Source organism: Saccostrea cucullata, unplaced genomic scaffold (assembly GCF_032062105.1).
Source record: "Saccostrea cucullata isolate Sc308-1 unplaced genomic scaffold, CSIRO_AGI_Scuc_v1 ctg390, whole genome shotgun sequence".
Classification (NCBI taxonomy): domain Eukaryota; kingdom Metazoa; phylum Mollusca; class Bivalvia; order Ostreida; family Ostreidae; genus Saccostrea; species Saccostrea cuccullata.
The window spans coordinates 238,359-310,447 of NW_026928583.1; the positions used below are offsets into that span (position 1 = coordinate 238,359).

At 35.3% G+C, this 72,089-nt stretch overlaps 6 protein-coding genes and 1 non-coding gene across 8 annotated transcripts in view; 5 read left to right on the plus strand and 2 right to left on the minus strand.

Moving 5' to 3' along the window:
- The first annotated feature begins 136 nt into the window (after positions 1-136).
- Trnan-guu (transfer RNA asparagine (anticodon GUU)) lies at positions 137-209 on the plus strand. Its single transcript has one exon. It is a non-coding gene; the product is annotated as a tRNA-Asn (tRNA).
- Positions 210-2,698: 2,489 nt separating this feature from the next.
- Positions 2,699-9,199, plus strand: LOC134278040 (TNF receptor-associated factor 3-like). The gene is made up of 10 exons (XM_062760356.1): positions 2,699-2,991; positions 3,419-3,523; positions 3,716-3,883; positions 4,133-4,213; positions 4,395-4,469; positions 5,418-5,439; positions 6,915-7,018; positions 7,915-8,028; positions 8,209-8,419; positions 8,604-9,199. The coding sequence occupies exons 1-10, from the start codon at positions 2,746-2,748 to the stop codon at positions 9,173-9,175; spliced, it is 1,698 nt and encodes a 565-aa protein (XP_062616340.1). The 5' UTR covers positions 2,699-2,745; the 3' UTR covers positions 9,176-9,199.
- Positions 9,200-11,562: 2,363 nt separating this feature from the next.
- LOC134278041 (U3 small nucleolar ribonucleoprotein protein MPP10-like) lies at positions 11,563-28,509 on the minus strand. Its single transcript, XM_062760357.1, has 10 exons — positions 28,386-28,509; positions 27,462-28,149; positions 27,074-27,177; positions 26,321-26,564; positions 25,916-26,057; positions 25,594-25,661; positions 22,689-22,823; positions 21,799-22,020; positions 11,890-12,120; positions 11,563-11,723 (listed from the first exon to the last, which is right to left on the minus strand). Exons 1-10 carry the CDS (start codon positions 28,466-28,468, stop codon positions 11,571-11,573), a joined length of 2,070 nt encoding a protein of 689 aa, XP_062616341.1. The 5' UTR covers positions 28,469-28,509; the 3' UTR covers positions 11,563-11,570.
- Positions 28,510-28,580: 71 nt separating this feature from the next.
- LOC134278042 (46 kDa FK506-binding nuclear protein-like) lies at positions 28,581-41,087 on the plus strand. 2 transcript variants are annotated; one of them, XM_062760358.1, is made up of 12 exons: positions 28,581-28,713; positions 31,016-31,108; positions 31,769-31,900; positions 32,666-32,752; positions 33,317-33,403; positions 33,612-33,836; positions 34,603-34,841; positions 35,065-35,151; positions 35,238-35,351; positions 36,641-36,770; positions 36,872-36,920; positions 37,132-37,754. In XM_062760358.1, exons 1-12 carry the CDS (start codon positions 28,671-28,673, stop codon positions 37,208-37,210), a joined length of 1,365 nt encoding a protein of 454 aa, XP_062616342.1. In that variant the 5' UTR covers positions 28,581-28,670; the 3' UTR covers positions 37,211-37,754. The 2 variants fall into 2 exon arrangements, with proteins under 2 accessions (XP_062616342.1, XP_062616343.1); XM_062760359.1 differs by lacking the exons at positions 36,641-36,770; positions 36,872-36,920; positions 37,132-37,754 and adding exons at positions 39,346-39,435; positions 40,652-41,087.
- A 7,908-nt stretch (positions 41,088-48,995) lies between these two features.
- On the minus strand, positions 48,996-54,464 carry LOC134278048 (coiled-coil domain-containing protein 124-like). Its single transcript, XM_062760369.1, has 6 exons — positions 54,376-54,464; positions 54,036-54,101; positions 53,626-53,766; positions 52,989-53,157; positions 50,423-50,540; positions 48,996-49,724 (listed from the first exon to the last, which is right to left on the minus strand). Exons 2-6 carry the CDS (start codon positions 54,051-54,053, stop codon positions 49,529-49,531), a joined length of 642 nt encoding a protein of 213 aa, XP_062616353.1. The 5' UTR covers positions 54,054-54,101; positions 54,376-54,464; the 3' UTR covers positions 48,996-49,528.
- A 3,213-nt stretch (positions 54,465-57,677) lies between these two features.
- LOC134278035 (uncharacterized) lies at positions 57,678-58,205 on the plus strand. Its single transcript, XM_062760350.1, has one exon. It carries the CDS (start codon positions 57,678-57,680, stop codon positions 58,203-58,205), a length of 528 nt encoding a protein of 175 aa, XP_062616334.1.
- Positions 58,206-66,290: 8,085 nt separating this feature from the next.
- Positions 66,291-72,089, plus strand: part of LOC134278036 (uncharacterized) — a 37,467-nt gene continuing 31,668 nt past the window's right edge. Inside the window, exons 1-2 of the mRNA XM_062760351.1 lie at positions 66,291-66,370; positions 66,689-66,769. Of these exons, the coding sequence (XP_062616335.1) occupies positions 66,716-66,769 (54 nt within the window). The 5' untranslated portion in view covers positions 66,291-66,370; positions 66,689-66,715. The remainder of the gene's footprint in view (positions 66,371-66,688; positions 66,770-72,089) is intronic.

Below are 72,089 nucleotides of genomic sequence, written 5' to 3' on the forward strand. Positions count from 1 at the left end.
ACATTTGGTGCCGTTCCATGACCTGGAATTGACAGGTGAAAGACCTGCCAGGGATGAGCCTGGGTTGGGGTCTTTGGAGGGCCAAAGACCTTTAAGGAGGGAGGAATGTGGCGGTCAGCCGGGTTCAATCGCCGGTGGCCAGATAGCTCAGTTGGTAGAGCACCTGACCGTTGTTTCAGGGGGCCCGGGTTCAAATCCCGGTCTGGTCCGCTGCATTTTCTCCTCTCCCTTTTATATATACAAATAATTTCGCGTTGTAATGTGCAAGTTTCGCGTTTATTCGCGCAAGTTATGTGTTTATTCGGGTAAGTTTCGCGTTAAAAAAATTACCAATGTACAGCCAATCGAAGAGATAAGAATAATTACATTTATTATACTTCTGTTAAAATGTTTCCTATATAAAGTTCAGAAGGTAAAATAGCTATCTTTTATAGTTCACGCATAGCAAAACTATACCCCGGGGTATAGTTTTTGCTATCCACCCTCGGAAAATTTTCATGCAATTTTTGCCTCCAATTTTGATTCTATCTACTGATGATGTCATAATGACTTCAGTAGCATTGTGACGTCATCAGGATTTCAGATTATTCTTGCAGTATTATCTTACTCCGAAAAAATTTCAAACCTCAGAAATTATATTATACATCAGTATAATAAAACGCTTATCCACTGTTTGTGAGTGGGATAACTCTTTTGTCAAACCCTTGACAAAAACTATTCCCCTCGGGCAAGCCCTCGGGGAATAGTTCTCTGTCGCGGGTTTGATAAAAGAGCTATCCCACTCACACCCAGTGGATAAGTGTATAATATACGTCCCCCGTTTGCAAATTAAGCGGGAGGGTAGCCTATATTTATAGTGATGGGGATGTCCGTCCGTCTGTTACGGTCGGTTAAGGGTATTTTATAACTGTGTATTGATAGACCGGATCTGTCAATATATATTTTTTCGGAGAGCTACAGTTCTGCAGCTAGGTACCTATCTCTTATCCGCAATTCCTCTTTTACCATATGGTACCTGATCCCACCTCTGATGTTTCGGAGGTCCGTGTGTGCTCTGCTCTTATTTTGTATTGTTTTAAGGACTTTGAGATTGAATACTGTACGTTCGTTATCTCCACATCCATCTTGCTTGATAATAATTTTCCGTCATCGTTCTATTCCGCTTTCTGTTCGATCCGTTTTCCGTTCGGCCTACGTTCTGCACTGTCGTCTGAACCGTATAACTATGGTACCCCAAAGCGTAACAGACGGATGGAAGGACGAACATTCCGATCACTATTATACCTTCCCACTCTTAAGGGTCCTTTCGGGTAAATATGGTGCACTTGTTTATTTTTAACTTGGAAAATCCCGTTTATTTTTATCGCGTGGGGGAGCGGAGTAGCGTCGACACGAGAAAGGTGAGTTTGATGTTATTATTTGGAATAAGGATAAGAATACATTTTGTTAATATAAGGTCCGTCTTTAATTTCATATAGGCCTATTATTATTTTTTAATTATGTCGATCATGTTGTGTAAATGTTTTGTTAAGAACCACGTAATTTGCTTCCCCACACAATAGGTCAATTATTGTGTTAAAATAATAATTATAGTAAAAATGAACTACTACGAAATCTATCGAGTTTACCTCGAATGTGTGTGTGTTAATTTCACCTGAGTAATCGAGCTGGGGGCTCATCCAAAACTTTAACTTTGTCGTTTTCATAATTTTTCACACACTCCTCCCTAGTATACAACAATCACCTGGGCTAATTTCAACCAAACTTGACACTGAGTAGCATCCTTGTAAAAGGGGATTCAAATTAAATTCACTAAAAGGCTAAATATTATGAAACTAACACTTTATACCTGTCTTGTGTGGATTCAATTAAGTTAAGGAAATTCATGCTCATTTGGGGCTAGAATGGCCTGTTGGGCCACATTATTTGAATGTAGGTTCAAAATTTTACATGGGAATATAAAAGAGGGGGGGGGGGATCTTTTGAAAATTGCAGGATCACTGATCATTGTTATCCATATGGGCCTCTCCATTGAATCCATCTTCTACTCTACATACTCATAAAATGATATTTGTTAAAGAAGAAGGTATGGTTTCCATACAAATTTTGCCCTGTGATTTTCTAAAAAATGAAACTGGTGTAAAAGTTGAAAACTCATGCTTTTTAAATAATTGAAATTCAATGCAGAAAAATCAAACAAGTCATTTTTCTCACATGTGCTTTTAAATGCTAATTATGACGTCATAAACATGTGCATTTTCCCGTATTTTCTTAAAAAGTTGCAGAAGACACCAATTTTCAATGGAATTTTCTTTCAGACAACATTGTCCACAGGCATCGCCCACAAAGATCTTGAGATATGTTATTAACTATTGAATTTTGCACAAAATATCAAAAAATTAACGTGGGCGACGGCTGTGGACACTGTTTTCTATGGGAAAATCACCCTTGAAATGTGCCATTTTGAGGCTTTTTCTGTTGAAATAGAGAAATGCTTCAAATTAATGACGTCATATTTGCAGAATGGTAAACCTTCATGCCATATTCTTTCCTGATTTATCAAAGTCATTTATTTAACTAAATATTTAAGCCAGTTTCAAAACTTTTTGATGTCATTACATTTTTAGGGCACAATAAAGCTAAAACTATACCTTCTTCTTTGAAATGACTATACTAGTATGTAACTATGTTATTTTATTTTGCAGTTTGCTCTTAGATGAAAAGATCAAGTTGAACCAGTAATCAATGTTGACCCCGCAGATAACCCCTCCCAACAGTTTGTCCTCCCAAACCCCTCCCGGTCACCCCCAGTTTGTAGAGGTTAATCCAAAGTACATATGTATCCTGTGTAACAACGTACTTCATGATGCGGTACAAACCCCTTGTGGACACCAACTCTGTCAGTCCTGCGCTGACAATTACCTCCAGGCGGGGGGCATCAGACAGTGTCCTTACCAGGAGGAAATGTGTGAAATGCTGCAGAAAGAGGGGGTAAATATGCTGAATATATCATAGAATTTAATTTTCTTATGTACAGTATTTGTGGATTATGTGCTCTTAACATAATAGGCATAAAAATGTGTAAGCAAATTAAGTTGCCCTTGAAAACTTTGAAGGAGTTCAAAACGAGTCTGGAAATGACAGTTATTGGTTTGCATTAGATGAGCATGAAGCTGAACTACTGTAAAGGCACCAAAATACTGAACATGCATTTACTGTGACATACCATTTTAGTCTGTATATATCTGTTTCGGAGAAAATCTCTATTTCAAAATAAAATCAATAAATAAATGATTTAAGTCAGTCAGTAGGACAATCAAATCACTACGAAAATCATTTTGATCATCAGAGAAATATGATAGAATTGAAAAATGTACAGATTTTGAATGTAGATTCTGAATTTTTTTATGTGTTTTAGATAATACCAGATACCAGTGCTCGTAGAGAGATTCGGCAGCTGAAGGTTTACTGTCCAAATCAAGTCAGGGGATGCCAAAAAATTGTCAAGTGGAAAGAACTAGAGGTGTGAAAGCATGTACTGAAAAAAAGATATTTTACTGTAGACAAAACGTGCCCAAAGATTTTGATTATATGCATTTTATATGTTGAAGTCTGTAATGCTGTTAAATGAGAATCAGAGCATTTTTATAGGCTTATGCAATTTTATTCACTTGCTTTATTCCTTGTTTTAATTTTTTCAAATTTCTAATTTCAGAAGCACACAGAAGAATGTCCACATGAACCTTTGTCCTGTCCGTACAAGGATTGGGGATGTCAGGAGATAGTGGACAGATCGAGTCTGACTGACCATCAGCGAGACTGTCCATTCATCCCCACTCAGTGTCAGTACTGTGGACAAACCATTCCACAGGAATCATTACAAGTATGACTTTTAAAATAGATAGATAACAGAGGTCATCTGTTTACTTGCTTCAATATCAAGATGCTGAGTTAGATGGCAAAAACAAGTTTCCTTTTAAACATAATGATGTTCAGCACACTACAATATGTATACATACGTACATGTATATAAAAAAATATATACTTAACCATAATTTGATGAACAATTACTGTAAAAGTGTTTGTATATTTATAAAATTACAAAGGTATAACAACTCAAATTTTCTTTTAGGCACATGAGAAAGAAAACTGTATGAAAATTCCCATTAACTGTGAATATGGTTGTAATACTGCCCCAATTCCAAGAGATCAGGTATTTCTTTTATCTCATATTTTCAATATTCTGTTGTGAATATATAGATAATTTTCTATAACCATAATACACGTAAGTGTATATAGCCATGACACAATGTGTATTTTACTAGTATGACAATCTTTTGTTTATTTTAAATACCCACTATTAATGGTTAATCAAGTGAATTTTTATCTATCAGATATCACAGCATCAGGACACCTGTCCAAGGAAGCCCCGGATCTGTAAATATGCTTCTGCAGGCTGCACATTTCAGGTAACAACATTTAACAACAGGAAAAATCAAAGTTATCCCCCTTTATAATCAGGATGTTTTAGGCAATAATATGTTTTACAAAACAACTATAGGAACCTACAAAGTTGTAGGAACGTTTTATTCAATTGTCTGTTGAAAATGTAAGTCTTTTACACTGTATGTAGACATTTTAAAAATTAAAATGATTTATTGCTCATATTTTGGATGTTGTCTTTAATAAGAGAGGAGAAAAATTCAGGGGACCAGACCAGGTTTAGAACCTGGACCTTTGGATTTTCCAGTCAGGTGCTCTACCAACTGAGCTATCTGGCCTTGTCTTATGTTCCGAATTCACCCTATCTATGGATTTATTAGAAATTAAGGCTAAAAATGAGCGCTTTGACCTATATACCCCATTAAGGTACAGTCCAGGATTAACAGTATTGTCTTAATCATAAAGGCTGTGTTGTACCTTCTTACTTCGATAGATTGTATTGTACCATCATACATAGGTTGTATTGTACCAGCATACATAGATTGTATTGTACCATCATACATAGGTTGTAGTGTATCATCATACATAGGTTGTATTTACCAGCATACATAGGTTGTATTGTACCATCATACATAGGGTGTATTGTACCAGCATACATAGGTTGTATTGTACCGTGTTACTTAGAGATGTTATACTGTACGGTACTACTCAGAAAGGTTGTGTTGTACCTTCTTACTTCGATAGGTTGTATTGTACCAGCATGCATAGGTTGTATTGTACCAGCATACATATATTGTATTGTACCAGCATACATAGATTGTAGTGTACCATCATACATAGGTTGTATTGTGCCAGAATACATAGTTTGTATTGTACCAGCATACATAAGTTGTATTGTACCATGTTACTTAGAGATGTTATACTGTACAGTATTACTCAGAAAGGTTGTCTTACTTACCTGGATTTTATTGTAGGGGCTAGCTGAGGAGGTGGAAGGTTGTACTGTATCATCTTACTGACATGTTATATATTGTAATGTGTTATTTATATTGTAGGGACTAGCTGAGGAGGTGGAAGGTTGTACTTTATGGTCTTACTGACATGTTATATATTGTAATGTGTTATTTATATTGTAGGGACTAGCTGAGGAGGTGGAAGGTTGTACTGTATGGTTTTACTGACATGTTATATATTGTAATGTGTTATTTATATTGTAGGGCCTAGCTGAGGAGGTGGAAGGTTGTACTGTATCATCTTACTGACATGTTATATATTGTAATGTGTTATTTATATTGTAGGGTCTAGCTGAGGAGGTGGAAGGTTGTACTGTATGGTCTTACTGACATGTTATATATTGTAATGTGTTATTTATATTGTAGGGACTAGCTGAGGAGGTGGAAGGTTGTACTGTATGGTTTTACTGACATGTTATATATTGTAATGTGTTATTTATATTGTAGGGCCTAGCTGAGGAGGTGGAAGGTTGTACTGTATCATCTTACTGACATGTTATATATTGTAATGTGTTATTTATATTGTAGGGCCTAGCTGAGGAGGTGGAAGATTGTACTGTATGGTTTTACTGACATGTTATATATTGTAATGTGTTATTTATATTGTAGGGCCTAGCTGAGGAGGTGGAAGGTTGTACTGTATCATCTTACTGACATGTTATATATTGTAATGTGTTATTTATGTTGTAGGGTCTAGCTGAGGAGGTGGAAGGTTGTACTGTATCATCTTACTGACATGTTATATATTGTAATGTGTTATTTATGTTGTAGGGGCTAGCTGAGAGGTGGAAGGTTGTACTGTATGGTCTTACTGACATGTTATATATTGTAATGTGTTATTTATATTGTAGGGCCTAGCTGAGGAGGTGGAAGGTTGTACTGTATGGTCTTACTGACATGTTATATATTGTAATGTGTTATTTATATTGTAGGGACTAGCTGAGGAGGTGGAAGGTTGTACTGTATGGTCTTACTGACATGTTATATATTGTAATGTGTTATTTATATTGTAGGGACTAGCTGAGAGGTGGAAGGTTGTACTGTATCATCTTACTGACATGTTATATATTGTAATGTGTTATTTATTTTGTAGGGGCTAGCTGAGAGGTGGAAGGTTGTACTGTATGGTCTTACTGACATGTTATATATTGTAATGTGTTATTTATATTGTAGGGCCTAGCTGAGGAGGTGGAAGGTTGTACTGTATGGTCTTACTGACATGTTATATATTGTAATGTGTTATTTATATTGTAGGGACTAGCTGAGAGGTGGAAGGTTGTACTGTATCATCTTACTGACATGTTATATATTGTAATGTGTTATTTATGTTGTAGGGGCTAGCTGAGAGGTGGAAGGTTGTACTGTATGGTCTTACTGACATGTTATATATTGTAATGTGTTATGTGTTTATATATTGTAGGGGCCTAGCTGACATGGATGGTTTATGGAAGCTGAGAGGTGGAATGAGAGACATGTTATATACAGAAGTACATCTCCAACAAGTCACATTACAAATGGCTAAGATAGACCTACACAGTATAGACATCAGGAGAGAGGTCCAGGTAAGATAGACCTACACGGTATAGACATCAGGAGAAAGGTCCAGGTAAGATAGACTTACATGGTATAGGCATCAGAAGAGAGGTCCAGGTAAGATAGACTTACACGGTATAGACATCAGAAGGGAGGTCCAGGTAAGATAGACCTACACAGTATAGACATCAGGAGAGAGGTCCAGGTAAGATAGACCTACACAGTATAGACATCAGGAGAGAGGTCCAGGTAAGATAGACCTACACAGTATAGACATCAGAAGAGAGGTCCAGGTAAGATAGACTTACCCGGTATAGGCATCAGAAGAGAGGTCCAGGTAAGATAGACCTACACAGGATAGACATCAGAAGAGAGGTCCAGGTAAGGTAGACCTACACAGTATAGACATCAGAAGGGAGGTCCAGGTAAGATAGACCTACACAGTATAGACATCAGGAGAGAGGTCCAGGTAAGATAGACCTACACAGTATAGACATCAGGAGAGAGGTCCAGGTAAGATAGACCTACACAGTATAGACATCAGAAGAGAGGTCCAGGTAAGATAGACTTACCCGGTATAGGCATCAGAAGAGAGGTCCAGGTAAGATAGACCTACACAGGATAGACATCAGAAGAGAGGTCCAGGTAAGATAGACCTACACAGTATAGACATCAGACGGGAGGTCCAGGTAAGATAGACCTACACAGTATAGACATCAGGAGAGAGGTCCAGGTAAGATAGACCTACACAGTATAGACATCAGGAGAGAGGTCCAGGTAAGATAGACCTACACAGTATAGACATCAGAAGAGAGGTCCAGGTGTGGCTCAGTCTGTCATTTACCAAAAAGCTTCTATCTCCTTCAGTAAAAAATAGCCCATAAAAAGCTTTGCACATAGTTTATAGAACTTCTTTTACCTTCAGGAAATGGAAAGCATACGCCAGGAGGCGCGACAACAAGTGAGTGAAGCGAGAAAAGAGATAGAGGAAGTCCGTCGCCTGGCTGATGATATCAAGAGACTCAGTCGTAAATTCAAGGTTAGGGTCATTCAGATCAAATTGAAATAAAATTTTTGAAAAATTTGAGCCTTGTGAAAAGGACATGCTGATCTAGCAAGACTTTAAGATAATAGAATCTGAATTAAAAAGAAATTAATAAATTTTTACTAAATTCTATCTAGTCTAAACATTAAAACCCACAGTGGTTTCTGTGAACAGATTGATGTAGTGGAATTGACGGAGCGGATTATTCACGCAGAGAAGCAGGTGGAAGAACTAGCCCAGCCAGAGAGTTACAAGAGGACCATCAGTGACGTTAACATCCTGAGGGAGAACATCCGACGATTGAAGGACCGAGCCAACGAGCTCAGGACGATCCATACGTCAGAACAAGGGGGAGCTACTGCAACTGCCACTCCTGCTTCATCAGGTACACAACTAACTGGATTGCTTGCAGTGATATTTAGCACCTTCTTTATTTCTACATTCTTTCCTTGACAAATTCATATTTAATAAGATATGGCCTACAATGTAGCAACAAGGATGCCAAAATTAGACCCCCACTTAACTAAATTCTAATGGTTTTTAACTACAATATTTTTTTTGATTTATAGATCTGTACACAGACATTCAACAACAAGTACGGTCACTAGGACTACAGGATGCCAGACTGGCTGAACTGGATCTCCGATTCCAGATCTTAGAGACCATAAATTATGAAGGTGTATTATTCTGGAAAATTACAAACTACCGTCGGCGAAAACAAGAAGCTGTGTCAGGAAAGACTCTGTCTATTTACAGTTCACCATTTTTTACGAATCGTTATGGATACAAAATGTGTGCTCGAATTTATCTTAATGGTGATGGAATGGGCAAAGGAACACATTTATCCATTTTTTTCGTTGTCATGCAGGGGGAGTATGATGCTCTGTTGCCGTGGCCATTCCGGCAGAAAGTGACGTTTCTGATTATTGACCAGAGTGGGACTAGGAGACATTTATCGGATTCATTTAAACCTGATCCCAGTAGTTCTAGTTTTAAACGACCACTAGCAGAAATGAACATAGCTTCCGGCTGTCCTTTGTTTGTCAGCCATTCTATCTTAGAAAATTCTGGAAATTACATAAGAGAGGATACACTGTTTGTTAAAGTTATAGTCGATACTAATGGACTTGTACCTATTTAAATTATTTTTATAAACAATTGAAAATGTGTTTGAACTTTTTTGAAAAAAACATAGGTAATCAGAGATAACAGAGCTCACCTCAACGAATGTTTGTCTTTAAGTAAGTCTCAAATTAAATTAATTATCTAGAAGTGCACATCCCAAAATCACTCACCTGCAAGCCTGATAGTGTGCTCCTTATATGTATCATCTGTGCAGGTTTTGTCAACATAGGGCTCATAGTTACTTTAAAATGAACCTGCTCCAAAAATTTTGAACCTGTTCTCTCATCAAGAAAATGTAGGTTAGATCCAGCATCTGAAGCAAGCCTGGTAGTGTGCACCCTTAGATGTATCATGATTATCATCCATGCAAGTTTGGTCAACATAGGTCTCATAGCTTCTTAATGGAAATGAGACCTGCTCCAAAAACTTGTAACCTGTTCACTTATTTCGAAAATGTAGGTCAGAATCAGCATCTGAAGCAAGTCTGGTAGCATGTATCCTTAGATGTATCACCCATGTAAGTTTGGTCAACATAGATCTACATGTATGTGATTACTTTGAAACAAGATCTGCACAAAAAACATTAACCTTGACATTCTTTAGCTGAAATTGCAGCATCTGAAACCTTGACTGGTACAACGAAACACACTGGAAGCATAGGGCATAGAAGTACCTATAAATAGAACAAGCTAATTCAAAGAAGTGTGGTCCCCCACTTTCGGTGTCTTTGTGGGAAGATGCTAATTTTTATGAATAGAAATGTTGTCATGATCTTGGAGTTTGACCTTCTTTTCAAAAACTTTGACCTTGGTCACAACTTTTGAACGGTAGATACTAGGACTTTCATATTTCACATATGTATTCTTTGTGGCAAGACCTTTCATTGGATACCAACAACTTTGACCTTGACCTTGGAGATTTCTGTACTTATGAAAAAACTTTAACCATGACCATAACTTTTGAATGGTTAGGGCTAGGGCTTATACTTCACATATGTAATTCTTGTAATAAGACCTTTCATTGGATATCACGAACTTTGACCCTTTGACCTTGACCTTGGAGTAAGACCTACTTTTCAAAAACTTTGACCTTCGTCATAACTTTTGATTGGTAGATACTAGGACTTTCATACTTCACATATGTATTCTTTGTGACAAGACCTTTCATTGGAAACCAAATACTTTGACCTTTTGACTTTAAACCTTGGAGATTTCCGTACTTATGAAAAAACTTTAACCTTGATCATAACTTTTGAATAGTAAGGGCTAGGGCTTTTATAATTCACATCTAATTCTTGTGAGAAGATCTTTCATTGGATACCACGAACTTTGACCCTTTGACCTTGACCTTGGAGTTTAACCTACTTTTCAAAAACTTTTACCTTGGCCATAACTATTGAACAGTTAGGGTTAGGATTTTCATCCTTCACATATGTATTACTTGTTACCTTTTTTTAAGAAATCAACAAGTCACTGACAGACCCTTTCACCTTGGAGTTAGGCATACCTTTCAAATATTTATCCTTGACCATAACTTTTGAACAGATGGTGCTAGGGATTTTGTATTTCACAATCGTATTTCTTGTGACATGTGCATTACCTGTATCAAAGATATTTTGAGCATGCTATGATTTCTTACCCCTTGACCTTCATTAATGACCCTATTTATAAAAAAAAATCAACTTCAGTGATAATTTCTAAATAAATTATATACGATAGAGTGTTCATATTATTTAGACAAAATATGTCATAAAAATGACATCTCACCCACAAAGACACCAAAAGTGGGGGACCACAATTCTTTGAATTTGCTTGTTTATTGTTGGACTTCATGCTGTTTTTGAAATTGTTTTTGTCAAATCTTCAATCCACTTAAATACAAACATTTATTAGCTGAAAAGTTAGAGGTGTGTTAACAGATGGACTGTAAACACAGATCTATAGGCAATATGGTTTTCATTTCATTGCAGAATTCTAGCATATATTTGACTGTATCATTATAAAATGTAAAATTTGTATTTTAATGCCACCTTTTCAAAGATTGGGATCATACAGTATCGGCTCTGTCTGTCTCTCTGTCTGTTTCTCCACAAAAACTAACCTCACCCACAAGCTGTGACTGTTGGGGCTCAAACATTGATATTTCACGTGTATGACATGAATACCTTGCTTACAATTCTTTTTATCTCTTAACCCTTGACCTTTGATTTTGACTTGAGAAACTTTTAACCTTTGTCAGGCATCAGTGTTTCACAAACACCTTGTTTTTTCTGTACATCAACACTTATACAAGTAGTTCCTGGAAGTTTATCTGCATTCCCCAAAGATAGGGCTTCGGCTGGGATTCCTCTATAATTTGGCAATATGCTGAGTCAGCAGAATAATATAAAGTAAAACCAAGACATCATAATATCATAATTTATATATCTTAGCAGATTTCTGTACAGTTTTTTTACTGCTGGGACCAGCTTTTCTCTTTTTGATCTGTGACTGAGCATCCTCTTGTAGTTGTGTGAAAAATGAACGGGAGGATCCAAGTTTCTGTTTGCCGGCAGTCTTGTCCTCCTATAATTACATAAGTTATAATGGATTAAATGTCAACTCTATCAATATAATGCAAAATTTAACATAAAAGCTTTAGATTATAGAATTTTAATGACATTATTTTATAAAACATTTCAAACATTCTTCAAAATAGAAATGCAAGTTTTATTCAATATATGACCCTGACCTTGAGCATGGTGACCCCTGACCCTGACTTGCTGCTTTTCTCTAGCTCTTTGATGGCCTTTTCCTTGCTATATTTGTTTCCTAGGCCTGGATTCAATTTCTCCACTAAGGCCTGACGCCTCTTCTTCTCTCGTTGTCGTTTCCTCTTCTCAGTCTTTTTATTCCGTCTCTGAGATTTCTTATCAGTTTCCGTCTCTTCTGTTTTTCCTTTCAGTTCACCTTTCTTTTTATCCTGTAATTTCCCGATTTGTATTACATGTAATATTTAATCCACTCTATTCCTTTCAACTTTTAATTTTCTTTTATGTACATTCTTAGTGAATATCAATCCAGTCTTTCCTTATAGGCCTTATCTAAAACATTGTACATTCTTCTTTAATTATTAATTACAGTGAAATTCTAGATACATGAAGCAATCTGTCACTAGTCAGCCAAAAAATCATACTTTAATGTAACTTTAATGATAATAGTGATTGAATCTTTTTAAGTACCAGTCCACATAAAAATCAGACAAAACTGTAAAAAAGTGATATATGAAGGTTCTCAGAATTTGATGATTTTTCACTCATAGATTTATTTTGAAGTATGAACAATGTATGTAAAATGAAAAATGTTTTGAGTCATGGTAACCATGGAAACCCGGCCAAAGAAATTTCCTTAGCAACCGGCGGATTTTTCAGTGTTGAAGGACAAAAAATCACCTATCTTTGAGGCTTAAAACAACACGTAAATACCATGAGAATTATTCTTACTTATGGGTGTTACAAAGATACACATTTATTTTGTTCTAATAATGTAATAAAAAATATTTAGGTCTTAAGTCAGTTCTGTGGTAGACATTGGAAGGTACACATGTTTTACAAGTTTTGTAGTTGGGTAACTTTATAACTATAGACAGAGTAGGGGAATAAAAATGCATTTCAAACACTCTAAGTAATATTCAGCATTACTCAGTAGTGTCCCCAACCCACAAGAACCCCTGACCCTCAGGTCCACACATTTCACAATTCTTGCTCATCAAAAATGTTTTATTAACATCATGGAGTGGATTTCAAAGAAATAATTCATTTTTAGTTAATAGTCAAAGACACTCCCCAACCCCAGCCCTCTATGATACCCCTGTTCCGGGGGGCTTGGAATTCACAATCCTGGAAGAACGATCATAGCTATATCATAACTATATGTCTGTAGTTGTTTGTTAAATACCTGGGAGCAAAGAAGAAGATTAATTATCAAAAATTTATTGCAATTTCACCATTTGATGATTAGAGCCCCACCCTAAGTAACACCAGAAATCCTTGTCCTTGCGCCATGAAATTCACAACCTGATCCTTTAATTTGGCCATGAAATTCACAATTTTCAAAGAGGCACTCTTTATCATTGTAACTACGCATGTAGTTAGTTGTTTAATACCCAGGGACAGAGAAGAAGAATTTTCATTTTAAAAATGCATGTTTACCATGTAATCAAAAGAGCCCTGCACCCTAACACCAGAACTCCTGACCCTGGGGCCATGAAGTTCACGATTTTAGATGAGGCACCCTTCCTCACCATAACTATGTATTTTTCAAAGGAATTCTTTCTTATGGTAACTATGTACTTAATTAATTTTACCCAGGAGCAGAGAAGAAGATTTTCAAAGAAATAATGTATTTTCACTATATAATCTATTTAACCCAGCCCTAGCATATAGAACCCCTGACCCTGGGGCAAAGAATTTTACTAATGGTACAGCATAGAGGACTCAATGCTTATTACAATCATTCAAACAGTTTCACTGCTTGATGTCTAGAAGTAAAGAAGATTTTTAAAGACTACATTAACTTTAGTGGTTTTGGTCCCACCCCTCAGGCCTCAGGGACCCTGAAATTCACAATCTTGTGTTCCTCTTTTACCCATAGATGGGTTATTTCAAATTTGGTTGAAATTGGTTCAGTGGTTCCAGAGAAGAAGCTAAAAATGTTCAAATGTTTACGACCGCCGAATGACGTACGACGATGAACAAACAGAGATAGCAATAGGTCACCTGAAAGACTCAGGTGACCTGAAATTTTCAGAGGCTCATCTCCCTTTTAAAGTGCAGTTTTAAGTTTGAACTCAGATATGCAAGGATGGAAATTAAAAGGCATACAGAAACCACTTCTGGTAAATACAGACCCTTAGTAAGCAATTTCGGGGGTGGGGGTGGGGGTTACAACCATATATTTTCAGTTTGGGCACTATCAACAACCGAAAATTCCTTGGCAAACAAACCAAAAAATAGAAGTTCGTCAGATATTATTATTATTGAGGGGGCACATGTATATTGTAGTGAAGTTTTCAATAGTATTCTATAGCTAAGTATCGGCATAATAGCGCCCCCCCCCCCCCCCCCCCCCGCCTCTTACACGGCCATAGAAAAAACAATCATCGTTGAAGGAATTCTCAAAAAGACAGTAGGATGTTTTTAATCAAACACATCACAATTACGCCTGTACATGTAGCAGAGGAAAAGATATTAATTTAAGTAATATTGCTACTTGTATAAGAATGTATTAAATTATAAATATGTTTTTATTTTTTGAACATGAAAAAAAATTATTAAAAATTTTATTTCCAGCTGTTTGGCAAGCAAAAAAATTGTCAGTAAGGGATCCTGCAGATATCCAAGAAATACAAAAATGTCGGAAATGAAATAAAATTGTCGGAATTGAAATTTTAAGCATGTCGGAAATCCTATGCAAAATACTGGAATTAAATGCAGTGAAAGAAAACATGAATACGAAATGAGCAAGCACACAAAATTGTGTACACCTAATAAAATCCTTAACCCTGGTAATGTTTATCTAGCATATATTGTGTTCATTTGAGATAATTTCCATTTTTCAAAAGATAAGATATTTATAAGCTTGTATCTTTAACTTGTTGTTGGGAAGCTGACACTTATTCAGTTCACAAGGAATCTGTAGCTCTGGAGCTTCAAACGCTATTATCCAGAAAACAGGCCCATAGCAACGCATATCAAAGTAGTGGGAGCAACCTCCAACATTGCTCACCTGAGCACATTGGCTAGGTAAAAACAAATCAGCTCAGCACTCAAAAGTTTACTTGGGGAAGGGAGGGGAATGGACTTGAATTTTATAATACTTCTTGCCACCATATCAATATAAATTACTGGTATCAATGTAAAAACTTTGGGCCAGGAAAGATGAAACATATGTAGAAGCATCCTCAGGTAGTGTACATTCAAGTTTATTCAAGTCATGAACCCTGGTGGTAGGGTAGAGCCACAATGGACGACCAACATTTTACATAGGAATATATAGGAAAAATCTTCTTCTTAATAACAGCAAAGCCATGATTGGTCATGTGTATATGGAGCATCCTCAGGTAATGTAGATTCAAATTTGTTCAAATCATGACCCTCGGGGGTACAGCCACAATGGATGATCAAAGTTTTACATAGGAATATATAGGAAAAATATGTAAAAATTTTGATTGGTCTTGTTCAAATGTTAGCATCCTCAGGTAGTTTAGATAAAGAATTGTTAAAATCATGACCCCCAGGATTTGGTGGGACCACAAAAGTACATAACTTATTTGGAATAAAGCCACAGTTAGTCAAAAATATATAAGCACCCTTAGTGTAGATTCAAGTATGCATAGATTCAAGTTTGTTCAAATCATCCCCCCCCCTTCTGTTAAGATCGGGACCTTTAGGCATTTACTGAACATGCTGAATTGATTTTTCCTAGCCACAGTGCTCAGGTGAGCGATGTGGCCATTGGGCCCTGTGTTACATGGATGAGTTTGGTGTCAATTATTTTGATTTTGTTGCATAATATTTCCATTTTAAGATATGAACTAACCAGATACATGAGGATGACCCTCTGACCATCATTTGCATAATTTTTAAAATATGTTTGCACTGCATTAATGCAAATCTCACCAAACAATATACAAAAATAAAGTTTCTACTTGTGTGACTACCCATGTTTTAAATTCATTTGTATTTGATCTAGCTTTGGACATCTTGCAATATTTCTTTCAAATGGTGTAAACTTCAATTTTACGTAAATAGCCGTAACTGACTGCGATGTGACTTTTCTTATTATACCCCACGCAACTAGTTGCGGGAGGTATAATGTTTTTGACCCGTCCGTCAGTCAGTCAGTCAGTCAGTCAGTCAGTCAGTCCGTCAGTCAGTCCTCTTTTTTTGTCAGCGCAACTCCTCATAAACCGCTGCACAGAATTTCATCAAACTTTGCAGGTATTTAGGACATAATGTGTAGATGTGCATATTACCAGGAAATTCCGATTCCATTATTTTTTCCGGGAATTTCCGCACTTTTTAACTTAGGCATTTGGCCATACCTTGAATATAGAGATGAACAGTTTGTCAGCGCAACTCCTCATAAACCGCTGCACAGAATTTCGTCAAACTTTGCAGATATTTAGGACACAATGTGTAGATGTGCATATTACTAGGAAATTCCGATTCCATTATTTTTTCCGGGAATTTCCGCACTTTTTAACTTAGGCATTTGGCCATACCTTGAATATAGAGGTGAACAGTTTGTCAGCGCAACTCCTCATAAACTGCTGCACAGAATTTCGTCAAACTTTGCAGGTATTTAGGACATAATGTGTAGATGTGCATATTCCCAGGAAATTCCAATTCCATTATTTTTTCCATGAATTTCCGCACTTTTTAACTCAGGCATTTGGCCATACCTTGAATATAGAGATGAACAGTTTGTCAGCGCAACTCCTCATAAACCGCTGCACAGAATTTCGTCAAACATTACAGGTACTTAGGACACAATATGTAGATGTGCATATTTCCAGGAAATTCTGATTCCATTATTTTTTCTGGGACTTTCCGCACTAAATACTTAGGTTTTTGGCCATACCTTTTATATAGAGATAAACAGTTTGTCAGCGCAACTCCTCATAAACCACTGCACAGAATTTCGTCCAACTTTGCAGATATTTAGGACACAATATTTAGATGTGCATATTACCAGGAAATTCTGATTCCGTTATTTTTCCGGGAATTTCCACACTTTCCAACTTAGACTTTTTGGCCATACCTTTTATATAGAGATGAACAGATTGTCAGCGCAGCTCCTCATAAACCACTGGACAGAATATCGTTAAACTTTGTAGATATTTAGAACACAATATGTAGATGTGCATATTACCAGGAAATTCCGATTCCTTTATTTTTCCGGGAATTTCCACACTTTCCAACTTAGACTTTTTGGCCATATTTTGAATATACAGATGAACAGTTTGTCAGCACCACTCCTCTTAAACTGTTGTACATAGTTTCTTCCACCTATGCAGATATTTAGGACATATTCCATTATTTTATCCCAAAGAGTTTTGCCTATTATTCAAGAAAATTTCTCCCCCCCCCCCCCAACCACTTCAAATTAATGTTTGGATTTGTATAATGCCAAGAAATTTTGATTCCATTATTTATCTAGAAACTTCATTCCACATTTAAATGTCCTTATATGCAAGACATTTTGATGTGAAAATTTTTTGCAATTACATGTATTGCCCTTTTTGATCTATACTATGTATTTAAAGTGCACTAGCTGTGCCTTTCATTATGTGTATCACTGTCAAGTTTTGGGGGAGCGTGGGGTATGTGAGCTAGCTCACTTTTTCTTTCATTTTGATTTATTTTAATGTGCCGCGTCGCCCTCATGGAGCAGTGGTTAGAGCGTCTTCACTAGAGTCACTGATCCTTACGTCGCGGGTTCGAATCCCACTGTGGGAGGCAGTAGGTGCTACCTTTGAGCTACCGCGAACCGTTCTTTTTGTTTGAAAAAAAAACCTCTCCAATCTATGACAAGTATCAATAAAATAATTAAAACCTGATCTTCCTATTCAATTGGAAATATCATTGGAAATATTTCCATAGTGACGTTATTCATTATCTGTTTTCGTCCGTCGTCGTTCGTCGTGCGTTAACATTTGAACATTTTCAGTTTCTTCTCTGCAACCACTGATCCAATTTCAACCAAATTTGGCACAAAGCATCTATGGCTGAAGGGGAACAAAAATTTTGAATTTCATAATCCCTGCCCCCCTGGGGCCTGAGGGGTGGGGCCAAAACCACTAAAATTTGTGTAATCTTTAAAAATCTTCTTCTTTACTCCTGGACATCAAGCAGTCAAACTGTTTGCATGATTGTAATCAGCATTAAGTCCTCTACCAAAATTGTGAAATTCATGGCCCTGGGGTCAGGGGTTCTAGTGCTAGGGCGGGGCTAAATAAGTATATACTGAAAATGCATTATTTCTTTGAAAATCTTCTTCTCTGCTCCTAGGTATTAAATAGACTAACTAAGTGCAAAGTTTTGATGAGCAAGAGTGCCTCTACCAAAATTGTGAATTTTATGGCCCCAGGGTCAGGGGTTCTGGTGTTAGGGAGGGGCTCTTTTGATTATATAGTGAAAATAAATGAATTCTTTGAAAATTTTCTTCTCTGCTCCTGAGTATTAAATAGATTAACTAAGTGCATAGTTATGACGAGCAAGAGTGCCTCTACCAAAATTGTGAATTTTATGGCCCCAGGGTCAGGGGTTCTTGTTTTAGGGTGGAGCTCTAATGATTATATAGTGAAATGCATGAATTCTTTGAACATCTTATTCTTTGCTCCTGGTCAATATGCTAATGATCTAATTACATATTTAAGGCCAGGATTTATTTTATTTTCAGTTTTACAAACCCTCCGCTCAAGGTTTTGGATTTTCAGAAAAAAATATAAAAAAATTTCTTTCCAATGTCAAATTTGAGTCGGGATCGAGATTTCAAATTTACGAACTCGTACTTCCGGTTTTACGATGAAACGGCGGGTAAATGAAGCTAGATCTGAGAAGATAGCTTGGTTTAGTGTAAAATTCATCGACAAGAGTGCCATTCAAAACGTTTCACCCGTTCAAAGGACAAATAAAATGCTGACGACTTTGTTGCACAATGACATGCTGGTGAGATAATCATGTATTCGTTTCAAAAGTAAATGTCTGTAAATTATTTTCCTCCCCCAGGTTTTAAACTGCCCGTGGTAGCTATTGCATATTGCCAGCGACATTGTTTAGGTCTCTGTTATAGCTTACAGTCTAAGCATCATTCTTTAGAAAAGGGTTGCTTATGCATCAGATGTAATGAATAAAACTATGGGAGAAGTTAAGTCCATTTGAGGAAGAAATAAACAATAACCTGAAGAAATAAAAAAATTCAACTATTAAAAGGCAAGAATATACAAATATATACAGGCATGTAGTATCATTTGTATCAGCCAGAAAAATTATTTTAAACTTAATTGAAAAAATGTTCACCCTACTCCGCAATACTCCCTGTCTGTTTCATGATAGGAATTATAATTTTAGGCATCAAGTAAATTTTAGAACAATGTCTACACATTCACCTAACACATATTAAAAAAATGAAGATATATTGAAAGACTTTTAAAGAATTGATTTTTTAAAATATAGTTTGATCAACATCACAAAAGTTATATAACTGGCCCAAACTGGCAGATGATGAAATAAGCAATTAAATGTTCTACTTTCCTATTTGTAAGCATTGTGTGTCCAGTGGTTAAGAGCCTATTAGGATAGCATAAAAAAAGAATGTACAAATGTTAATAATTGATTTATTAATTTTTTTTTATTTCCTTCTCCTTCGGGACTTTTTGATTCTCATGTTCATAACTAAACCTAAACAAAAATGCTGGCCTTATAATGAAGAAAGGGGCCTCTTTCAAAATAGATAATTTCAGGGCCGCTGGGTCAGGGGTACCAGGGGGGTACTTTGACTAAAAATAAATTAATGCTTTGAAATCTGCCCTTTGATAAGCAATGGTGCCTCTTTCAAAATTTGTGAATTTCATGGCTTTTGGCTTAAAACACGAACCAAATACAATCGCTGGAAAGTTGTTACATGATACTCAGGTGACCTATAAGGCCCGTGGGCCTCTTGTTTTATTTATCCATTCATTTTCATGAGGAATTAATTCATACATTGTAATACTTTCTGAGAAATCTATGACGAGTGCCTTATCTTTCAATATTATGAATAACGACTACAGAGTATCCCATACTGAAAATGTAACATTGTTTGCTGAGTAATGTGCTAGAAATAGTTGTTATGGATTAAATGAGTTTAAAAATACTTTCGAAAAACAAACATTTCAACATCATTTTTTTCTTCATGACGTGATTAAGATAAAGACTTACAGTTAATATGAATATGCGTCAAACTTTCTTTATATATATATATATCTTTCTTTCTTATACATATCTCAGTTGATTCGATACGCAAGAGCGTGCTCTACGTATGAACAATTTCTTAAACGAGGTAAATTATTGACAAGCAAGTTGATGAAACAAGAATATCAACAGTCTCGTTTAAAGTCATCATTTCGTAAATTCTATGGTCGATACAATGACCTTGTCAGCAAATACAATTTATCATTGAGTCAAAGGCTGACTGACGTTTTTCATACCAATTGTTAATCCATTATTTATACTCTGAATTGATAACGGATTTTTTCCGTTATTTCCTTATCATGACAAAGAGCACACGGCGGGTGTGACCAGTCGGCAGGGGATGCTCATTCCTCCATGGCACCTGATCCCACCTCTGATGTTTCGGAGGTCCGTGTTTGCTCTGCTCTTATTTTGTATATTGTTTAATGGACGTTGAGATTGAATACTGTTTGTTATCTCCATATCCTTCTTTGTGTCGTTGCTAGGGGAGTGGTGTTGTTGCTATGGAAATAATTCATTGAACAATATTCAATAACCTGATACAACATTTTAAAGTCTTTCCGCACTATAACCATGCAATTATCAGCATATTACTTGAATATCCAATTCCATGACAAACAATACAATCCCAAAGTCAAATCTGTTTTACAGAAGACATAGGAACTTTGGTTGTCATGTACACGGAATCCTTGCCATATGGGTTGATTTAAAAGTACCCCCAAAAAATAACAATAATAAAACCAACATTTCATTGCCAATTTTGCTCAACCGGATTTTTCTGACTTATTTTGAATAAGTCTTAATAAGATTACACGAATACACGCCAAAATTACCTTTCTTTGCCTTGTTGCTATGGAGAACCTGTCGTTGCTATGGAGATAAAGAATTATGCAATATTCAATAATATGCTAGGGAGACCGAATTTAATTATACTATTTTAAAATTTGTATCTCGTTTATCATAAATAACCATTCATATGATTTTTCCGTAAACTTTTTACATTGTTTCTCATTTTATGCATCAAAAAGCCCATTTTTGTTGCTAGGCAACAGATTCGATTTTCAAAAGAGCCCATGGATTTGACTTCAAATTCTAAAAGAGAAATACCTCTGCTTTTATGTGAGATACATGCAACAAGTGTATTAATCTGGCCATCTTTTAAAATTTGGCCTTGAATATTGCCAAAATCACGAAAAATGCTGAATCAGCAAAACTTGTAAAACATGTGTACCTTCCAATGTCTACCACAGAACTGACTTAAGACCTAAATATTTTTTATTACATTATTAGAACACAATAAATGTGTATCTTTGTAACACCCATATGTAAGAATAATTCTCATAGTATTTACGTGTTGTTTTAAGCCTCAAAGATAGGTGATTTTTTGTCCTTCAACACTGAAAAATCCGCCGGTTGCTAAGGAAATTTCTTTGGCCGGGTTTCCATGGTTACCATGACTCAAAACATTTTTCATTTTACATACATTGTTCATACTTCAAAATAAATCTATGAGTGAAAAATCATCAAATTCTGAGAACCTTCATATATCACTTTTTTACAGTTTTGTCTGATTTTTATGTGGACTGGTACTTAAGATAATGTGCTCTTTAAGGGGATAGCAACATTAAATAAAAGTCTCTAACCTTGATTTCCTCTGGAGCCAGCAGAGTTCCGTCGCCCTGGGTTACGGGAGCCACTTCCTCCATCATTATTGATGGTAGGTTGGTCACAATCTTCACCTCCGGAGCCGCAGCCCTGGGGGTGTAATGGAAGTTGGACAGAGCGTCCAGTTTGACAAAGAGGGACTGCATCATTGATTTGATTTCCTCGTGTTGAGGGTCTGTCTTCTCTTCCCCCTCCTCCTTCTGTAGAATAAAGATCACATTCAATTTAAACACAATATCAGTTTTAAAAACAAGAGGCTCATGATCCACAATGCTCACCTGAGTAACCATTCTCTTCCTAACAAATGAATTTGTACCTGTTACAGTCTAATTAAATGAAAGCTTTTATTGATGTTTTCAATTTAAGTCCATGAAATCAATAATTTTGATACAGAACTCTTACTACATTATATATTCTACATTTTGTTGGTGACATCTTCAATAATCTGAGATTCCTGTGACTCCAAACCCCGCTTTTACTTTGTAAATCTTGGATATAATTTATCAGTACTGATCATTTGAGATGTACCTGCTCCTTTACATGTCCCTGTTGTTTTAAGTTACATGTACTGTTGCTTACCTAGCACTGGAGGCTGTTAAAGATATCCCTGCTCACTTAATGTCTATTATGAGATATTCCTTCTGATTTTCTGATGATATGTTGTTATACCTTCTCACTTATATGTACCTCTATTTATTTAAGATATTCCTGCTCATCTGTTTGTAGATGCTGTTTGAGATATTTCTACTCATCAGCCTGTAGTTGTGTGGCTCCGCTTGCCTTCCTATTGTTTGAGATATTTCTGTTCACTCACCTGTTGAGATACCTGCTCACCTACCTGTTGTATGAGATATTCTTGATCACCTACCTGTTGTTTGAGATATTCCTGCTCATACACCTCCCCCAGACTGATTTTGCTCTTCTCCTGGTCCAGTACAATCCTCTTCTTATACTCAAATGGATTCTCTTTGGGTTTCACTTTCCTCTCCACATCATCAAAGGCCTGTTAAATAATATGTTTTATGAAAGAAGCTTTCATTGAATGATCTTCAGTTGCCCCCCCCAAAAAAAAAATAAAAATTGGAAAAAAAATGCTTTGTTTATGGACAGAATAAAAACCAGAAGTCTCTGTCGAGACTGTAGCTCTACTGGTTTGTACTTATAACAAAGGATAAGAAAAGAAGCCATTGCAATCAGACCAAAACTGTAGAAGGAGTGATATTTTAAAGGAATTTCATGGACATTTCTATTTTTAGTACTAATGGCAACATCATTCATCAAAATCAAAAACCAGGGTTCGACACTAACGGTAGACCGGCGGCCCGAGTCCACCAAAAAATTGGAAGGTCCACCAAATGTTCAGGACTAGGTGGACCGTCGGTCCACTTAAAATTTAAACACCATATTCAAAGACAGTGAAATTTCAGGGTTTCTTTTTCTTTAAATCGAAATCCGTAACTCAAATTATTAATTCCTCCATACCTATATTATACAGAATTAAATATACATGTAAATAATGTTTAGGTAATGAGGTGGGGGGGGGCAAGCAACTAGATATATTTTACATGTAAATTTGAAAACTCCAATATTAACAATAATATTGAGATGCAAGAACATTCAACACGGACCTTGAATAAAGCATGTAAAATCTGTGCCAAATTAGCCAGTCTCTCCTCTGTTTACGTAATGCACAGAAAGGTGTGAAAATTACACTGGGTAACAGGAAATCGCTTCACGCCTGAACGCACACAGAGATAATTAGAATTGATTGACAGCTGCAGTTATGCATTGTTTTTTTTTTTTAAATAGATGTTCAAACAGGCGTAATTAACTATTATCTGCAGCTTCATTTTCTTTTCTTGATATACATATTATTTCACTACTTATTTGAATAAATAATAAATTTAGAAAATAATTAATTAATACAGATACATGTACCTATGTCAGTTTTGCACTGTAGTAAAAAAAAATGATCTAGCCAGGGATACATGAAAAATTCACTTGTTTAATAATTACCGGTAAACAAATTAATTAATACATGTAATTGGAGTTTCATATTTAATCTACCTGTGGAAGCGAAATAAATGCAGGTTTTCACCATTGTAATTTGATTTAATAATAATTATTAAAATATTTCGTTGGTTTGTAGATTAATTGTTTTTTTAAGTTTTACAATATTTCTGAAAAAATTCTTACTAGTCCTTAATGTTGATTTGATTCTGTTGAATGGTTAGATTTATGCTTTATTGGTCTGTCTGGAATCGGTATATATTAAAGTTAGTTTTAATTAATGCCTTGTGTAATGATTCATTCATTAAATAAAAACATTTATAAAGGTCCACCAGATATTAAGAAGGTCCACCAATAATTTTTGACAAGTGGACCTGTGGTCCACCAAGGTAAAAAAGTTAGTGTCGAACCCTGTAAAACCGATGCACTATTTAATGTATCTTAGTGTAGTCTACTTGTGTGCCAAGTTAAATTGAAATCAGACCAAAACTGTAGAAGGAGTAGTGTTTTAAAGGAATTTCACAGAAAATTCTATTTTTAGTAACCACGGCAACACCATTCATCGAAATCAAAAACCGATGCACAGAATTATGTGTCTTAGTGTAGTCTACTTGTGTGCCAAGTTACATTGAAATCGGACCAAAACTGTAGGAGGAGTAGCATTTAGAAAGAATTTAACAGAAATTTCTATTTTTAGTAACCACGGCAACACCGTTAATCGAAATCAAAAACCCATGCACAGAATTATGTATCTTAGTGTAGTCTACTTGTGTGCCAAGTAATATTGAAATTGGACCAAAACTGTGGGAGGAGTAGCATTTCGAAAGAATTTCACAGAAATTTCTATTTTTAGTAACCACGGCAACACCATTCATCGAAATCAAAAACCGATGCACAAAATTATGTATCTTAGTGTAGTCTACTTGTGTCCCAAGTAATATTGAAATTGGACCAAAACTGTAGGAGGAGTAGCATTTAGAAAGAATTTAACAGAAATTTCTATTTTTAGTAACCACGGCAACACCGTTCATCGAAATCAAAAACTGATGCACAGAATTATGTATCTTAGTGTAGTCTACTTGTGTGCCAAGTAATATTGAAATTGGACCAAAACTGAGTAATCGAAAGAATTTCACAAAACTGTATCGAAATCAAAAACCGATGCACAAAATTATGTATCTTAGTGTAGCATGTGTCCCAAGTAATATTGAAATTGGACCAAAATTTCACAGAGAAATTTCTATTTTTAGTAACCATGGCAACACCGTTCATCGAAATCAAAAACTGATGCACAGAATTATGTATCTTAGTGTAGTCTACTTGTGTGCCAAGTTATAATCATAAACCGAATTTCACAGAAATTTCTATTTTTAGTAACCACGGCAACACCTTCAAATCATAAACCGATGCACAAAATTATGTATCTTGGTGTAGTCTACTTGTGTGCCAGGTTATATTGAAATCGGACCAAAACTGTAGGAGGAGTAGCATTTTGAAAAATTGTTTACAGACAGACAGACAGACAGACAGACAGACGGACGGACGACGGACGCATTACTATCGCATAAGCTCTTCTGGTCTCTGACCAGTAGAGCTAAAAACCAAACTGAAGCAGATTTTTTTTCTCTTTTTATGGAAAGATAATCGTTTGTGAAATTATGGCAGCATTCACTATTGTAAAAGTCTGCAAGGTAAAATATGAGATTCCTCTTTAGGTGGAATTGTATAGGTACAAACCGACATTACAACATGTAGTACCTCACCTTGTCTTTGATTCTCTGCATGATGATGCTCTCCAAGGATTGGGTTGTTTCCTCAGTAATCACTGGGGCTGGAAAAGAATAATTACTAAATTAGTCACAGTTTTCACAGTAAATCATCAAAACTTCACCATCTCTAGTACACAACTTTTTAAAATTCATTTTATCTATGAGATTCATACACACAAAAAAAACAGTCATTGTCTCTATAGAAGAAAATCTTGTAATAAATGTATATCTTTACTTGATATGTTAATGGAGTGAACGATAATTTACACATGTAAGTTTTTATATGCTCTATCTAATTTGTGTTTTTTTTACTTACGAAGTCTAACAGTTTGGTCGTACATTAGGTGTTCTTCTAATAAACTATTCTCGGGTCGATCTGTCGCTCCGATTTCTCCCGCCAGTTGCCATGGTTTTTCTGCTAGACTTGCCTCCTCCATTTTTGTTATTTTTTTCCTGAGCTGAAAAATGTAAGTACACTACATCATTTGATTGGCTTGAAACAATTATTTGATATTGTAAAATTTAGGTTGCCTACATCACAATAATGTATCAATCAACTTCATGTTACAATCCTTTACAATCTGAACATTTCTGAAATGAATATTGTCTTATTATACCCTCGTAATTGAAGATCCAAGGGTATATAGTTTTCCACTGTCCCCCCCCCCCCCCACACACACACACAACACAAGATTTTGAAAGAGTGGACAAATCTCCTCACCTGGGCTTGCTGTTTCTCAAATGTTGATTTTTCCTGTGGTTTTCTGCCCAGTACGTCCTCTGGATCTTCACCTTCACTGTCCGAGTCCAGAAGATCTCGAGGTCTCTGTCTGGGAACATCGCCTTCCTCCTCTTCAATAGCATCTTCTTCATCAGTATCATTATCTTCGTCTTCTTCTTCATCCATTTCTTCCTCCTCAAACATTTCCCCCTCCCCCTCCTCTTCTTGGTCGTCTATTCTAGGTCTAAATTTGTTTAAATGTTATTGCACATAATTACATGTATTTATGACATTTTATTGCTCTATGGCTCAAAGCATTTTCTTATATCTAACATGAGACTTACAGACCAATTAGTTGTTCATTTGAGGTACCTTTCTTGTAACACTTAACAATTTACTTTCAAAAGTTTATAGAAATGTTAGACTTTATAATTTATGTAGGTGAACTTCTACAGTATAATAGTTGGGGAAATGCATGTATGCTAAATTATATGAAAATGAACAAATCAATTACAATATGAAGGAGCTAATAACTCAAAACATTCTCTAGAGTGCAATGTGGACTTGTTAGAAAATGTTTAAAGATTTTTAGATTTAAATATGAGTTCAAACTCCTCCTCAAAAACAGGTTCAAAGTAATGACTGGGAGGTCATCTTATCTTCTTGGACTCGAATGATATGGAGAGAGGAACATGTTCCTACCAAGTACATGATTTATCATAAAAAAAAGCAGAAATGTCTCATAAGAGTTACCGTTTGGAGTCTTTTGACTTTTTCTTTTGTTGGCCTGAATCCTCCAGTTCCTCAGGAGGATCAAAGAAGTCATCATAGAACATTTGTTTCCCACTTTCTCCTTCCTGAAACCATATATCAACACTGTATATATCACATATTTAAAAACAGTAAAATTGTTATGAAATACTATTTTAAAATAAAAGTATTATTGATACTCCTTCAAGTAAGAGCCTCGGTTAATGTCCCTTTGTTCCTTATACACCTTACAAGATGCCACGACAAAAATTATCTCATCTTGAACCTCTAGCAAGACTGGGTGCCTATATGACATGTACAATCTACATACGCATGAGAAATATTGATAAACACAAGAATGAACAGATAAAAATAAAGGTTCCTCCCTAACCTCTTCATCAGAGGGGATGTCTGCGAACATGTCTACATCTTCTTCATCTTCCTCACTCTCCTCTCCCCTCCTCCTCCTCTCCTCGCGAGCATCCTCCTGCTCCAGAAAACTCTCCATGTCTGCCAACTTAAAGAACTTGTCATCCACCACACTCCTCCCCTGCCTCTTCTTGGTTTCCACTCCTTTGGATTTAGAAGTCTCTTTATTAATCAGGTCCTCATCATCAGACTCTGATTCCCCATCCTCCATGAGAGCCAGATTGGATTGTGGAAATCTGAAGTCAATTTCACTGTCATCATCACTGTCCATGTCCAACACATTATTCCCCTTGAACACAACTCTGTCACTGTCATCACTGACAAGTTCTTCCTCTTCTTCTTCATCATCCTCCCCAAAATTCACTGTTTCCTTGTCAACTGAATTATTTTTGCTTGCTTTAACTTTTAATTTTTCTGTGGGCTGTTTCTCTGCAGCTGTTACTAAATGACTTATTTTTGTTAATAAATTATCAATCACTCCACTGTTCTGAAGTTCTAACTGCTGCCATATCTGCTCTTCGTCGAAATTTTCCACTATAAGCTCGGGAAGTGCTGATTCACTCCAGTTTTGACCAAACTCTTCAGATTTACTGAGATCATACAGACACTTTGTGATGTTCTTCAGTTGGGAAAAAACTTGAGGTTGTGCACTGCAAAAAAATCATGGTGACATATATTCATTTTAACTTCCAAAGGACTTCCAGCCAAGGTCACAAAAAGTCTGCTTTGAATACACTCTACTTCATTCTACTATGATATGCAATAGACATGAATCAGATATACTAAAATTGTTGAATGTACAATCAGTGACATTGTAAAAATCCGCAAATGTTTATAAAATATTTTTAAGAGAGAGAGAGAGGGGGGTCAAGTGTATTTATTTTACCTCAGAAACTCTTCAGGTTTGCTGGTACACTGCAAAAAATCCTGTAATATTTTTGACATGAGGTTTTCCATGTGCGTCGCCATCTTTAATTGATAAGACTAATTACCAAACAGTTCCCCAATATGTATGTCGTAAACATACTTCACTTTTTTTATTCAACTTTAAAGAATGGATGAATATTCATAATTTTTATGCTTAAAACATTTTTACCAGAATTTGGCAAAATTTTGGTCAATATGTAAAAGTCCTGAAAAAATACGACTAGCGCAAACCGGTTACTGAAGCATGGTTGTACTGAAAGAAATAGGATCACAGAAAATGTTTTGGGGTGAGAGTTTTTGATTGCACATTGCAATTAATTATTGCAAAAACAGAAAAATGTATTCTTTTTTATTTCTGATATGTATGAAGAGAGTAATTTCAGTACTGCTTAGTTTGTTCACTAAATTAAAAGAGAATAAAACGATCATCAGCTGGCTAACACGTGGTAGAAGCCAGAGATTTAAATTCTGCCAGTAAAGTTAACAATTTCCTCCCTAATAACAAATCAAATGTTAAAAGAAATCTGTATATGTAATAGAAACTAATTTAATTATAACCAATAGGTAAACCATTATTGCATTAGAAGGATATATACTATTATCCTGATTTACCATTTATTATATTTCACCCATCAAAAACTGACACTCTGGGAAGGATTTTCCTAGTGTCTAATCATTAATGATCAGTCTAGACGAACTCCAAAAACAGCGTGAACTCCAAAAAAGAAGTTTTCGGCTCCGTCATGCATTGCGGCAAAATGGATGTAAACAAACGATGGATTGTCGTTCGCTTTCTCCACAAATACGACCGAATAATGGCTGTATTTATTATACTGTGACTGGATTTTAATTTTTGTTGAATAAATAATTGCATCTATTAAATTATTAGTGGTTGTTGACTTATTTATCACTTCGAATTCTTGCATATAATAGTGATTTGGGATACAAGACATCGGATTCAATACAGTCGGAAGAATTAATTTCTTAACTTACTTTATTGTTTCTTTGATTTAAATTTTATGTCATTCCTACAATAAAGATGCTTAAATCTTACTTCCAAGACACTTAGGTTGTATTTATTTTATCAAAAAAACAAACAATTTTCGCGGAGGAGCAGAGATACTAACAGGTTCATTTTGAGAAGACTTTTTTACCGTAATTTTAAAATTTGTGATTTTTTAAAGTTCTCAAATTGAAAGATTATAGTTCTATAAATGTTTTCATGATAATATCTGTTCCTATGTGATAACAATAAGGTAAATAGCGATGGTGATAACTTACGCTCTCAATTCACATGTCATAAAGGATTACGTACGATCTCTTCAGCAACAGAGGAAATGTAGAAACTGAATGGATTCTCAGGTAACTGTCACCTGATCGACTCTTATTTATGATTAAAATGATCAATTCAGTACTTTTTTAATTATTGGTAACATGTATTTACAATGTAGTTGCTCATTGCTGGTCTAAACATGCTAAATTCATTCGTACACGATAGACATGAAAGAAAGAGGAATTTCGAACAACTTAAAATTCGACAGCATCCCTTACTTACAAAAACACTTTTAAAATCAGTAAAAAGTGTTCTAAAATGACTAACTTAGTCACTGCAAACAAATTATCAATCACAGAGATGTTTTAATAAGATTAAGACGTACTGTTTAATTTGTATTCTGTATTCTACTTGTACGAGGTCTGGCTGAAGCTCGAAGTTGGTCAACTTTGACTTGAAATTAAAAACTATTTGCACATGAAATCAAAATTCTAATAAATACGTTCTCTAGAAACATTTATTCTTAATCATTTCTGAGAACTTACATTATTGCAAGGTAATCCAATTTTTGGCAAAAGCACTTTTTGTAAGAGCCCACTTTTCATGATTTTTCACCGTTTTTTGATGTAACTGCGCATGCATGGACTCGTTTTTTGGAGTCTTTTCTGAACTGAAATTCTCACTTCCGTTAACGCCGTTTTTGGAGTTCGTCTAGACTGATGATGTATGATTTGTACTTTTAATTAAGTTTTGTATGCTGTCAGCTTATAATGCTGCAACATACAAATGTTTTTCATCAAGAAATTCAGTTAAAAGTCAGAGCCTTATCTGGTGACAATGTTAGTACACAGTTCCCTATCAGAGCATATCTCTAAAATCTTTCAAAAAGTTTTTCAGACAGGCACAATCAAGAAACCAAGGTTCTTAGAAAAGTCTGCTGTATTATCATCAAATTTAAACATTTTTGAAAACATTGCATGATAAAAGTCAACAAATTCATTTCAAATGTACCAGCTAACGTAAGAACTATTGATACTTTCCTGGAAGCTATTAAATAGATAGTTATCAGTAGGCCCAAATTACCAAAAGTTATTGGCTGTTGGCCATCATATTAAAGGTAAACATTCTCATATTCCTTCATTATTCAACCAATTTTAACCTTTTATACTGACCATTGTGGGGTAGGAAGCATTGGGTTTAATTTTTCTCTGAAAAATATATATTTGTGAAGCCTCATTTCTCTGGAAAGATAGTATTTTATATGAAAACTATTTATTGTATTAATGAGCTGAATTGTAATATATATATTTTTTCAGGTGTGACTCTAGATGGAGGAAAGCGTTATACACAGACCGTGGAAAGATCATTCCACATATCCATGGCTGCCATGGAACCACCTGCTTCTAAAGGTAGGTCAGGAGCTGTTAAAGTCGAGATGTTAGGGTCATGACTGATGAGTTGTCAAGGTCGAAGGGTGTTCAGGTCAGGAGATGTTAAGGGTGGGAGGTGTCAAGGTCAAGAGATGTTAGGGTCAGGAGCTGTTAAAGTCAGGAGGTGTTAAGGTTGGGAGGTGTTAGGTTTGAGAGCTGTTAGGGTCGGGAGGTGTTAAGGTCAGGAGCTGTTAGGGTCATAAGCTTTTATGGTCAGGAGCTTTATAGGGTCAAGAGCTGTAAAGGTCGGGAGGTGTTAAAGTCGGGAGGTGTTAGGGTCAGAAGGTGTAAAGGTCGGGAGGTGTTAGGGTCAGGAGCTGTTAGGGTTGAGAGTTGTTAGGGTCGGGAGGTGTAAAGGTAGGGAATTGTTAGAGGCGGGAGGTGTAAAGGTCATGAGCTGTTAGGGTCTAGAGGTGTAAAGGTACTGGTAGGGAGTTGTTAGAGGCGAGAGGTGTAAAGGTAGGGAGCAGTTAGAACTACTTAGAAGTGGGAGGTGTTATAGATGTATGTTATAGGTTGTAGATTATTGTGCTGAAATAGGGATTTTGGTTGAAATGGGCTCCATCAATACATGAAAGTGTTAAAATCACTTTTCTGACACTTATATACAATTAATAGCTGCTTAATTTTCCTGTTTAGTTGGTGTAATGGTGTGTGTGGATAAGGCAGAGTTCTTGCTTTGCTCCCTGGGATACAATGGAGTACTACAACAGCCACTGGATCTGATGTTTACAGAAGGAGAAGAAGTCACGTTTTTCTTAACAGGGAATGGTAAGATGACTCACAGACTGTTCTATTCCAGGACATATGCAATGCACCATACCTATTGATAATTTTTAGGTCACCTGAGTCACTAACTATATTGCTATCTGTTTTTGTCCCCCGTTGTCGTGTTAACATTAAAACATTTTTTAGCTTCTTCTCTGAAACCGCTCAAACAATTTCCAGCAATTTTGGCATATAGCATCTATGGGTGATGGGGAACTTAAGAATTTCATGGTCCCTGCCCCTTGGGTCCTGAGGGGTGTGGTCAAAACCACAAAAACTAATGCAATCTTTAAAAATCTTCTTTAGTCTTGGACAACAAGCATGATTGTAAGAAGCATTGAGCCCTCTACTAAAATTCTGAAATTCATGGCCCCAGGGTTCTGGTGCTAGGGCAGGGCTTTTTTGAAAATGTATTGAAAATATATTATTTCGTCAAAAATCCTCTCCTATGCTCCTCATTATTAAACCAATGAACTTTGCACATAGTTATGATGAGGAAGGGAGCCTCTTCCAAAATTCTGAATTTCATGACCCTGGGTTTGGGGTTCTGGTGTTAAGGCGGGGCTGTAATGACTATATCATGGAAATGCATTAATTCTTTAAAAATCTTCTAATGAACTATGTACATGTATAGTTATGATGAGGAAGGATGCCTCTTCCAAAATTCTGAATTTCATGTTACAAACTGTATGTTTGTGCATTTAGTTGGTTATGGTCTGTATGTTTGTGCGTAATTTTTGTTATGATCTGTATGTTTGTGTGTTACAGGTTCGGTTCACCTGACCGGCTACCTGGTGGAAGACCAACCAGAAGATATGGAAGATATGGAGGGAATGTATGATGACTCAGATGAAGGTAAGTAATGTATTAATTAATTGCTTAGTGTTAACACTAGAGGATAAAAACTACCTTAATAACCAAAACCTAGTAAAATGGTCCAAGGCCAATAAAATTAAAAATCAGATAAGTTCGAAAAGCAGGTAAATTTATTGTGAGTAATATATGAATTTCAAACCTTCTTGGTAGCTGACTTGACAATGTTTATTTTACTTTGTCATTAGAAAGTACAAGAAGTTTGAATTTTTGAATGAATACAAAATTGATTAATAAAAAAACTAATTAATAAAATTGCTTGCCGAAAAAGACACAGGAAATGTCTATTACATGTATTCCTAAGTTGTGGGAAATTATTTCAAATGCTTGTCATTTTCCATTAAACCCACTAAAGAAATATGCATATTAAAAAGTCAATTTTTTATAGAACATGTACCCCTTTTAAGCTTCTTTGTCAGATTAGCATGATTACTTGAAGTCACACTTCATATCCTGTAAGATAAAACAAACAAAAAAAAGACCAAAATTAACATAGGAAGAGCTTAAAAGGAGACTAGACTTATTGTACCCATGTTAAAATTTCAGCTCCAGAACTAATTGGTGATTCAGATGAAGATTCAGATGAAGATTCAGAGGAGGATGAAGATGAAGATGATCTGGCCCTTCTCAAGTGTAAATATTGACTAGAATGACATTATGAATAATTAATCACCTGAAATAATTGCAATTAACATACATGTTACTGTAAACAAACTTTATTCTCAATTCATCAGTTTGAAATTGGACATTGACAATTAATTTTTTGCATCCGAAGAAACATTCTCAACAAATTCAAAGCGAAATAAATGGTTCCTAAAGTGTATTCTATTCTATCCTTTAGCTATGGGAGCAAAACGGAAGAAGAAAGAAAGTGGAAAAGGGGCCAAAAAGCTTAAGCTTACAGAAGAAGATAGTGATGATGATGATGAAGATGATGATGATGATGAAGATGATGAAGATTATGTATACAATGAAAATGATGAATCAGAGCTTTCAGCCCTTGACTTTCTGGATGAAGAGGCTTCAGAGGGAGAAGATAGTAATGAAGAAGACAGTGAAGATATGGGTAAGGCTAAACACTCAGTGTAACAGGTAGTGAGGATGAGGGTAAGGCTAAACTCTCAGTGTTACAGGTAGTGTGAAGATGAGAATAAGGCTTAACTGTCAGTGTTACAGGTAGTGAAGTTGAGGGTAAGGCTTAACTCTCAGTGTTACAGGTAGTGGTTTAACTCTCAGTGATACAGGTAGTGAAGATGAGGGTAAGCCTTAACTCTCAGTGTTACAGGTAGTGGTTTAACTCTCAGTGATACAGGTAGTGAAGTTGAGGGTAAGGCTTAACTCTCAGTGTTACAGGTAGTGGTTTAACTCTCAGTGATACAGGTAGTGAAGTTGAGGGTAAGGCTTAACTCTCAGTGTTACAGGTAGTGGTTTAACTCTCAGTGATACAGGTAGTGAAGTTGAGGGTAAGGCTTAACTCTCAGTGTTACAGGTAGTGGTTACAGGTAGTGAAGATAAGGGTAAGCTTTAACTCTCAGTGATACAGGTAGTGAAGATAGGGTAAGCCTTATCTCTCAGTGATATAGGTACATGAAGATAAAGAAAAGATGTTAGATAAGTTATGAAGACTGCCATTTGTGCAGAAGATCAGAGTAAGTCTTTTAACTCTCACTGAGTGCAGATTGTAAAATCAGAGTATGACTTTACTTTCAATGAATACCAGACTTAAGCTTAATATTCATTGAGTAGAGATTAGGGGTAATATCATGAGAGTTGATATTTGCAGTGTTTGTATGTGTTGACTATGCGTGTACAGGATCTCCTGTTGTTTGTAGATGAAGAAGATGAGATCAGTGAAGAAGAGATAACATACCTCCTCAAAGGAGACCCCGACATAAGTCAGGACAAGGCACAGCAGAAGAAGAAGACGCCAAACAAAACACCATCACAGACCAAGAACACGTCAAAGCTAGAGACTCCTAAAACCCAGACACCAGCTCAGAAAAAACAGACCCAGGGGAAAGACACCCAACAGACACCAGGCAAAGGGCAGCAAACACCCGCCAATGGACAGGTTAGTCTAAATACCACAAACCTAATTAAAATATACACTCTATGTGGAGTAATAGATTTTAAAAAATGGTTTTCTTCACTTTTATGTTTAATATATATCCTATTCAGTCCCAGTTTACTTCAAAGAATGGATGAAGTCATGAACCTGTAAAATTGACATTATTAAAAAGGAAAAAATTGTCAAATTTCTGATGAGAGATTGTTTTAATTTAAATCATTGGCAGAATACTGAAACCCCAGGAACAGAGGGAAAGAAGAAGAAAAAGAAGAAGAAGAACAAAAACAAAAAGGGAGATGAATCTGTCAATGAGGTAGAGGGCTAAAAACAAAAATAACTTCTGTTTGGTTGAATTTAAAAGGTTGTATAAGAAATTGTTCATTAATCATTAAATTGCAGGCGTCCACACCAAAATCTGCCACTACGACCCCTTCTAAGAAAGTTCTCTCTGGTGGCATAGTAATGGAGGAAACCAAAGCGGGTCATGGACCAGAGGCCAAATCAGGAAAAATGGTAATGTACTCATACACTGATCCAAGGGCTTATTAATATAAGAAATTAATTTAATTTTCAATAATTATTGAGCACATGAACTACCATGCTTTCATGTTGGCATATTTCATGGAGCCTGGTGGTGCTTCAGGATAAATAATGCAGGCGTGAAGCGTTGCAGATCATAGACCTCTTGAATTCACAAAAATTGAATTGATTTCTTTTGCTTATATTATTTTCATGATGACTTGCCCCATTTTTATTATTCAATAATTTGTTGGAAAAAAAAATATATATATATATTTTTACTTCATTTACGTCACAATAGAAAATATTCTCACTCATCCCAGGATACTGTGAAATCACAAATTTTCGTGGGGGTTTAATTTTCGTTGTTTTCGAGGTATGACAAGACCCATGAATTCATGTCCACCACGAAATGTAAAATGTTACATACATAAGTACTCAATAATCTTTGATCCATGAAATCAAATCCACACAAACCAAGAGATTTTCCTCAAACCACGAAGATTTGACCCCACAAAAATATGTGATTTTACAGTAGTCTTGAGAACGTGAACTTTAAATAATTTTTTTCAATTTTTGGGACAAAAACATGATATCCTAATTAATTAAAGATTTAAAAGAAAAGTAGAACATGGTTTAGGCCATATAAAATTGAAATCTTGGTTCTCAGGCCCGCGCGCATCCGTTTTGAGGTAGCCGCATTGCCGATTTTATTGTATTTTTCATAAAATAAAAAGTTGGTATTGCGGAGACCAATCCGGGAAAAAAAATTCCGACCTCATTTGTTTCGTAGTTTAGTATTCAAATATCAATTCCGGTAGCCATTCACAATGAGATTTTGGCTACTTCGTTTGAAAATACATTCGAGGACATTACCTACGATGTTTACATGCTGTTAAGCAATGGATAAAGCAGAAATTTTGACCAGAAATGGAAAGTATATCTGTGATTAAAAATAAGATCTTTATTTTAAAGAAAATTCGGAAATTAAAATTAAAAAAAATACCTCCCTCATCTACTTTATTGCCAATAAAATGAAAAATAAAATGCCGCCCCCCCGCATCTGTTTTGGAGAAAATTGGCCTGAGAACCAGGGAATTAAATTTAGATAGCCTTGCTTATGCATCTTTAATAATAAAAAAAAATTCTGCCACCGTACCAGCTTCCAGATAGCAGATATGGGTGCATTTTACTTGTAATCAGAACAAAAAGGTTCCAGGGTTTGGACATTTACAAAGGAGTGATACTAGAACAAATAAAAGTTGACAAAATTCATTTGATAGGTGAGCGTGTATTATGTTGGAAAACTAGCAAGTAATGGAAAACAGTTTGATTCCTGCTCACAAGGAAAACCTTTCAAGTTCCGATTGGGCAAGAACGAGGTGATCAAAGGCTGGGATGTGGGACTTCAAGGTAGGAAATTAACAATCACTGTAGTGATGTGATATAATGGAATTATAAAACTGATTTTATCATTTACTTTATTATTTACAATTTCTGTTTCATTGTGACAGGATTAAAAGTAGGAGGAAAACGAAGACTGACTATCCCTCCCCAACAAGCGTGAGTATTCCCCGGGGCATAGAATTCTGAAAATGTCTCATCAAAACTTCAAGAGCTCAACTTTTATTTTGATCACAGACAAAAATCAAGACCTAAAAAATGATTAATTTAAGATACCCATATATTTGAAATTCAAAATTGAAAAATGATCTGTTATGAATGCTGCCAAGTAAATATAAAGGGTATTGTATATATTATATGTTTCTTTTAGATATGGTAACAGTAAAGTGGGACACATTCCGGCCAATTCCACACTGATATTTGATGTCGAGTTAAAAGCTGTCAGTTAAAAGACAAAGTGTCACACTAGGAAGGTTGTAGTGAAATATATTACCAGAGACAGTGGACAAATGCAAGAGTTTCAGAAGACAGGTTTTTGTGTTCATTTTACTTGGGAACTATTGAAATGTGGAATATAAGGACACATTATTTCATTGGATGAGTGAATGCTGCTACAAGGACACAGATGTTATAATGCATGACTGATACTTGTGTTTTCTGTCATTTTAATAATTTTTATACACACTGACACATTCATTAAGTTTATGAATATCTTGAAACTGTTTATGCATGCATTGAATACATTTTCATTTTCATTCTGCTTTTTAAATATATTGTAGTTGACATATAGAAGTGTACATTTTTCATGATTTATTAAATGATGCAGATTTAGTACCACATATGTCTCTGTTCTTGTAAAGATAAGCGGTGTTTAACTTTTGCTCTCTTGTTATGATTGTTTTGTTTTTGCCATATACTGAATGTAACAGTATATATTTTTCAAGTATCTCATCTCCATTTTCATCTGAAATAAATGATAACATTTTTATATAACATTGCTTTAATATATTTATTGATTTGAAGCTTCAAGATGGTTGAAGATCTCTTATGCTAGTTTAAACTCTGTAATGGTTTACTGAAGGAAAAGTTGAACTCAAAACATGTCAGACCACTTCAATTAACAGTGGTGGATTTAAGGGGGGTGCACCCGGCGTGCGCCCCCTAAAATTGTCAAAGCATAAAACATAGTTTTGCGAGAAAATGTTTTAAATGTCTACTCAGTAGACCTCATTTTTACCCTACAAAACCTCTAGAATCCAAGAGCTTCGGGGGTTTGCCCCCTACCAGGGCTTTGCCCTGGAACTGGGGAAAAAGGCGGCCCTCAGACCCCTTGCATATAATGTAGAAGCCCCCCCCCCAACTTCAATTCGTGGTATTAATTTAGTCAAACATTATGGAAGCTGGGGGGAAGTGAGCTATCCAAGTATTTAAGATTAATGTATTGAAGTTAAATTTGTGGATTGAAAAATTGGTTTGGACTTCTTACACCCAGATGCATCCACATATCGCTGGTATATATTGGAGATTTCAATGTTTGAGATACTAAATTGGTAATTTGAAATGCTTGTAATTGAGGGAAAATGCTACAGGATACCCCATATAATAAATGTCAACACTCAGTCATAAACCTGCAAGAGGAAATTTATGATAAATGCTTACATCCATTCATAAAAATGGTCAAGGAAGCCTTGTATGATAAATGATAGAAATGCTAGAGGAAACGTAGAAATAAACATGCCTTGAAAGAAATATGCTTTAATATCAATTAAGCATGTTATTTAAAAACAGTTGTATGAGTGAAGAGAATTTGAGTCACAACATTAATTATAAAGATTGCATTAATTTTGATGGTTTCAGCTCCATCCTGCAGTCCCTAGGGTAAAAGAGACAATGAAATTCAAAATTTTTGTTCCCCTACACCCATATATGCTATGTGCCCAAATTAGTTAAAATATGTATCCTGGTTTCAAAAAAGAAGCTGAAAATGTTCAAATGTGAATATTTACATTTCCAAATAATTTTCCATATAAAGATTCTTTGCAAATAGAGCGTTGTTCATTTTCTCTTGAACTACCATGGATAAGCATGAATATCTCCATTGTTACGTCATGATATTTCACTTGATGTAAAACTATAGCGTAAAATGTTTTTTCTTTAAAAATAACAGTTGAATGGCGTATATGTGTGGCTACTCATCAGAAAAATTATGTAAATATAAGAAATGAATTTAATTTTTGAAGATTCATGAGGTACATGAACTACATGTACAACGCTTCATGTCAGCATATTTATCATGAAGCGCTAACAAAATATGCCGGTGTGAAGTGTCGTAGTTCATATATAACCTCATGAATCTTCAAAAATTAAATTCATTTCTTAAATACATGCCTCACCTTCACTGCACAAAACAGATAGCAACAGGTAACCTGATTGACTCAGGTGAACTCAAAATATGGTTCATGCATAAGCAACTCAAATATTTTTGAAAGCTTTTTTCCATGTTATGTAAATGAAGTACTGATAGGTATAAAACTGTACTTTAATCACCCTAACTGTACTTGTATCAAGATTTCCGCTTTTTCAGGCAAACAAAGGCAATGTTCCATTTAGAAGAGTCAAATCGGAAGAAATCAAGATTGATAAGAGGCTGGCTGATAATTCATTTGAGGCTAAGGTAAAAAGGAATTCTACACACTATACTGATGTTTTACTGAGGCTAAGGTAAAAGTAAATTCTGTACACTATACTGATGTTTTATTAAGGCCAAGGTAAAAGTCAATTCTGTACACTATACTGATGTTTTACTGAGGCCAAGGTAAAAGTCAATTCTGTACACTATACTGATGTTTTACTGAGGCTAAGGTAAAAGTAAATTCTATACACTATACTGATGTTTTACTGAGGCTAAGGTAAAAGTAAATTCTATACACTATACTGATGTTTTACTGAGGCTAAGGTAAAAGTAAATTCTGTACACCATACTGATGTTTTACCGAGGCTAAGGTAAAAGTAAATTCTGTACACCATACTGATGTTTTACCGAGGCTAAGGTAAAAGTAAATTCTGTACACCATACTGATGTTTTACCGAGGCTAAGGTAAAAGTAAATTCTGTACACCATACTGATGTTTTACCGAGGCTAAGGTAAAAGTAAATTCTGTACACCATACTGATGTTTTACCGAGGCTAAGGTAAAAGTAAATTCTGTACACCATACTGATGTTTTACCGAGGCTAAGGTAAAAGTAAATTCTGTACACCATACTGATGTTTTACCGAGGCTAAGGTAAAAGTAAATTCTGTACACCATACTGATGTTTTAACGAGGCTAAGGTAAAAGTAAATTCTGTACACCATACTGATGTTTTACCGAGGCTAAGGTAAAAGTAAATTCTGTACACCATACTGATGTTTTACCGAGGCTAAGGTAAAAGTAAATTCTGTACACTATACTGATGTTTTACCGAGGCTAAGGTAAAAGTAAATTCTTTACACTATACTGATGTTTTACTGAGGCTAAGGTAAAAGTAAATTCTGTACACTTTACTGATGTTTTACTGAATACACAATGTATGAGTAATTTCTGTACACAAGATATGAGTTATTTCTGTAAACACAGGGATGAGTAATTTCTGTACTACTCATACTACATATTGCACTGATGTTTTACTGAGACCAAAGTATGAGTAATGTTATTGCACAGAGTATGAGTATTTTCTGTACATAAAGTATGAGTAATATCAGTACACAAAGTTTTAGTTTTTTCAATACTACATTGCTCCGATGCTTTACCGAGACCAAAGTATGCATAATTCTGAGCAACTTTTGGTTTATTTGTAATTTATAACATAAAATAAGTTGTCTCACCTGAAACGTCTAACACTATTACAGAAAGGAGCTGCTGGATCATGGGGAGAGAAAGCAAACAGAGACCTCAAGCATACCCAGGGCAAATCATTCAAGCGTGAAAAGACCAAGAAGAAGAAGGGGCAGTATAAAGGTGGATCAATAGACACAAGTGTAAACTCCACTAAGTTTGACAGCTATTGAACAGTAGATCGTTAGACACATGAGAACTCCAAAGTTTGGCAGCGATTGAATATTGGACACATTGCAGTGAATGGCTATTGCCAATATCATACATATGTAAATTTTATAAATAATGACTAAAAGCATAGCATGTGACAAAGTTATGAAAAGGAAAATGTATTTTCAAATCTGAATCAGCATTTCTTTGTTTTATGTTTTACGTCACTTGTGCCATATTCATATCTTCATTTTTTTTTGTTCTGTGCTGTTTCCATTCAGGAGAGATATATTATTACATGTATATAGTTAAATTGTTTGTGTTAGATTTTGTTTTAATTTCACCACCTATTAAGTTTTGAATTTGCAAGAAAATCAAAATATTCCAGCAATTTCTTGCATAATAATTTTGAAAATTATTAAACATATGTATACATGTATCTTATATTTTACTGTATTTTATATGAATCCACAAGGTTCATTTTTGTGATATCAAAACTGCTGATATGAAAACAATACTGTATGTGGGTCATTTTCAAAAAAAGTCCACTTTTTTGTCTTTTGATCAGAATAATAGGAATAACATTCTTAAGAGTGAAATTTTTTCCCCGTTGGTTAATATACATGGTCATACAGCTTATAAGTTATTTTATGATCATCTCCCAGGTGTTTTATAAAAAAATATTCTATGCATTCCGAGTAAAATTTAACAGTAAAACCATGTCACTTCAACAAAAATTTTATAACGTGCTTATAGTTAAATGATGGGGAAAATATTACCCTGTGAAGATATGTACAAATTTTGCACCTCATATTAATTGAATTCTTTTACAGATTAAAATAATATGATTGTTTTACTTATGCCGCCCACTAAATACTAGCATTGTGCATTTAACATTCAGGAAGTGACATGTCCTACAAGTTTATGTCATTCCTGCTACCAAAAAGAAAATGTTAAAATAAAAGTTATCTCACTTTCCTAGGAACTGTTTTCATGATCCACATTATATCATCATTTTCTGTTGTCTCAAGTTTATGAGCGCCATGATTTGAAAGTGAGTAAAGAAAGGGTTCAAAGGTCGATAAGTTTGTCTTATTGGTAGAGTATAATTAAAATACGTCCTATCTGTTACCTTCATATTATGCAAGTACTCTTTAAATTGTTTATTCTGCTAGAACAATTAGATTAACTAAGTTAAAAAGAAATGGTTTCAATGTCTCAATGATGCAAAAAGAGTACGTTATACTAACTAACTGGTGATTTATATGAAAATGTCCATCCTGTTACTGTCATTCCTGTTACTATTAATATGGTAACAGTAAGGAAAACTGGACTTCATATCTTGAGTTTTAACAATAAAAACAATTACTTTTATTTTTCTAAGTAATATAAGTTTAATAACACATGTTAAAAAACTTTATAAATCATATTGAAATTTCTTTGTGCTTCAAATAGTGCCATTAAAACTTAAACATGCACTCTTGTAACAGAATGGACAGAAATTGTAACAGGAGGGACAAATTATCCTGTTATTTATATACCTATTTAAGTTTTATCATTTGTTTTTCTTAAAATTATGAAAAATTCTTAGTTTTGCAACAGCATAGAGTACCTTTAATAAACAAAAATTGAAGTGATAAATATTTTAATAGCACTTTACCATTAAATTTTGTAAAAGGATGGACATAAATGTCTTTTATTGTCTCGAATTTGCCAGATTTGACAAAATTATGTTTTTATTCTACATTTCTTTCTCTTTTCTTAACCAATAAAGTTAAAAAAAGTCAATTTTTATTAGCTCTACTGGTCAGAGACCAGAAGAGCTTATGCGATAGTAATGCGTCCGGCGTCCGTCCGTCTGTCTGTCTGTCTGTCTGTCCGTCCGTCTGTCTGTCCGTCTGTCTGTAAACAATTTTTCAAAACGCTACTCCTCCTACAATTTTAGTCTGATGTCAATATAACTTGGCACACAAGTAGACTACACTAAGATACATAGAATAGTGCATGGGTTTTTAATTTCGATGAACGGTGTTGCCATGGTTACTAAAAATAGAATTTTCTGTGAAATTCCTTTAAAACGCTACTCCTTCCACAGTTTTGGTCTGATTTCAATATACTTTGGCACACAAGTAGACTACACTAAGATACATAGAATAGTGCATCGGTTTTTGATTTCCGTGAATGGTGTTGCCATGGTTACTAAAAATAGAATTTTCTGTGAAATTCCTTTAAAACGCTACTCCTTCCACAGTTTTGGTCTGATTTCAATATAACTTGGTACAGTAGTAGACTACACTAAGATACATAGAATAGTGCATCGGTTTTTGATTTCGATGAACGGTGTTGCCATGGTTACTAAAAATAGAATTTTCTGTGAAATTCCTTTAAAACGCTACTCCTTCTACAGTTTTGGTCTGATTTCAATATAACTTAGCACAAAAGTAGGCTACACTAAGATACATAGAATAGTGCATCGGTTTTTAATTTCGGTGAACGGTGTTGCCATGGTTACTATAAATAGAATTTTCTGTGAAATTCCTTTAAAACGCTACTCCTTCCACAGTTTTGGTCTGATTTCAATATAACTTGGCACAGTAGTAGACTACACTAAGATACATAGAATAGTGCATCGGTTTTTGATTTCGATGAACGGCGTTACCATGGTTACTAAAAATAGAATTTTCTGTGAAATTCCTTAAAAACGCTACTTCTTCTACAGTTTTGGTCTGATTTCAATATAACTTGGCACACAAGTAGACTACACTAAGATACATAGAATAGTGCATGGGTTTTTAATTTCGATGAACGATGTTGCCATGGTTACTAAAAATAGAACTTTCTGTGAAATTCTTTAAAAACGCTACTCCTTCTACAGTTTTGGTCTGATATCAGTATAACTTGGCACACAAGTAGACTACACTAAGATACATAGAATAGTGCATTGGTTTCTGATTTCGATGAACGGTGTTACCATGGTTACTAAAAATAGAATTTTCTGTGAAATTCCTTAAAAACTCTACTCCTTCTACAGTTCTAGTTTGATTTCAAAATAAGTTGGCACACAAGTAGACTACACAAAGATACATAAAATAGTGCAATGGTTATTGATAAGTACATACCAGTAGAGCTACAGTCTCGACAGAGACTTCTGGTTTAAAATGTAGATTTCATTGTCCATCCTGTTACACTGTTTGGTCCATCCTGTTACTGTTTTGTCCTTCCTGTTACTGTTTTGTCCTTCCTGTTACCCGATTCCTTACTGTTACCAGTATATTTTCCTAGTTTAAATTGCTTTGGCAGAGCACATGTTTCAATAACTTTCTGTAATTGTTTATTCTAATCACAAAAATAATGTACAAGAATGTTTTTTTCAACTTTAGCATATAAACATTCTGCAATAAGGCTTTTCATGAAAAGAAACCCGTAGATTTTGCTTCTGTTTGGTATATGGTAGTTAGATATATTAGAAATGTCAGACATCTCAGCATTCAATGATATTTTTTTTCCTTTTTTAACGATATATAAAAGATTATTTGATGAAAATTTTGAAATAGAGTTTTATGAAAGTAACAGGAAGGACATTAAAGTTTAAATGACTAAGATAAAATGTCAATATTTTTTAAAAGAAATATTTTCTTTTATGCAATGCAGTGGATTTTAGTAGTTTATTACTGTATTATTCAAATAAAGTTGAAAAAATCATAGGAAAACCACTTTCATTTTTCAAAAATATGTCAAATGGACTTTTTTTGAAAATGACCCTGTAAATGTGTACTTAAAATGGCGGGCTTTAGATTTAAGCGGCTTGGTCGCAGACAATGATGCGCTGTTACAACGCACTTTGAAAAATTACGCACTCTGAAAAAATAAAATTTCTTTTCAAAGTGCGTTAATATTGACCATATTAACTCACTTTGAAAAAAATGTGTACGGCTTGGACAATATTCTTGCAAATCCTAGGTATGATAAATAATTGAACCTGTTTGATAACTCTTATGTGATGAGGTCACTTCATAATGTGAAAGTGAGCGATTTTGATTTTTCCATACTTTGAAAATTCTTTCTCTCTTCAATGTTTTACTGTACTCAGTTTTTTTTTTCAGTTTGCATGCATTTTATATGTAAAATAAAATTTATTGACAGTTTTCAATGTCATACCAGTTATGCAAATACATATATTTTGGTGTATCATAGGCATCTGTACTGGGAGGGGGAGGGGGGGTAGTCACACAAATGTTTTGCAAAGACATAATATAGGCATTGAAATTGGGGCTTACCTTGGGGGGGGGGGGGTTATCCACTTTCAATTTGCTACCGATGGCTATGCATTATGTATAAGAAAAAAAAAGAGTTGGGAGGAGAAACCTTCAACTCGTCTTTTCCTTGTTCTTAATGAGGTTAAATGAGTACATGTAAATTTAAAAAGTTTATTGAAAGATATAATTGTTACAAATTGATTCTATTAATTATAAAAATGTAGAATAGTCTAGAATATTTGTTTTATGCATATTTTTTTTAAGTGCGTTAAATTTCCCCATGACAAAAAAATGTTAATGTACAGCTAGTCTTAACGCACTTAGAAAATTTTTTTCAAAGTGTGTTGATTTTGTCCCAATTTTAACGCATTTTGAAAAAAATTTTCAAAGTGCGTAATTTTTAGCTCTACTGGTCAGAGACCAGAAGAGCTTATGCGATAGTAATGCGTCCGTCGTCCGTCCGTCTGTCTGTCCGTCTGTCTGTCTGTCTGTCTGTAAACAATTTTTCAAAATGCTACTCCTCCTACAGTTTTGGTCCGATTTCAATATAACTTGGCACACAAGTAGACTACACTAAGATACATAATTCTGTGCATCAGTTTTTGATTTCGATGAACGGTGTTGCCGTGGTTACTAAAAATAGAAATTTCTGTGAAATTCTTTCAAAATGCTACTACTCCTACAGTTTTGGTCCGATTTCAATATAACTTGGCACACAAGTAGACTACACTTAGATACGTAATTCTGTGCATCGGTTTTTGATTTCAATGAACGGTGTTGCCGTGGTTACTAAAAATAGAAATTTCTGTGAAATTCTTTCAAAATGCTACTCCTCCTACAGTTTTGGTCCGATTTCAATATAACTTGGCACACAAGTAGACTACACTAAGATACATAATTCTGTGCATCGGTTTTTGATTTCGATGAACGGTGTTGCCGTGGTTACTAAAAATAGAAATTTCTGTGAAATTCTTTCAAAATGCTACTCCTCCTACAGTTTTGGTCCGATTTCAATATAACTTGGCACACAAGTAGACTACACTAAGATACATAATTCTTTGCATCGGTTTTTGATTACAATGAACGGTGTTGCCGTGGTTACTAAAAATAGAAATTTCTGTAAAATTCTTTCAAAATGCTACTCCTCCTACAGTTTTGGTCCGATTTCAATATAACTTGGCACACAAGTAGACTATACTAAGATACATAATTCTGTGCATCGGTTTTTATTTTGATGAGTGGCAAGGATCATTTTTCTGTTTAATGCTGTTTTAAAGTTTCAAGTGCCAACTGCTACTTTTCTCTTCCTTTGTTTTAAGTATAAACCAGTAGAGCTACAGTCTCGACAGAGACTTCTGGTTTAAAAGTGCGTTGCTACAATGCGCTGTTTCATGAATACCGCTAAGAAATAATTTATGAGTAGAATATACGGCACAAACATGTGTAGTGCTAATTCATGATTACAACAACTCCATATCCATTTACTGCACTAAATTTTGAATACGCCAAGTTATGTACACGTACAGTATATAAAGAAGTATAATTATCTGTTGAAATTAAATATCATATACCTAGAGAAGAGTATCCATAACCGCTGATGCCTGTGTATTTGATGAGGTTAATTAGGCTCCGAGATCTAGGTTTGTCTCGACTTCAGGGCTGAGATATCTTGGATCTCAAGAGGCTGTTTCTATTTCAAATTTTGTACATTTATTTGTTTAAATGGTTTAAGTTAGGCATTCTTAAATTTGTATTAAAGGTGGACAGGAAAGTAGAAAAGTTTTGTCCACTATATTTGTCTCTCCTGATAATACTTCTATATCCCCTTATATCTCACAGCTTTGTTTATGATTCAATGTATCTCACAGAGTTTACCTTAACAGACCTTTCACCGACATTATGATAGACTTTGGTGCAAGGAAAATCAATTCTGTATGCCCCTGTCACGTTAGGAAATCAATTTATCGTAGATATTTCATATAAGTTGCACCGGTCAATGTATTACTAAATAAAGTAAACACAAACAAAAAGACAATGAAAGAAGAATGTGTACTACACAGTGAGTGCACACAGCAGCAACTAAGTATGAGTAGTCAGGTTAAGAAATGAAAGTTTTGTATGCCTCAGTGCTGATATAGGAGATAGGAATTTGCCTATTTACGACATCCAAGTCTGAGGAAGAAATAATTTTGATTTCTTGTGAAAAAATTTTAAGAGGCTTGGACAGAGATGTTATTAATAAAATCTTTTATTGTCTTTGGTTTAAATACAGTGAAACCTTGTTATCTCAAACATAAGACCCATAAAAAACAGATATCCAAATATTCAAGATATCAGGGGTAAAATACTTAAGAAATAGGTAATAGGGACATCCGTGTTTTACTTGCTGAAGTAACATAGTGTAAGATATAAATAATATCTATCATTGTTACAATTTTAACCCTGGTATCTGCCCTCTGTCCAGTCTCAACCTGCATCCTCCAAGCTTGGGCTGATACAAAATGCTCAGGCACATGCCAATGCCAAGATCAAGAAACTGAAGTGTGCAATTCAGCTTTACAAAATCATGTATTTTTTAGCTCAAAAGATGTCAAGCTCAATGCAACATGTTCTACAGACATATAATTCAGTTGATGGAGTGTATAAAACTCAGAAAATGAAATTGACCAACCATCAGCATTAAAGAATCAATAAATGTCCGTCCTTTTCTCTCTAAATCCTGGAAGTAAACAATGGATTTTTTTATGCCCCTCGATCGAAAGGTCCCGGGGGTATATCGTTTTTGTCCTGTCTGCCTGTCTGTTTGTCTGTCAACTTAAGCTAGCCCATTACTATTGAGTGGGTGGGGCTATGGCTTTTATATTTTACATCTGTATTACTTGTGACAAGACCTTTTTTTGGGTACCATCAAATTTGACCTCTTGACCTTGGAGTTTGACTTGCTTTAAAAAAAAAAATACCACGCTTTAACCTTGGCCATAACTTTTGAACAGTTGGAGCTAGGGATTTCATTCTTCACATGTGTATTCGTGACAAGACTTTTCGGCTTGTATAAATATTTTTGACCTTGACCTATGAGTTTGACCCACTTCTTAAAAACATTAACCTTGAACTGTTGAATGGTAAGGGCTAGGGCTTTCATACTTTACAAATGTAATCCTTGTGAGAAGACTTTTCATTGGATACCAAGAAATTTGACCCTTTGACCTTGAAGTTTGACCTACTTATTAAAAACAGACATTGACAATAACTTTGCAACCTTGACCTACTTTATTAAAATTTTAACCTTGGACTAACTTTTGAACAGTTAGGGTCAGGGTTTTCATCATAACTTCACATATGTAATCCTTGTGACAAGATCTTTCTCTAGAAACCAACAATTTTGACCTTGACCCTGGAGTTTGACCTGCCTTTCCAAAAAATTATCCTTGGTCTTTTAAACAGGTGGTGCTAGTGCTTTCATACTTTAAAATTTTTTTTCTTGTGAGAAGACCTTACTTTGGGTACCAATATATTTAATTTGCATTTAAGAGAAGTTTATCTTCATTATGTTGCCATACGAGGGCATCAGTGTTTCACAAACACATCTTGTTTTTTCACTATATATGCACTAATTACAAATGTGAATACACCGTGCAACTTTTTCAACTTTATTGTACAAGTGTAAAGCAAAACATGTTTAAAGTATAACATCTAATGCTGTATACAAGTAAACATAATATGTTGAATACATGTATACATATATTCAAAGAATGTTCTCCAAAGAAATCAACCAAAGAAAGAAATATGGTGTTTTAAACCATAAAAAAAAATTCCCATTTAATAGGAAAGATGTGCACCATTGACTATTAACTTAAACCCCCTACCCTTCCTTCACATACATCAAACCTGAGTCCTTAACTCTTGTATATGAAATGAATATCCAGATTTAGTCATTTTAAAATGTCAGAGGTGTTTTGTTTTTTTTAGTCAAAGGAACGTTGACACTTTGATGCATGGAAATTTTTACATTTGTTTTGAATCGGAGAGACATCAACAATATGTTAAATGTCTACAGTACTGCATGCAATTATCACTTCAAAAGAAACAAATATTGCATTTACTGGTAATTAAACTTGTTTATGTAGGGAATTTTCCAATTTTAAATTCTTTTCCAGTCAAATATTATTGTAGACGTTAACTGTACCCAAGGACAGTAATGTATAAATAAAACATTTTTAAATTTTCTAGAGCACCACTTGACGTAAAATATAATTATTTACTATTCAAATGCAGTTTTTCCTTGAAACCCTAACCCAAAAAAAGATTCACCACATGTTTAATCATGCATACATAATGTATAATTACATTGTAAGAAGTTTTACACATTTAGATAACAATCCATGACAATGTTGTTTTTGTTTATTTTGCTTCTACACTAGATGGCTGGTAGCACTTAAACTGAATCTGCTTAGGGATTATATCGTGTGACATAGCCACTCTCCATCATGAGGCTGCTTTCCTCTGGTTTAGTGGATTTTCCGGGGATTTCTGCCAGTCTTTCCAGAGCATGTGTTTAAGCTGTGACAGTTTCATGTTGGGGTTCTCCTGCTTTAGGGTGGGGAGGTTGGCATCCTCAAACTTTTTGTAAGCGGCTTTCAGTCTCTTTTCTGGATGCAGATCCACCTCTTCAGGTTTGTCGCTGTAAACACAAAACTTTTTATAAGTACAAATGTACTGAAAACTGTGATGTTCAAGCAGAATGGAATTTCATACTCTACATACAACCTAGTGAGATATCAACTTAAAATATTTATGTTTCAAAATAAGCCTTATTGAAAACAAAATTCTGGTGTCTAACATGGATCATTAAATAACATCGGATTAACAATTCTTATTCCATGTAGACAATGGGCACTTTTTTTCAGTTTTGATCAGCTTTGTAGGTTCAAAGTAAGGAATTGTGCATGGTAAATAATTATCACTTAGGCACAGCCTTATATAAAAGTTTTACACCACTCTTAAACCCTGAATAGAGTATTCAATCTCCTGACATTTCAAACAGAGTCTTCATCACATTACTCTGAAGACATGGATTTCACAGAGTCAACTGAATTTTATTTAAAATATATGCAAAACAAGGTATCTTGGGAATTAGGAATTAATTTTTTGGCTAGTTTTGGCACAGCCAGCCCTAAGGGATAGACTCCTTAAATTTTGCAATGAACAGATTGTTACGAATACATATATCAACTTCACTAAGACTATAGACTTTTAAATAGACATCAACAAAGGTAGATTAGTTAATACTACTAACCTTAAAACAGTCAGACCTTAAAAGAGATACCCTGGTAGACACTAATCACAGTTACAGTAGATTTACCCAATGAAGCATCGTACCTTAAGACTGACAGAGCCTCTGTGACAGATCTGGCCTCGTGACCCTCGATCTGGAGTCGATTTAAATTCTCTTCTATAGGTGGCTCCTCCTCTTCTTTCATCTGCTTTTTAGCAGCTTCTGTAATTTAAAAAAATAAACCATTATGTCCTCTATATTGATTCAAATCTCCTTTATTGGAAGCAAAAGCAAAGAAGAATATTTTCCAGGTTGGGCTATTTATCTAAATAATCACTAAGCTTTATCACACTGAATGAATTCTAATCTAAGGCAAGCTGCTCATTATAAACATAAAATTTACTAAATTTGGTATCCATAATTCATAGTCAACCTGTTATCTTACTGCTCTATCTCCCTGTCAGTGTTTCTTTCTATTTCTGATAGACCTGTAAACTCTATATTCTCTGACCATCTGCTTCCTCTGTCTATTTTTGATGGACCTCTAAACTCTACCTTCTCTGACCTTCTGCTCTCTGTGTCTATTTCTTATAAACCTGTAAACTGTACCTTTTCTAGGCTTCTGATCCCTGTGTCTATTTCTTATAAGACTTGTAAACTCTACCTTCTCTGACATTCTGCTCTGTGTCTATTGCTGATAGACCTGTAAACTCTACCTTGTCTAGCCTTCTGCTCCCTGTGTCTATTTCTGATAGACCTGTAAACTTTACCTTGTCTAGGCTTCTGCTCCCTGTGTCTATTGCTGATAGACCTGTAAACTCTACCTTGTCTGGCCTTCTGCTCCCTGTGTCTATTGCTGATAGACCTGTAAACTCTACCTTGTCTGGCCTTCTGCTCCCTGTGTCTATTGCTGATAGACTTGTAAACTCTACCTTGTCTGGCCTTCTGCTCCCTGTGTCTATTGCTGATAGACCTGTAAACTCTACCTTGTCTGGCCTTCTGCTCCCTGTGTCTATTGCTGATAGACCTGTAAACTCTACCTTGTCTGGCCCTCTGCTCCCTGTGTCTATTGCTGATAGACCTGTAAACTCTACCTTGTCTGGCCTTCTGCTCCCTGTGTCTATTGCTGATAGACCTGTAAACTCTACCTTGTCTGGCATTCTGCTCCCTGTGTCTATTGCTGATAGACCTGTAAACTCTACCTTGTCTGGCCTTCTGCTCCCTGTGTCTGTTTCTGATAGACCTGTAAAGTCTATCTTGACTGACCTTCTGCTCCCTGTGTCTATTTCTGATAGACCTGTAAACTCTACCTTGTCCAACCTTCTGCTCCCTGTGTCTATTTCTGATAGACCTGTAAACTCTATCTTGTCTGGCCTTCTGCTCCCTGTGTCTATTTCTGATAGACCTGAAAACTTTACTTTGTCTGGCCTTTTGCTCTCTGTGTCTATTTCTGATAGGCCTGTAAACTCTACCTTGTCTGACATTCTGCTCCCTGTGTTTACTTTTGATACACCTGAAAACACTACCTTGTCTGGCCCTCTGCTTCCTGTGTCTATTTCTGATAGACCTGTAAACTTTACCTTGTCTGGCCTTTTGCTCTCTGTGTCTATTTCTGATAGGCCTGTAAACTCTACCTTGTCTGGCCTTCTGCTCTCCGTGTCTATTTCTGATAGACCTGTAAACTCTATCTTGACTGACCTTCTGCTCTCTGTGTCTATTTTTGATAGACCTGTAAACTCTACCTTGTCTAACCTTCTGCTCCTTACGTCTATTTTTGATAGACCTGTAAACTATACCTTGACTGACCTTCTGCTCTCTGTGTCTATTTCTGATAGACCTGTAAACTCTGCCAAGTCTAGCCTTCTGCTTCCTGTGTCTATTTCTGATTGACCTGTGAACGTTACCCTGTCTGACCTTCTGCTTCCTGTGTCTATTTCTTATTAGACTTGTAAACTATACCTTGTCTAACCTTCTGCTCCCTGTGTCTATTGCTGATAAACCTGTAAACTTTACCTTGTCTGGCCTCTCCTTCTTGTGTCTATTTCTGATAGACCTGAAAACACTACCTTGTCTAACCTTCTGCAGACCTGTTTACCCATATCAATGTCTCTCAGTATTTTTGATTAGATTTGTCCGTGAGATTTGGCATTTGCCAGTAAGATTTCACATTCAATCAATTTTACATATATAAATGGAGAACAACTGCTTTTCTGAATACTAAAACATGGTTTGATAACATGGTCATGATCGTTTCATAACACAGTGTTTTGGCAAACCGACATAACTGTGTTTAAAATCTTTTTTTAGCTATTAAAAAGCGTGAAACTGAGACAGATCATAACGAAAACTAATTTGAAATAAGTGTATTTCTTATTTCCGTATTTTCATAATAACAAAACGTGAGACGTATTCTGGACTAAAAATCCGTACAAAATACGTCGAAATCGTAAGAGTAAACAGGTCTGCTTCTGATCCCTGTGTCTATTGCTGATAAACCTGTAAACTTTACCTTGTCTGGCCTCTCCTTCTTGTGTCTATTTCTGATAGACCTGTAAACTTTACCTTGTCTGGTCTCTGCTCCCTGTGTCTATTTCTGATAGACCTGTAAACTTTACCTTGTCTGGCCTTCAGCTTCCTCTGTCTATTTTTTATTAGACTTGTAAACGCTACCTTGTCTGGCCTTCTGCTCTGACTCCTTGTGCCTATCTATTTCAGCTCGAGTGACTTTGGTCTGAGGAACTGGACCAGACTTTTTAATGGATGCCATTTCCTCATCATGAAGTTTCTGAAGTTCCTTTTTCCTTTCTAACTGTTCATGTCTTTTCTTCTCCTTTTCACCCTATTAAAAAATTTACTGAACAGAATGAGATAAAAGAATTGTATCTATGTGTCAGAGATGAAATGTCTGAAAGTCTAACACTTAAAATTGCATTAAAAATCTTGAAAATTTAAAAATACATGTAATCTCAACCAGAGTTTTACTGGTATAACATGAGAAAGTCAAATTACCTCAACAATAAATCATATTTTTGTATCATAAATTAAAAGATTTATCAAATATATGACTATAGTTTTGACAATCTCAATTTGTAAAGCAGGTAAAATATACATATGTAAGGGCAGTAGGTGTTGGCACAAAAAAATTCTCACTGCTCAATGGCCTGAGAGCCAAATATAGGTATAAATTCCCATCCCTCCACCAGCAAATTATGTGGTGGTGTCTCCATGTGAGTGAAACATTCTCTAGAGGGACGTTAAACAGCAAACAAACAATTGATAAATTGAGATACTGGTCTGACGTGGTTACCTTCCTTTGCTGTTTTTTCAGTGCATGCTTGTCGTCATCCCGCCAGTATTCATCTTCTATGGCCTGCTGTTTTCTCTCGGCAGCCTCGGCCTGAGCTGACGCCTTTCTGGCTCGGGCCTCAGCTGCCTTGCTGTTCTCTCCCTTGATAAAAAGAAAAAACATTTTAGTCTGAAGTAAACCAGATGGAACAGTGTCTACATGAGAATGATTTTTATTCTTTAAATTTAGAACATATATACAAAGGAATTCATTAAAACATGTACAAGGAAAAATAAAAATACACACAAAATGAAACATTTAATGTTTAAGATCATAAAAATTTTATAAGATGCAAAAGAACAGTTTACTTTTATGTGGACTCTTACATTAATAAACTGGACATCACATGTATATGCATATTAACAGAATACCTTAAACTTCTTTGGCATTTATTCTCTACTTTACACAACCATACACAATATTTCTTGAGCAGATTTCTGAAATGTAAGGTTGTATACGCAATTTACATTTGAAGTTATCAACAGTTACACCTTTAACACAATTAAGACTCTGTTACTAAGCAAACTTATGCAATCGTCTGATAAAAAAAAAATCCCCAAATATTTTAAGATTTAAAGAGTTCTGTTAATCACCAACACATATAATTATTATTAAATGTCATACCAAAAAATGAAGAACTGTACAGAGTACACTATCTTCACTATACAAGAACACATCTTGTTTAAATATATAATGGTTCCTGAATCATACCCGTTTTTATTTTCCCGTTAGTTAAAAATTAACTTGACTGTTGACAGCTCAGTCGCCTTAATTTCACAACCGGAAGTAAAAGATGCCCGATACGTATAAGATTAACTCGACCTCCAAATAAGTCGATGTATTCTGGATATTGTGTTGTATTATATTAAAATAATACGATATTATATTCATCCAATTTGTCCAGGAGGTCTAAAATGTCGAAAACTGGTTAAAAAACTCGCTTCTCACAACTATGCACTCTTAATCTCCTACTGTAACGTATATCATCACCGTTTTAAGATTTTGATACCCCTGTAATCGAAAATTTGAAAGACCATATTATTTTTGCCCTGTCCATCCATCCGTCTGTCTAGCTGTCTGTTTGTCCGCAAAAACTTAAACATTGCCCATAACTTTGGAGTGAGTGGGGTTCCCTCGGGGCTTCTCAGCCGCTTCGATTAAACTTCACCCAACACCAAACTTACCTGAGGAAAACCTTACGGTTGAAAACCTCGGCCTTTAAATTGTGACACTAAGAATTAAATTAGCACTAAATTTGACCTCTTGACCTTGGAGTTAGACCCACTTATACAAAAAATACCACACTTTAACTTTGGCCTTAACTTTTAAGAAGTTTGTGCAAGGGTTACATTCATTATTCAAATGTGTATTCATTGTGACAAGATCTTTCAGTGGGTATAAATTTTGACCTTTTTAACCTTGACCTTCGGGTTTGACCCACTCGACTTGCATGGGGTTAGACTTGCATTTGAGCAACATCACTTGAGATTTTTAAATCTCAACTGCCTAAGATGAACTAAACTAAAACAATCCTGCTTTTATCCAGTTTTTAGGGAAAAAATTATTCCTCTAAACATGCGCACACGCAAACTGCATGGTAAAATCTTCAACCTGATGAAGGAGGCCGAACAGAGGAAGAAGGACTTCAACCCTCGCCAAACGGCATCAGTGTTTCACAAACACATCTTGTTAAGGATGCATTTTTTACTAAATGTCATTTCGAAGAATTGCTTAATTTAGTTACTTAATTTCCATAGGCAGAGAAGGGGAACAAAAATGCATTTCAACTAATCAGTAATAATCCGGAATAATCAGTAGGCAAGTGCCCCCACACCATAGGAACCCTTTACCCTGGCGCCACATTTCACAATTTTGGAAAAGGCACCCTTGGTCATCATTAATGTTTGATTAATACCAATGAGAAGATTTCAACTGAAGGGGGTTCTTGTGTTTGGACAGGGCTATATAAATTATGCAGTGAAAATGCATTACTCTTTGTACTCTTCTCTTCTGCTCCTGGGTATTAAGCAGATGAAGTATCTCTATAGTTATAATGAGCAAGGGTCCTTCTTCCAGAATTGTGGATTTCAAGGCCCCTGGGTCAGTTGTACTGTAGAGAGAGAGAGAGAGGGGCGGGGGGCTCTAATTATATACTGAAAATGTATAAATGCTTCACCTAACCCTGGGGCCATGAAATTCACAATTTTGGAAGAGGCACCCTTTCTCATCACTACCATATACGTATGCACTTGTTTAATATACATGAGCAGAGAAGATTTTCAAATAATAAACCCATTTATCTATTTAATCAATAGAGTCCCGATCTAACACCAGAACCCCCGACCCTTGGGCCACGCTGCTTTTTTGGTTGAATATGTGATTAAACGGTTTGAGAGAAGAAGCAGAAAACGCATGACGCACATGTGACGATAACAGTAGGTCACCTGAGTAAATCAAACCCCAAAACTTTAACCTTGGAATACCAGCTGGTGTTAGGGCTTTCATACTTCACATGTGTATTCCTTTGAATTGGGTATAAATATTTAGGACCTTTTGAACATGTGACCTAGAGTTTGATCCACTTAAAAAAAAACTTTTAGCCTTTGCCATATAACTTTTGAACAGCCATTGTATTAGGACTTTTATATTTCACAGGTGTATTTCTTGTGAAAAGACCTCCCTCTTGATACCAAATAATTTTGGCCTTTTGGCCTTGACCTTGGATTATCAGTAAATAAAGGTTTTGATAAAATCAGTAACATTTTTGATATCAGAATTTGAATTGAAACCTTAATAAAAAAATAATGTATTTTGAAATCAGAAATTCCTAACGATATTTTGACATCAGAAAGGAGTTTTTTGATATCATATATTCGACTTTCATAAAATTATTTTATGATATCACATATTTGATTTTCTGATATAAGAAAATATCACCTCTTTTTTTCGATCAAAAACTCGAAATTTCATCAGAAAATCGCTTTCTGACATGCATCAAAAAATCGTACTGAATTGATTCTCCGTTATTTCCCGATCATGACAAGGAGCACAAGGCAGGTGTGACCGGTCGGCAGGGGATTGCTCACTCCTCCATGGCACCTGATTCCACCTCTGAAGTTTTGGAGGTCCGTGTTTGCCCTGCTTATATTTTGTATTGTTTTATGGATTTTTAAGCTTGAATACTGTTCCATGTGATCGTTGTCTCCATATATTTCATTTCAGAAATTAGAAAATAATTTTCTGATATCAACAAATTATTTTTTAAGATCAGAAATACCTCAAAAAAAATTAAAACAGCGCCTTATAGGTATAGTTTTTCATGCACTGTAACGGTCATGTGCATAGTCACACATCATGTACAGCACATTTCATGTACAGCACACTTTATGTTGTACTTGAAGGAATTGATAAATTAGCACTTTTTTAATTTTTTGTATTTACATTGGGGGGAGGGGGTCGGAATTTTGCGTAGTAAACTAAGCTATTCATGACCCAAATTTCCTCGATTTACCTGCTGAAGTATAAACTGACAAAGAATGTTAGTTTAAAAGTTTAAGAGAGTATTCTTAGGAAGGAAATGATAATTTTAATTTCTGCATTATAATACGTGCAATTGTATAGTCAAATTAAATAAATAAAACTAAACACATGGTTCATGTCCAAATTTACAAACAAGTATTTTTCTGCACACTTAATATTTAAGTAGATGCAAGGAATCTGTCCTTTGTAAAATATATAAATTATATAACTCATCAAACATATATATGACATATATGCATTGTATCTCACAGGTAATTATTCCCTTTATTTCAAAAACGCGTTAATTACTACAATGTTCACTCACCGCGTCGACTTTCAAAAGATGATACATTTTTGTACATACCAATTAAACAGTCCACCCTCTTATTATTAGTATACCTTAATTAATTAGGGTTCAATGCTTAATGAACATTACTCAATAAGCGCCATATATATTACACAGCAAGGAATATTTTGTATTCAGATTAAGAAACATGTCTTTCGCTCTATTCGGACACAGCTTTATCGCCCGAATTTCTAACCATCCGACCCTGGACCTGTCAAACTTTCCAGTCCATTTCTTTGGGTTAAATGGAGGAACCTCGCGACAAGTTCTCCTCCATAACATCACGCAAAAAATGATGCGTTTAAAACCAAAGAAAATCTATATTCAAATCGGAGAAAATGACATCAGCTTCAACAGTGACCCATTTCAAATAGTTAAGGACATCGTCCGACTTGTGAACACATTTCGGGACATTCCGGACATTGACCAGGTGATATTAGGTAGACTGTTTAAGAGATACCGACCCCGGGGGATGTCAGTGGAGGGGTATGAAATCCAGAGGACGATAATTAACTTGTGTCTACAAAAGAGTTTTCAGAATGACGATGTGATAACTTTCCGGAGTTTGAATGGACTAGAGGAATGCAACAGGGAAGATCTTTGTGACGGTGTTCATTTACAGAAAAGGTTACACGGCCGTTACGCGGAAGAAATAAAGAGCATTTTCTTGGATTAAACTTACTAGTAATTATTAAATACCCCGGGTATATTGACTTCAAAAGTGCTCTAGGAAAAGATTATCATGCATAGCCCTAGTGTGTACGTACGTCTGATAAGTTATTGTCTTTTTTTATCCCACGCTCACGACTTGTTTGTTTCGTGATATTGTATAATAACAACGATTGAATATTTAATTTATTTATGAATCAATGTTTAATAATTTGAAAACATTTACAAATATTTCATTCCAAAGTTTTCTGTGTTTCATGCAATGAATTGTGAAACTATAAAAAATCATTTAATGTGTACCCTTTTCCTCTATTTGTTTGAAATAAATGGGCAACAATAATTCATGTTTTTAATATCCTTTCTTGAATGAATCAGTGGGATAAGAAATAAAATTTCCCAGTTTTTCTTAAAGTTTTCCAACCAGTTTAGACTTAAATAGTTACTTTAGATACAAATTATCAATTCAAGCTTATTATCATCCTATTTAGAGCAGCCAGGCATGCGCGGATCTAGAGGGGTGGGGTGGGGGGGGTAGTCACCAGTTCCCCCCCCCCCCCCACGAAATAGGTTGGGCGAGTTTTTTTTTTTTTTTTTTTTTTGCTTGTCAAGAAATTTCTGGGATTAGATTTTTTTTTGACTAGGGTGGACCCCCCTTAAAAAAATTTCTGGATCCGCGCCTGAGCCAGCCCAAACAGTTCAGTAAAAGCGTATTCAAGCATATGACTGATAGATTCAGAGAAACATTTTGAAAAGATTTCCTAACAACTGTAAAATTTATTTTTCAAAAGCAGTTTTTAGACGGGGTCACGTGACCCCGTCTATTAGTTTACTCTCAGAGCCCTCAAAACGGAAGCCGTGGTGATAACACATGAATTAAATCTACGCTATATGAAAGAGTGCAGAAATTGTTTTGATCAAATTATAAACATTCTTTATCAAACTGAAGAAAGTGATATGATTTTTTTTCTAAATCAAATAAATGAAGCATTTTGTAAATGTAGACTCAAAATATTTAAAACTGTAAAACACACCAGTAAACAAAGTAGTCTCCTGCGTAGTATTACGACTGCGTACGCATCATACATTGTTTACTTCGGGAAAATATTTATTCGGACCAGGTGAAATTCGGACAATTCAAAAAGGTTTCTAGACTTAGAAGTTATTGAAATTTTCTACTTGAAGTTAAATGAAAAACGCGAATTTATATTATTCACAGTTTTGTTTTTAGTTTGTTAATTAAAAAAAATTATCAAAACTCGTTTAAAAAATCACATTTGTGAAATCCAGCATGAAAATTTTTTTGACCCCGTTTTTCAGTACTGTCTCAATACTTTGATTATAAACATTATTTACATGTTCAGACTATAGCTGAGGTTTATTGTCGGTTATAGATCCAAGAGGCAATGTTCGGAACACATTCCAGTTTGTCCACTCTAATAGTCTTTTACAATTGTTTATTTTTTAAAGACCAGTGAGCTTTAGACCTGTAGCTTAAACTACATGTACCGTACATGAAATGTGTATTAAAACACCCGACTCGCACTAGATCAGAAGTTTTTGGATGATCATAACAAATAAAACGAAGTTACCGTGTAGTAATTGAAAAAAAAAAGTTGATGATGCAAGCTTTCGGTGTCTTGGTGGATGGGATGTCAAATATTCACATGATATTGTGTCAAATATGAGCGCCCTATTATATCTCATTCAAAAGTAATCACCAACATTTAGTTCATTTTTGAAATTTAAAATGAGGTCAAGCACAAGGGTCAAAGTCAAGGGGTTAAAAATCATAGTAAGCTCGAAAACATCTTGTCACAGGTATTATGTGCATGTAAATTTTGAAAGTCCCATCTCTTCTCAATCAAAAGTTGTAAAGAAAAATAACACTTTTGAAAAGTAAGTGAAGTAAGTGAAGCTTTAAGGTAAAGGTCACAGGTTAAAATACTATCGTTTTACTAACAGCGTGACAGTTTGCTTGATAGGGCGTGCTAAAATTTCTTATGCTGATTATCATTTTACTCCTCGACTGGATGTTTGATTTCAATGGAATCAATAATACTTTGCATATGAAATACAGAACCCAGCAATACCACTGACAATACTGACCAATCGCTTGAATAAACAACAATAACACGTGAACGGACAAAGCAAGTTTTACTTCCTATAATGATGATATTGATAGAGCAACGTACATATATAGTACAACAGTTCTAAGCAGAGTCACCGTATACAACGGGTAACGCGGGGGAGTCGCTAAAAAGTATGGGGGAGTCGTTTTCAACGTATGGGGGAGTCGATTTTCACCGCTTCGGAGTCAGAAGTGATGTGGGTCACGTCTTTTTTCGGTATATGTAAGATGTATTTACAAAAAACAACTAGCCTACGAAAGGTAGCAATAGTTAAGCTTTCTGTTGGTCATTTGTCCGGCTAGCATATACGTCTTGTTTTCTCAAACACTTTGAAACTATTCGACAGACCTCATATTTACGTCGATCGAGTGGCTAAAACATGCATAGTTTGCACAATCTGCGACTTGTTTAGGGATTATAACAGATAAAACAGCAAAAGCAAACGTTAATCTTTCAAATGCAACAATTGAAATTGGCTAGACTTTATAAAAATTAATAAACAAGACATTTTCTCTTCAGACAGTAATGGTTACGTAGGGGGGAGTCGTTTCTGGAAAAACACAACGCATAGGGGAGTCGCAAAATTGAACTGTACTATTATTAAATTTTTTTTTCTTTTGCTAAATGCTTCCATACATAACTATTTTGATAACTTTATAATTTTAGTAAAATGCAATATGAATAAAGATCAATATAAGCAATATGTACATGTAAAAATAAAAACATGTAATCATCGTTTCTTATTGTTAAGTGTATGAGTATATACCAGTACTTCATATACATTACTACATGTACATTTGATATGGTTTCTGCACGGATGAGCATGAAGTGGCATATTCCGAAAATTTCAGCATTTTAAATTAAATACCGTTAGGCAATTAATGTCTGTACGTCCGTCCGTCTGTCTGTTACGCTTTGGGGTACCCATCTCTTATCCGCAACTCCCCCTACCACTGAGTGAAACTTAATGAAACTTTCACAGAAACTTTACTACATATTGCCATTGTGCATTGTGGCGGATTTAAGGGGGCGCACCCGGCGTGTCAAAATAAAATTATCAAAGTTAGCGTAAATCATAGTTTAGTCTAGTAAATGTAAAAATAGTCTACTCGGTAGACCTCATTTTTACCCTACAAAATCTCTAGAATCCAGGAGCTTCCGGGGGCTTTGCCCCCTGGTCCCCCCTCCCCCGCCTACTTTATTCGCCCCCACCTAACTTTAATTCCTGTATCAGCCCCTGGTGGCCTCCTATTTTACTTTTTGATCCGACACATATTTTGGGTTTCCCGGCCACAGCAAAACATGGACTTTGCCATTATGGCATGGGAGCCGGGGGTATCATTTAGTGAGCTCATTCCTCACAGTACCTCTAGTTTTCTTGGTGAATTTTTATAGCTCTTTCTAAAATTAGAACTTCAGTTGCACTTACCAATAATAACAATTCTGAAATACATTGCACGAAACAGGCACGTATGAAAGGTCTTCCAACGTTTTCATGCAGAATAATAAAATCATAGTTATATTTACAAATGTGTTAATAAATTTTGGTTGAGAAACTCTGTTGTTACATGAATCTTCTTCCAACCCTTTTTTTGCTTGTCAAAATTTTTCAGATAAGTTGTTTATAATTCTTTTTTTCATACTTATGAAAAGTTGTTATTGTAAGAAAAACTATAACTAGAAAAAGGCTTTCTACTGTTTTCCTGAGCAGTCAAATAAATCGCTGCTTGACAGTGGAGTGAGATGTTTGACCTGTCGATGAGCTATGGCACCGCTTACTTCACTGTGTCGGCGAGGTCACTGTCAGAACTTGATGGAATTGACAAAGTTTAAACTGCAGTGCTCGTGAAAAAAAAATTCATCATGATAATATCATAAGAAACAATATAACGATTCATTAATTGATTGTTCTCGGACAAAATGCTTTTTGTCGACCCCTCAAACAAAACTTTTTGCCTTCGGACTAACAACCTCGAGCAAACAGTTTGGTTCTTCGGTCCGAAAAAAAAAACGCATGTCGCCCTCGAACCCTGTCTATGAATATATACATGTAGTTCTCAGTGTAAACCCCAGATAATCCCAAATATTCTCATTTAAGATACATTGTTTGTGCCTGAAGATGTGTTTATATGATAAATGAAAAAAAAAATAAATTATTTATATGTCGACCAAATTGAAAGCATATACCAGTTTAAAAATTTCTACCCCACCCCCAACCCAAGAAAAAAAGAAGCCAGTGGGCGGGAATGACGCACCAGAGATTTCCACTTTTCTAATAAAAAGAATGGTTAATATTATTATGAAGAAATTTTCCATATCATACATCTGGTTGTTCTTTTTTATGGAGAGACTGTCATTGTTGAAAGTGAGGGTTCGTGATCTTTTTGAATTTTTGTAATGTGTAAGAAAATTACATACTGAGCTAGGGAAGGATCTTGTCCCCATGCACTTGTGCTCCGAAGATATATAATCCAATTGTACATGTATTCTTAAACTAAAAACAACACCAGATTAGGTCATACATTTCACTTTATTTTGCGACTTCCCTATGCGTTGTGTTTTTTCCAGAAACGACTCCCCCCTACGTAACCATTACTTTCTGAAGAGAACATGTTTTAATTAATAATTTTTATAAAGTCTAGCCAAATTTCAATTGTTGCATTTGAAAGATTAACGTTTGCTTTTGCTGTTTTAACTGTTATAATCCCTACACAGTCGTAGATTGTGCAAACTATGCATGTTTTTACCACTCGATCAACGTAAATATGAAATCTGTCGAATAGTTTCAAAGTGTTTGAGAAAACAAGACGTATATGCTAGCCGGACAAATGACCAACAGAAAGCTTAACTATTGCTACCTTCCGTGGGCTAGTTGTGTTTTGTAAATACATCTTACATATACCGAAAAAAGACGTGACCCACATCACTTCTGACTCCGAAGCGGTGAAAATCTACTCCCCCATACGTTGAAAACGACTCCCCCTTACTTTTTAGCGACTCCCCCGCGTTACCCGTTGTAGACGGTGAGAGTAGCCTTACTAATTCCATTCTTTAAATTTTCTTATACGTATTTAAAAACCCATCCGGTCAAATCACAACAAATATAATACATGCTTTTTTGAGGACAGAAAACGGGCTTTTACTGACCACGTGTTGCTGCTGACTACAAATGCTGTACTGGTCAACAATCATTCAGTGTGATTGGTCAGTATTATCAGGCTATTGTTGTATTCCGAGTTTCATATGCAAATTAGTATTGATTTCATTGATCCAATCGATGAGCAAAATGATAACCAACACACAAAATTTTAGCACGTCCCATCAAGCAAACTGTCACGCTGTCTGTAAAATGATAATATCATCCAGTACTATTTAGAGAGGTCTTGCCACAGGTAAAACACATTAAAGTCCTATAAAGTAGGTCAGACTTCAAAATCAAGGTCGAGGGGTAAAAAATCATAGTAAACAGGTAATGTATATGATATGCTAATTTCTAATTCAATATGTATGTCAATCTCAAATATTGTTTTTTAAAAGCAGCTTAAACGGTTATTTTTATAACTTTCTGATAAGAGACGGCGTATTCGTGCCATATTGACAATGTAGGAAAAAAATCGTTTGTACGATTTTTAAAATCGTTTGAACAATTTATAAAAACGTTTGAACGATTTAGAAAATCGTTTGTACGTTTTAGAAAATCGTTTGAACTATTTAGAAAATCGTTTGAACTATTTAGAAAATCGTTAGTACGATTTAGAAAATCGTTTGTACGATTTAGAAAAAATCGTTTGAACGATTTAGAAAAAAATCGTTTGAACGATTTTTTAAAACGATTCAGGAAATCGTATGTACAATTTTTAAAATCGTTTGTTCGATTTTTTAAATCGTTTGAAAGATTTAGGAAATCGTTTGTACGATTTGTTAAATCATTCGTACGATTTAGAAAATCGTTTGTACAATTTTTATTTCTTGTTATTACATGTAGAAGAAGCGTAGTAGAAAACCTTGCACAAGTAGGACAACGTATCCACGCTTAGTTTTAAAAAATGACACGATGAACGGCAGAGAAAAACTGATCAAGGGATATTTCAAGATGGGTTTTACTTTTTCGGAAATTGCACAGATCCTTTCGCAAACTCACCGAGTCTTTGTTCGTGAACGAACGTTGAAAAGGACAACAGCTAATAAGTTGGGACTGTTCATACGTAAAAATACAAATCCGACATAGGGGATGTAGCTCTTTTCATCGAGGAAACACTTGAATCATGTGGTGAATTGCATGGATACATGTGGTTGTACTGGAAAGCCATTATGGCAGGATTTACCGTTTCTCAAGAAGATATTCGATGTCTTCTTTCTATACAAGATCCGGAGGAAGTGTGTTTAATGAAAAGAAACAGATTAAGACGAAGATGGTACACTAACAAAGGTCCAAATTACGACAAGTGATCATAAAAACGTTGTGAATGTAATCGTTATATGATGGTTTACTAATTATAACATTACAACAATATTCACACAGATTTATTAACAAGATACAATTTATTATAAGTGTTTCTGTACCTGTTATAGTCAGCAGCGAAGGGAATTCTCTATAGCTTTACCAGGTTTCTTATCCAGTACGCTTCTGTTCCGAATCAGAAAAAAAAAATCGTTCAAACGATTTTTTAAATCGTACAAACGATTTTCTAAATCGTTTGAACGATTTAACAAATCGTACAAACGATTTGCTAAATCGTTTGAACGATTTAGAAAATCGTTTGAACGATTTAACAAATCGTTCGTACGATTTAACAAATCGTTCGTACGAATTAACAAATCGTTCAAACGATTTCACAAATCGTTCAAACGATTTTCTAAATCGTTCAAACGATTTAAAAAATCGTAAAAACGATTTTAAATTTTTTTCTCTACATTGTCAATATGGCACGAATACGCCGTCGTAAATATGGGTCTGTCATCTTTATCATACAATGAAGCGCATTGAAGTGGTAAAATTTTCCGTTAGGATGAAAAGTTCTGAGTCATGTTTTGAACGTCAATTATAACATAATGACACGCCCATATTTTTAGAAACGAGAAAGAAATATTCGTCCTAGTTTTAGGACACCCCATTCTTCGCGACAAGCATCATGAGTTACACTGAAACGGAGCTTTAAAAAAATTAGAAGAGGGAGTTAGAGACTCCCCGCTTCTGTAAAACACAAATTGCAACGAATATGTACATATTTTTGAACTTATCATGTCTATTGTAGTTACCACAACAACGTTAACAATATATGTTTCGGTCGAACACGTGTTTACTCGGTGTTTATTTAGATCTTCAATTTGATTGGCTATTATATTTATGGAAAACCTGTTCTACAGGTATTTGAAGAAACAACTTGACCGTTTTATCCATTTCTAAAGAAATGGGCGTGTCATAAGATGACAATAAACACTCTAAAGATAGCTCAAAACGTTCCATTCGAACGGAAAATTTTACCACTTCAATGCGCTTCATTGTAAATAATAACGAAACGGATTTGTACAAGTTTTAAAAAGTTGTTTCCGAATCTGATATTTGTACGGCTTAATTCTTGAATGTATTTTCTGCTTGTCATTTTCAAATAAAAAAAAAATGGTTTAAACTAAATGAAATGCAGTATTCAAGTCATAGGCAATTGTTTCCGTGTAGTAATTATTATTATACCATGGGTTAAAAATTTATTACCGAATGTGCCCGCGATTCCAGCTCAAAACATGCAAAAGTACATGTGAAATATGAAAGCCCTTCTAATTCAAGCTAATATCTCTAATGACCAAGTTTATATTAAATAGACTAACAGGCAGACAGCTAGACAATCTAACATACGAAGAGACAAATGAAATTTTAAAATGTCCCCTCGCTGTCGCGAAAGTTGGGGAACCTATAGATGGATCGGCCTGTATTTACATCGGGATCGGCTTTTAACGTAAAAAAGAGAAAGTAGCAGGCGCGCGTTGTTCCTCGTTGTTGATGCCTTGGAGGTAAAGTCACGTTAGAAAGACTACAAACAAGCTGGTATAAATATGTCTGAAGTTAACAAATTATCATCTTATCATAAACAATTCCTAAAACATATATTTAGTGCTAGAAAAATAACATTGACTCTATAAACCGTCAATAAAGTTGATGGACACAGTACTTTCACTTTGTCTGAAAATATCGACTACCACCGGCCTTGTTTTGGAAATAATTTTTCTTAGCACATAATATATTGAAACACAAGCCATGAAAAGGTATTTAACTCCGAATTACGAGTTATCAGGGGCTATCAGTGAAACCAAAACAAAATCTAATTGGCCTAATGGACTACAATAATATTTTTGATAATTTCAGAAAGTGGAATGTGAATAAACATTGACGATGGAAGATTTAAGAAGAAGGTTGGAGTTTGACAACGTGGTCATACAGAGACAGGTAAGATATATACCTCAAAACATCAGGGGATCCTCAGTCTGTTTATAGGCAAGAGAAACCAGACAATTGACTGCATTCACTTTTTAATGCCAAACAGTAAATCTGGAAATTTTTAATGTAGATAATTTTTTTTTAAAATTCTTAAACAATGAAATGCTTTCTTTGGTTGTTAATACATTAACTGATGTCACAGCTGTTGCAGAAAAAATTTACAACCCGCATAAGGAGGTTATGCAATTTTTTCTGCAATAGCTGCAATGTTATTTCTGTACTAACAATCAAAAACGGACATTTTATTGTTTATATTTATATTGATATAAATAATCATTAAATGTAGGATTAAAAAGAATAATTTTTAAATAATTGATGTACTCTGTACGTCATAGTATGCTTCATTGATGGAAAAGCCACTGATCAAGAAATCTGTACAGGTGATACATTGTTTGTCAGTGTTCATGAACTGATAAACTGCAACCGTTTTCTTAAGAAATAAAGAGAAAAAATTAAATGGATATAAATACATATGTATTTGAAAATAAACCCACAACAAAATATACTGTAAAAGCACAAATATTCGTGGGGGATTAAATTTCATTTATTTCGTTGTTAACAATTATCAACGAAATTAAATCCCACACGAAATTTTATATGATTATATATTGAATGGGGCTGCTTTCAAAACAACGAAATTTTATCCCCACGAAACTACTTCTGATGTTAAATCAACAAAATTTTATCCCCACGAAAATTTGTGCTTCTACAGTATATGTATATGTATATATATATATATATATATATACATATATATTGAGGTGTCTACTCACTTTCTTTGTTTATCATGATTATGTCACCTTAAGAAATAGCCCTGAGCATCAGAATACTCGAGCATATGCTTTCATCAGAAGAAGAATTAATATAGGACTGTGTGCATATATAACATATTATCTATAATTTTTTTTATAAGTTTGTATTATTTTTGGGAATTAAAGGGTAGGTTGGCTACTTTTGGTCACTTTGAGGGGATACATTCAATGCACAATGAAGTCTACATACAGCAAGGTGTTATAAATAAACGGTGAATACTGGTTAGCTCACCTGAGCCAAAGGCTCAAGTGAGCTTTTCTGATCACTTTTTGTCCGGCGTCCGTCTGTCTAGCTGTCCATCTGTCTGTAAACTTTTCACATTTTCGACTTCTTCTCAAGAACCACTGGGCCAATTTCAACCCAACTTGCCACAAAGCATTCTTGGGTGAAAGGGATTCAAGTTTGTTCAAATGAAGGGCCACACCCTCATTCAAGGGGAGATAATTGGGAATTAATGAAAATTTGGTGGTATGTTTTAAAAATCTTCTTCTCAAGAACCACTAAGCTTGGAGAGATGAAACTTATGGGGAAACATTCTCAGGTAGTGTAGATTCAAGTTTGTTCAAATCATGACCCCCGGGGGTAGGGCAGGGCCACAATGGCCGACCAAAGTTTTACATAGAAATATATAGGAAAATTCTTTAAAAACCTTCTTCTCAAGAATAGCAAAGCCATAATTGATCATATTTATATGTAAGCATCCTCAGGTAGTGTAGATTCAAGTTTGTTCAAATCATGCCCCCCCCCCCCCGGGGTAGGGCGGGGCCACAATGGCCGACCAAAGTTTTACATAGAAAGATGTAGGAAAATTCTTTTAAGATCGTCTTCTCAAGAATTGCAAAGCCAAATTGATCATATTTATATGGAAGCATCCTCAGGTAGTGTAGATTCAAGTTTGTTCAAATCATGACCCCCGGGTGTAGGGCGGGGCCACAATGGCGGACCAAAGTTTTTGCATAGAAATATATAGGAAAATTCTTTTAAAAATCTTCCTCTCAAGAATAGCAAAGCCATAATTGATAATATTTATATAGAAGCATCCTCAGGTAGTGTAGATTCAAGTTTGTTCAAATCATGACCCCCAAAGTAGGGCGGGGCAACAATGGCCAACCAAAGTTTTACATAAAAATATATAGGAAAATTCTTTAAAAATCTTCTTCTCAAGAATAGCAAAGCCAAAATTGATCAGATTTATATGGAAGCATCCTCAGGTAATGTAGATTCAAGTTTGTTCAAATCATGACCTCCTGGGGTAGGACGGAGCCACAATGGCCAACCAAAGTTTTACATAGAAATATGTAGGAAAATTCTTTAAAAATCATCTTCTCAAGAATTGCAAAGGCATGATTGGTCACGTGGCTACTTTTGGATTTAAACTTTTTAGCTCACCTGGGCCGAAGGCTCAAGAGAGCTTTTGTGATCACATTTTGTCCGGCGTCCGTCTGTCCGTCTAGCTGTCCGTCTGTCCGTCTGTCTGTCTGTAAACTTTTTCACATTTCCAACTTCTTCTCAAGAACCGCTGGGCCAATTTCAACCAAACTTGCCACAAAGTATCTTTGGGTGAAGGGGATTCAAGTTTGTTCAAATGAAGGGCCACGCCCTTATTCAAGGGGAGATAATTGGGAATTAATGAAAATTTAGTGGTATATTTTAAAAATCTTCTTCTCAAGAACCACTGTGCCAGGAAAGATGAAACTTATGGGGAAACATCCTCAGGTAGTGTAGATTGAAGTTTGTTCAAATCATGACCCCCCGGGTAAGGGCAGGGCCAAAATGGCCGACCAAGGTTTTACATAGAAATATATAGGAAAATTCTTTAAAAATCTTCTTCTCAAGAATGACAAAGCCATAATTCATCATATTTATATGGAAACATGCTCAGGTAGTGTAGATTCAAGTTTGTTCAAATCATGACCCCTGGGGGTAGGGCGGGGCCAAAATGGCCGACCAAAGTTTTACATAGAAATTATAGGAAAATTCTTTAAAAATCTTCTTCTCAAGAATGACAAAGCCATAATTGATCATATTTATATGGAAGCATGCTCAGGTAGTGTAGATTCAAGTTTGTTCAAATCATGACCCCCGGGGGTACATGTAGGGCGGGGCCAAAATTGCCGACCAAAGTTTTACATAGAAATTATAGGAAAATTCTTTAAAAATCTTCTTCTCAAGAATGACAAAGCCGTAATTGATCATATTTATATGGAAGCATGCTCAGGTAGTGTAGATTCAAATTTGTTCAAATCATGACCCCCGGGGGTAGGGCGGGGCCAAAATTGCCGACCAATGTTTTACATAGAAATATATAGGAAAATTCTTTAAAAATCTTCTTCTCAAGAATGACAAAGCCAAAATTCATCATATTTATATGGAAGCATGTTCAGGTAGTGTAGATTCAATTTTGTTCAAATCATGACCCCCGGGGGTAGAGCGGGGCCAAAATGGCCAACCAAAGTCTTACATAGAAATATATAGGAAAATTCTTTAAAAATCTTCTTCTCAAGAATGACAAAGCCATAATTCATCATATATATATGGAAGCATGCTCAGGTAGTGTAGATTCAAGTTTGTTCAAATCATGACCCCAGGGGGTAGGGCGGGGCCAAAATGGCCGACCAAGGTTTTACATAGAGATATATAGGAAAATTCTTTAAAAATCTTCTCAAGAATGACAAAGCCATAATTGATCTGATTTATATAGAAGCATCCTCAGGTAGTGTAGATTCAAGTTTGTTCAAATCATGACTCCCAAAGTAGGGCGGGGCAACAATGGCCAACCAAAGTTTTACATAAAAATATATAGGAAAATTCTTTAAAAATCTTCTTCTCAAGAATAGCAAAGCCAAAATTGATCAGATTTATATGGAAGCATCCTCAGGTAATGTAGATTCAAGTTTGTTCAAATCATGACCTCCTGGGGTAGGACGGAGCCACAATGGCCAACCAAAGTTTTACATAGAAATATGTAGGAAAATTCTTTAAAAATCATCTTCTCAAGAACTGCAAAGCCATGATTGGTCACGTGGCTACTTTTGGATTTAAACTTTTTAGTTCACCTGGGCCGAAGGCTCAAGAGAGCTTTTGTGATCACATTTTGTCCGGCGTCCGTCTGTCCGTCTAGCTGTCCGTCTGTCCGTCTGTCTGTAAACTTTTCACATTTTCGACTTCTTCTCAAGAACCGCTGGGCCAGTTTCAACCAAACTTGCCACAAAGTATCTTTGGGTGAAGGGGATTCAAGTTTGTTCAAATAAAGGGCCACGCCCTTATTCAAGGCGAGATAATTGGGAATTAATGAAAATTTAGTGGTATATTTTAAAAATCTTCTTCTCAAGAACCACTGTGCCAGGAAAGATGAAACTTATGGGGAAACATCCTCAGGTAGTGTAGATTGAAGTTTGTTCAAATCATGACCCCCCGGGTAAGGGCAGGGCCAAAATGGCCGACCAAGGTTTTACATAGAAATATATAGGAAAATTCTTTAAAAATCTTCTTCTCAAGAATGACAAAGCCATAATTCATCATATTTATATGGAAACATGCTCAGGTAGTGTAGATTCAAGTTTGTTCAAATCATGACCCCTGGGGGTAGGGCGGGGCCAAAATGGCCGACCAAAGTTTTACATAGAAATTATAGGAAAATTCTTTAAAAATCTTCTTCTCAAGAATGACAAAGCCATAATTGATCATATTTATATGGAAGCATGCTCAGGTAGTGTAGATTCAAGTTTGTTCAAATCATGACCCCCGGGGGTACATGTAGGGCGGGGCCAAAATTGCCGACCAAAGTTTTACATAGAAATTATAGGAAAATTCTTTAAAAATCTTCTTCTCAAGAATGACAAAGCCGTAATTGATCATATTTATATGGAAGCATGCTCAGGTAGTGTAGATTCAAATTTGTTCAAATCATGACCCCCGGGGGTAGGGCGGGGCCAAAATTGCTGACCAATGTTTTACATAGAAATATATAGGAAAATTCTTTAAAAATCTTCTTCTCAAGAATGACAAAGCCAAAATTCATCATATTTATATGGAAGCATGTTCAGGTAGTGTAGATTCAAGTTTGTTCAAATCATGACCCCCGGGGGTAGGGCGGGGCCAAAATAGCCGACCAAAGTTTTACATAGAAATATATAGGAAAATTCTTTAAAAATCTTCTTCTCAATCATTTTCTAAAAAATAGCAAATCCATGATTGGTCATGGGACTACTTTTGGATTTAAACCTTACAATAAAAAGCCATTTCATACTAGTCCTACCCTTGGTGCTCAGGTGAGCGATGTGGCCCATGGGCCTCTTGTCAATAATAAACCAATTTCTACTTTTTCCTAGCCACAGTGCTCAGGTGAGATGTGGCCCATTGGCCTCTTGTTTATTATGTCTTTTCTGATCACATTTTGTCCGTCATCTGTCTGTCCGTCTAGCTGTCTGTCTCTCCGTCTGTAAACTTTTCACAT

Bases quoted from the DNA above. Each gene is read 5' to 3' on its own strand.
- LOC134278040 (XM_062760356.1), top strand. From the start codon at position 2,746: ATGTTGACCCCGCAGATAACCCCTCCCAACAGTTTGTCCTCCCAAACC. The intron at 3,524-3,715 runs GTGTGAAAGCAT...TTCTAATTTCAG, and splicing joins TCAAGTGGAAAGAACTAGAG to AAGCACACAGAAGAATGTCC. The intron at 4,214-4,394 runs GTATTTCTTTTA...TTTATCTATCAG, and splicing joins CCCCAATTCCAAGAGATCAG to ATATCACAGCATCAGGACAC.
- LOC134278041 (XM_062760357.1), bottom strand. From the start codon at position 28,468: ATGGCGACGCACATGGAAAACCTCATGTCAAAAATATTACAGGATTTT. The intron at 22,021-22,688 runs GTAGGTGATCAA...TTTATTCTACAG, and splicing joins AGGAATATCTCAAACAACAG to AAGGAGGAGGGGGAAGAGAA. The intron at 12,121-21,798 runs GTTAGAGACTTT...GGGAAATTACAG, and splicing joins TGGCTCCAGAGGAAATCAAG to GATAAAAAGAAAGGTGAACT.
- LOC134278042 (XM_062760358.1), top strand. From the start codon at position 28,671: ATGGTTGTACTGAAAGAAATAGGATCACAGAAAATGTTTTGGG. The intron at 31,109-31,768 runs GTAGGTCAGGAG...TTTCCTGTTTAG, and splicing joins GGAACCACCTGCTTCTAAAG to TTGGTGTAATGGTGTGTGTG. The intron at 31,901-32,665 runs GTAAGATGACTC...TGTGTGTTACAG, and splicing joins GTTTTTCTTAACAGGGAATG to GTTCGGTTCACCTGACCGGC.
- LOC134278048 (XM_062760369.1), bottom strand. The intron at 53,158-53,625 runs GTAACCACGTCA...ATTTTTTAATAG, and splicing joins TGAAAAAACAGCAAAGGAAG to GGTGAAAAGGAGAAGAAAAG. The intron at 50,541-52,988 runs GTAGCGTTTACA...TTTAAATTACAG, and splicing joins AGAGCAGAAGGCCAGACAAG to AAGCTGCTAAAAAGCAGATG.
- LOC134278035 (XM_062760350.1), top strand. From the start codon at position 57,678: ATGTCTTTCGCTCTATTCGGACACAGCTTTATCGCCCGAATTTCTAAC.